The sequence below is a fragment of the Aythya ferina genome (genome assembly GCF_964211825.1).
Source record: "Aythya ferina genome assembly, chromosome: Z".
NCBI lineage: Eukaryota > Metazoa > Chordata > Aves > Anseriformes > Anatidae > Aythya > Aythya ferina.
In genome coordinates this window covers 68,494,141-68,566,229 of record NC_140299.1, presented here as the reverse complement: position 1 = coordinate 68,566,229, position 72,089 = coordinate 68,494,141, and the positions used below count along the sequence as shown (strand labels likewise).

Sequence of the window (72,089 nt, the reverse complement as noted above, 5' to 3'; positions counted from 1 at the left end):
GTAATAAATAAAGCTTATGTTTGCACCCACAGCTGTAACTCAAACGAAGACAGCCTATCAGAAAAAAAAAAGCAATCATGCTATGAAACATTTGCTTTGTGTCTTTGTACCTTTCAAAGGTTTGAGCTTCTCTACATGATTGGTACTGTATATGAAACTAAAATAAACCATAAGGACACCAAACAAACTGCAAGTATAGTGAAGTCTAACTTCAATGCTTTACAGCTTTGATCTTGCAAACTTTATTTTACTAATGTAGTTTTGCAATTTTTTTTTTTCAGTTAAGTACTCACACATACATACATTTCACAGAAATCTATTAAATTGCTCCCAGAAGGGTAATTTTCAAAATAATCACAAACTTCAGAACTTGCTTGTATGTTAGGGTTTACAAAATCATATACGTATCACCACATACACACAATCATATTTATATTCAGATTCTGCTTTACTTTTCTTCAGAATTTTATAAATAACGTAAGCTGTTACTAAATATCCAAACTTGGCATTTTAGGGAGATGTAGAATTTCTGTTTTGTAGCAACTACAGGGGAAAAAAAAAAAGGAGTAGGCAGTTTTTCTCAACAGGTATCTTGATCTCTTTTATCGTGATGGCCAAGTGCCAGGATCTAACAGATCATACACAAGGACAAAGAGAAGTTAATTACTGTGTGTAAACCTAGTTCTTTCTATGAGTCACTTGTTCTCAATGAGGTCTTCCTCATGCCAACTGTTAAAAAGTACAGTCATTGCATTTTTGACAATTAATACAAATTCCAGGGTTCTGCTGCCGTCAATAATGACAACACCCGTCCAATGTTAAAACTTGAATACTTTTTTTTTTTTCTCCAGTTGTCAGGAGATACAGGTATATTACACTTGGTGCCTGATCCTGCAGTCCCTATTCATAGGAGTATTTTATCTGATTAATGATTTTGGCACAGATGCCCTTGAGTCAAAACTGTTGCAATATAATTGCAGTCTTCAGGGTGACTTAGAGCAGGGATTCCCAAGCACAGCCTGCACAGCTTTTACTTGCAGCCTGGAAAGGTACTTTTAAAGTCACTAATATCCTAGCAGATAGATTTTGCTGTCTAGCATGATGTCCCTTTCAGAATCTGATCCTCCCTGAATACAGTTTTGAAATCTGTGCCTTAGGCTTGTCCTTGCCTTGTCAAAAACACCAGATTTCTGAAGGCAGATTTCATTTAACGAAGCCACTACCTCCAATACATCTGTTGGAGGAGATATCCCACAGGTTTTTTTTATTTTTTTTTATTTTTTATTTTTTATTTTTTATTTTTTTTTGAGATTCAAGACACGGCATCTTAGTGATATAAATGTTCTGATTTTTTTTTCTTTTTCTCCCTTTTATGCCATTTGTACTGATAATATTTAATTGGAAGTTATGAAGACATGGGGGAGGAACAGTGAAAGTAACTGCAAATCTCTTTCACTTTTTCACTATCACAAATCACTATCACTTTTTCAGTATAAGATGATGACCCTGCATACCTGTACATATCCCATTGCCTAATTTCTGTCCTTGAGTAATTACTAAGTGTTTGAAAGACTGTATTTTACATAATTGCCAGGTTGCCTTTTGTCTTGCACTAATGAAAAAACACAAGGAATGTGGTTTATGAGATCCCATTTGTGTCAGATTTTCTGCTACTGCTTTTTGGCAGTCTAGACAGAAGCCTATAAGGAAAGCATCTACAGATGTAGCTTCTTTATTTTATATATCAGGTAACTAAATATGAAGAATAAGCAATCATCAAACTAATATATAAATAACTGTTTTTCTTTTTTTTTTTTTTTTTTTTTTTTTTTTTTTTTCAGAGAAGGTCAGGAAGCAATTTATACAGTTACAGTCCCAGAAATTAAAGTTCATACACAATACAACTTGAATCAGAGCAACAGGCAAACAAACAAATAAAAACCAATAATGGGACTATTTTACAACATAGAAAAGACACCTTACCACCAAGGAATCTCCCTGTGGTGCAGGACAAGTTGTTCATCAAGAATACATTAAAGACTAAGCTGCCAAGGGTACAGTTCCACATTTTAGAAGGCTATTTTCAACACAGTTCATTTCACTCACTGGCTCAGAGCACACTCCTCAGAAATTACTGAGGGCCATTAATTTTCTTAGAAGCTTGAAATTGGATTTATCACCAAAATACCATAATGTGAAATCATTTATCCTAATGTTCAGTGCCAATGCAGCCTTTAAGAAAATTTGCTGGACAAAAAATATGTTCCCTTTACTTTCACAGAATTAGAGAATCACAGAATGGTTGAGGGTAGACAGGACCTCTGGAAGTCATCTGGTCCAACCCCCTGTTCAAACATGGACACCCAGAATAGGTTGCCCAGGACCATGTCCAGGCATCTTTTGAAGATCCCCAAGCAGTGAGGCTCCACAGCCTCCCTGGGAAACCTGTGCCAGTGCTCAGGCATCTTCACAGCACAGAAATGCTTCATGTTGTTCAGAGGCAACCTCTTCTGCTCCAGTTTGTGCCCATTGCCCCCTGTCCTGTTACTGGGCACCACTGAAAAGAGCCTCGATCCATCTTCTTTGCATCCTCCGTTCATGTATTGACAGACATTGATGAGATTCCCAGAGACTCCTCTTCTCCAGGCCGCAGTCCCAACTCTCTCAGACTTTCCTTATAGTGGAGATGCTCTGGTTCCTTCATCATCTTGTTAGCCTTTCACTGGACTCTGTCCAGTATCTCCATGTCTCTCCAGTACTGAGAATGAAGATCTTACAATCCTTAATGAGGAAAGAAGATTAAAAGCATTGCACCAATTTTCATCACAGCCTTTGGTTAAACTAGTGCACTAAGAAAAAATACTTGGAAGGTGAATATTGGAAGAAGATTTGAGCAGGTCAGACTACTCCAACAAACTATATTTGAATTAAACCAAAAGTGACAGAATAACAGAGGACATAATTTTCATAATAAATAGCAGCCAAGGCCAGGAGAAACAAAATATGTTTCTGCCCTTCAGGGCTAGATTTTAATGCTTGCAAGATCTGGCTTTGCAGTACAAACTCATCAGAAAAAAAAAAAAAAAAAAGATTTCTTGATTTCTGCTTCTCACATAAGTGTTTGATTTTTCTGTGGTCACTGTTCATTTCAGTAGGGAATTCCCCCAAACCTTTGTGCTTTAAAAGGACACAATCTACAGGTGAACTTGTCGGATTCAGTTCTTCCCACAGCAAGTGTGGCAATGGTCATGTGAAGCTATGAGGATCACAGTATTTAGTGATGAGCATCCATCTTGTTGAGGATGTAGTGTATCTTCGTTGCTCCTGACTCCCCAGATCTCACATGTCCTATCAAAAATAATCCTTCAGGACAAGAACACTAATGCTGAAACCACAGAGTCCCAAATGGTCTTTTTATTATTAACTTGATGATGTCAAAGTGAATGTAGAATTAGTAGTACAATAACTGCAATAATAAATACAAACTCTTTCAAAATGGAAAAAAAAAAATAAATCAAGAACAAACAACCCACCCCCAATGAATTATTTATAGGATTAAAGCAAAATTCCTGTAATACAATATTAAAGGTGACTGAAAAGTATTAACAACTCTTCAAAAGTTAGACATGCTGTTGACCCATTAAATTCTAGTGAATGGGGACAGACAGCTACTTCTATAGGCAATTTAGATACCTTACATGAAGTTTCTGTTTTGTATCACCCTCACTGACTATACAAAAATATTCTTCACACAGTTGTCCATCAATGAAATGTCCTCTGCAAGCCATGGACATGTAATCCGCTGTCAAAGTGTAGAAAGAAGAGGTTCACAGAGACATCAAACCAAAATGTAAGCATTTCTTCCATAGGAGGAGACAGTTCTCAACCACATGTCAGCTCTTGCATGGAAGGCACAACTCTACTTCTGCCCTGGATGCTGAGAGACATCAGCACTTGCTGAGTAAATAATTACCCAACTCAAAGTCCTACACATTAATGAAAAGAGCTTTTAAGCAATGTCTTCAAATTCTCCTTTCATACCCAGCACTGTCACAGCTAGTACACACTTGTGAGGAAACACTTCCTTTGCTGTGAACAATACCACCTCAATACTGCTCACCTGCACCTGCAGCAGGATGTCTGACTAAGGAATGATCAACATCCTTAAGAAGTGATCAACTTCCACTTGAATACAACAGTGGTTTAAGGCAAAAACTTTAGTGCAGTGTCAGTGTCAGTAACCACCTGTATTAATGCATGTTAACTAGCATATTTCACAGCATTAAATCACCAGATGCCTGGGCACCAGTGAGTAAATGAGGTCTAGAGGGGTGGGAAGTTAATTTCAATTCTTTACCTAAGGGGGAGAAGATAAATGTTCAGTATTAAAAGTGAAATCCATCACTTTCTGGCTTTGCACTACTTCCTTTGGCAACACTGTTGTTCGTTTCATAATGGAGTAACTCTGGTTCAGACTAATTCCAACTCACTTTTCCTAGGAAATTCAATGCCTTTCTAGTTGTTGCGTGTCTCTGTTGGTTGCCAGGCCTCTCTTTCCAGATCCAGTTTTATTCCCACAATCATCAAGTAAGAAACAGTGATGAGACTGTTAGAGATGGAGCCACCTGAACTATCCCACAGTAAAAATGCCAACAGTATTTTGATGACTCATCCAGTGATACGGTCATTCTTTTTGTTGGCTCTGAGGACACTGGAAGGCCACAGACATAATGATTGTGACTAAGCAAGTGAAGTCCAATTTCTATGTTATTCCTCTTTCATTGGATATACCCTTTAAGCCTTTTTTCTTCTTCTTCTTCTTCTTCTTCTTTTTTTTTTTTTTTTTTTCCCCAGAAAGCTCAGATTTTCCTTGACCACTTTCTCATCTATTCTGAAGCAGTTAAAACATTGTAATTTCCCTTTAAGTTGCTACACTTAAGGATATGTTTTTCTCAAGTGACTACAAGTTTTCTCCTTTGCAACACCAAGAACAAATCCATCCGTTTAACCTTTGCTTGCAAGGTTACATGTAGAGCTTTATTTGGAAAGGTGTATATGTTTACGGTCTTAAAATGATGTCTTGTATCTGGTATTGCATTGCCCTGTTTCCCTTCTGCTGCCTCCTGGACATAAGTTCAACAACCTCATCCCAGCCATCTTATTCTAGTCCCTTCCTTTGTTCACTCGTCTTCTGGTGACAGTGCCCACACATTTACTGTATTCCCATCTAGGCTTGGAAACACTGGATTCAAAGCCACATGCAGAAATCAATGAGTTTTAAACAGATTTTTCAACCTAATTCTCACTGAAGACATTCCTGTTTGCACAAAGATGTTGAATATTATTCTACTGAGGCCACTGCCTGGGGTTTTCTGACTGTGCTGGTTTGGGGAAGAGAAGCCAGACCTTGGATGCTTTGCTCATGTTACTCCACACTTGGAGTAAGAATAACAGCATGCAATCACATGAGGCACAGCAGTAGATTACATCCTTCAAAGAGCTAAAAAGCAGAAAAGGCTTTTCTTAAGTTGGAAGGCCTCCTAAGCTTTGAGAAGAGTATATGTACTTCTTTGAGTTACTGCAGCACATAAAAAGTTACTTCTTAATGAAAACTAAATATTAAAAACTGGCTTCTTTCCCTTGCCAAGTTAGGTTATTACCTTTACAAATAACAGCTTTTGCTAATTTACTTACAAAAATATTTCATTTATAGCTAGCAAAATGAGAAATTTTATAAGGAAGTTATAAATATAGGAAACGACATAAAACCTTCACACAGGATGCAAAAGTGCTTTCACAGCCACTGCAGTAAGTCTGTAAACTGTTTGAAGACTTCAGAGATAGACTTCTTATAAGAACTGTGTTAAACTACATATCTTGTAAGCTGAAGCTTCTATCTTCTTTGGGGAAAAAACAAAACCACCATACGCAACAGATTCATTTAAGACTGTGGTTCTGAAAAGCAATAAATTTGCCTTTAGTATTTCTCCTACCACATGAAAAAATACTGTAGCCACATGTGGCAATGTGCTGACAAAGTCATTTTTCTGGTTCATATTAGTTCAGATAATTCTGAAGCTTTAACTTTATGTGAAAGGCTAGAGCCAAAATCAAGTTTTGTCATTCCAAACAATCCTAATTATATACAGGGTCAAGTATCATAAATCATCTCTCAACCAGCATAAAAGCGTAAGACTCACTGTATTGTATACCCATCCTGCACATAAAATTGTGTGCCCAGGAAGATTTGGATCAACACTAGAATGATAACAGGATTACATCCAAAGACCTTGGAACAGTGAGAAAGTCCCATGAGTACTTCCAACGTCATCAAGTTTATTTTTGTTTGATTATGTTTCAACTGGACTTAATGACACATCGACATAAAACACCTTGTCTTCCTCAGACAACAGGTTCAGAATTTGTCATTCTTAAGACGATTGCATTCACATGTAGGTGTAAAAAAAATACTACAGTGAGGTGTGCCTGGCAAACCCAGGATATGAGTCATTTTAGCTGATATTTGCATTATTTTCTTCCTACGTAGTAATTACCTAAAAGAGAAATTAAAAAAAAAAAAAAAAGAAAGTTTAAAAGAGAAGGGTAGAAATATATTCCCTTAAGGTTGGGTTTTCCCTTTGTCCATAAACACTCAGGTTAATCTCCCTCATCAATTAATTAGAAGAATCACAAAAAGGATTAGTAAGAAAGATCACAGTAAATCAATCACCAGTCATAGGACAATTCGCTGACTAAGAATTACGTGTCTCGAAAGACCATGGCTAAAAAGTTCTCCATGTGGATAGCAGAACTCATTCTGCTGCATTTCTAAACTACCTATGACTTGTATTTGTCTGGCCAGACAAAATGTGAGCTTGAAAGAGAATACATGCAGACGAATGCGTATATCGCATGTTTTAGGAACTATCAGCATTAATAATGTCACCACCTTGAAAGACACTCAGATGACAGGCATTAGAAGGTAAGGGCAGCATTTCTGTGCTATATATATATATTTTTTTTCAGTTGGAGCACTGAGGGATGCATTGTGCATGCCGCATTGTGCAGCTTTAAAATCTTGATATTGGTATATGTATTTGAATGTGTTCATTACTGTTGTCTTTTTGTGAGTACGTTTGGTAATGGAAAGATTCTGGGCAGTGTTAGTGAACATTCAGATTACACACATGTTAGGACAAACTGGCTTCAACTTTAGTAAAAATTAATACACATTATGGTATCACCTTCAAATACTAAATTGTATGGGAATTGCATGGGAAAATCTTATTATTTTTTTTCTTCCCTAAAATGCCATACTACAGGCCAGTCCACATTCACTTTCTTCTTGTGTAATATCCTAGGTTACTGGCCTTATGTACTCCTTACTTGCTTACAAACTTACAGTAAGTCAGCTAAAGAGCAGAAATGCAGAACAACAGATTACAGTGAAAACTGATATTATTGGAGCAGACAGCAGATGCTCTTGGTACTGAAGAGTGACAGCAACTGTGCCACATGCATACACACACGCATGCCTTGGCCAACTACAAGGTGACATTATATGTTAACTCCTCCTATATTTCTTAATCCAGATTTACACCCAGAGGCCAGGATACAATGCAGAAAAACATCAGATTTATAAACACATTCAGAATAACTAGATCTTACTGTTTCATCCATTGTTTCACAAACATCCCCTTTAGACTAGAAATATTTGCTTATTAGGTAGGACATTAGCTTTGGTGATATAATCCAATTGCATGGCTAGTTTGTAATCCCACCCATAACACAAAGATTTTGAGATTTATAATTTTTTCTTCAGGAATATTCTCTCTATTTGGATATAATATGTTCCTGGCTATAGATTAAGACAGGTGCTCTTAAGACACTGTTTACTGCTGTTTGCCACACAGGATAAATCTCACTGATCTAAACAGTACAATAAAAATGACTCACTTGTGCAAACAAATGCTTATGTGTATTGTGATGTGTAGTTCATTGCTTGGTCACCCACATCTCCTATGCCTTCATATCAACAATGGTGACTTTATATTTGCACTATCAATATATAAATTACATTTCACAATTTCACCACTGTGTTGGAAGTTACTTTGTCATTTACCTTTGCAATAAGAGTAATTGTTACATTTTAATTCATTACGATTTTTTTTTTTTAAGAATTATACTATTTATATTAAACATGAAAATTGTTCTACTTCAGCTGGGACATTTGCATGCATGAAGTTAGCATTTGCAAAATTCCTTCCGTGGTCAGAGCCTGCATTTACACCCATTTAATAAAAGGGGAAAAACCAAACCAAACCAAACCACCACCTCCACCACCAACAATTGTTTTTAAAGGAAAGTTCAAAATAAATTAATACTAAGAGTCCAGGAAAAATTACCTGCAACACCTCATGAATGTAAGGCACTGTTTTTTCTGCAATGAAAAACAAATGAAGTATAATTTTTTTCAATCTGACATTAATTCCTTTTCTGGACAACAAAAAGAATACAAAAAGAAAAACTGTACAACTCTTTACGTGTTGTGTTTTTATAAATTCTTATGTTTAAATAGGAAACTCTTAGTACACATAAAGGAAGTAATGTTGCAGTAATCCACCTGTTCTGAAAAGTGGAACTTTACAATAGACATTAGAAAATCTCCTAACATTTTAAAAAAAATGTTAAGATGGTATTTTTTTTCTATGAAACAACACAAAATATCACATAAGAATGGAAAAAGTAAAGTTGCAAAGTGTTTAGAAACTTTAGAAATTTTGCTTATTTTTATTTATTTTCTATCCTAGTACCATGTCTTTACTGGATTTAAGTTACACCCTGATTCATCCATTTAGCCAATTGTATTTATCAAAATACTCCCTGCAACTTGTGAAAAAATATTCTCGTTCAACATTTTACAGTAGTGGGATTAGTACTACCACAGATCTATGCTTTACCTTTGCATTTCAGGACTCTATCGCATTTCTCTTTTAAGCCAGAACTCATACAATTGCTCATACAGTGTCTAAACAATAGCCTTAGAGTATAATACAAAGTTTTCTTTACTTTTTGTCATAGGTGCACAAAAGTGTCACCTGATCTCTTCTGTGCAAATGTACCAGTAAAACAGGCTGGGTCATTATGTCACTGTCATCATGCTCCACATGGCAATAATCAGGAAACCACTGGAGTTGTAATAAAATATATATTTGCGTGACTATATGACTTTACAATCACCTCTAGTGTTAAGGGAACTTTTCTTATGACAGATACATATACAATCACAGCAAGTCAATGTCAGCTGGGTAGAGAAAACCTCATTTCTGTTCATGCCTTTAAAATCACCTTTTAGATGTCTTGCTTAGACATTAATAAATTTATTATTAGTGAATGGGCAGATATTGGAAGTAGGTGGCAGCCTATTGAATTGATTACAATCAATTTCAAGGAAGATGCAGAAATCACAGCTGATATCCACAATGGAACAACATAATGAGTAGCTGTTTAATGCACACTTAAAACTGGAAATGAGCAATGTTTTATAACTACAACATACAGATTTTAAAAATAAGCAAATGGGCCAATCTAGTCTACATCTATCAGCAGAAGATTTTTTAGGACATTTTTTTTAGCAGTCCAGGTGCTCAACCCTAGGGTAAGTCACTAGTAATTGCTACTCCAGCATGTGTCAATCATTCTGCAGCTGAAAATGGGAGAAACCCCCCCTCATCAGCCAGAGCCCCACCAAGAACGTGGTACTTTCCAGATTTCCTCCAAAGGCAGAATCTTAAATTATTAATAGTAAGAAAAATCTACCTTGAGGTCACCACTGCCTCTCAAGTATTTTTCTGCTGCTGCAGGGTGAAAGGAGAAGCATCCGTACCATAAAGATTACTGCCTATCTAGCACAGAGGGACTTATCAAAGGGAAATGAAAAGATACAAAAAACAAACAAACAAAAAAAAAAAGAAAAAAAAAAAAAAAAGAAAAAAAGAAAAGCAGGAGTTGACATCTGCCTTGCAGCAACAGTGTTGAAGCCAGATGGGACTTTCTTCTGAAATATTGAGACAGTGCACTGGTAAATGTGGAGAGAGCAGACTGCACCAGGAACCTTGTTTCCTCAGCTGCTCAAGTAAGAAAATGTTTGTCAGAACACTGGCAGGCAATAGGTACCTTGGTCCAGGATTTGCTGTTAGGAATGAGAAGAAACAAAGCAGCATCTCATATAAAAGCAGCAACAGCTACATATTTCAAAAGCACACAAGTTATTATAACATTTGCACATCAGGCAATGCAAACAGCAGTTCGTTCATTAATTTTAACTCTGTTCCACCAAGCATGTTCAGGCCCAGCCTGTGTTCAGGCTACAAACATTAGGAGATACCAGTGGCGAGGAGCATCTTTGTGCACATTTGCAGTGAAGAGTCTTCCCGATCATCAGTGTCTTGATTATTGTGTTTTAATACAGCTGTATCACTCGATGATCGGTCTCCAAAGCTCTATAGCTGCTCTGACGCTATTTGTCAGACTGTTGACATGAGAAGTAATGTTTTTTAAAATACCTGATCACTCAAGCCACTTTCTGGAATATATTTATATGGTAACATACTACTTTTGCTTCCTTAGCACTGTAGAACTAAACAACATTGTTGAGAGGGAGAATGACAAATGTTGGTAAATCTAATAGTTTGTCTTTTAAATATGTTTCCATTCAGAGGTTCATAAAATAAAGCCATTTCATTGCTAGTTACGCACAGAAAAGTGCACTTCTGAAGGCACAAACATGCTTTCAACCTCAGATAAGGCTTCCATGTGGTGAATTCTCATGGTTTTATTCCAAGTTGATAAGATCCATTTAAGAGATTAATTATGAGAAAACCACTAGACTTCATCCTCAAATGAAAAGCAAGTATTTTTCAGAAGATGCCTCCCTTCAGTAGTGTAGATAGTCCAAATGTCTGGTGTAGGTATTCCAAAGAAAAACCTGTAATTTTTGACCAGCTGTGTTCCCCTGCTCAAAATGGTGAGAAATCTCTGAGTAGTGACCAACGATTAGTTAACGTCTTGGAACAAGTATTTCTCCTTGGAAGGACTGTAAAAGCACTCAAAGTCTTTTGTTCCCTCTGTTTTATTTCTGAAGCTCTAAGTCTCTCATTTGACTACAAATTTTTCTTGGAGATCCCAGAGTTCACCTATCCATAACCATACATAGATTTCTAAGCAGAGAATTTCTTTGTTTGTATCTTCCAAGTCCCAAGAAGTGCTGTGTAAAAATATAACAAGTTGAGGCCATTAAATTCAGTTACAAAACTAACATTACTAATGCCAGATTTGACCAGCTATTTATCTGAAAACAAAGCACGAAACATGCCCAAAAGACTTGGGAAAGGTTTTTGTGCACAAAACCTTTCAGTTATCATCACAAAGAGCTCTCTAATTCCAATTCCAATTCATACTGCTATTATAGATTATGATTAACAGTTAAAGGAGGTTTTCACAACAGTAATTTACTGTTATTTTATATATTTTTTTTCTGTGTTCAGAGAGATGTAAAATAATTTTACAATAAACAGAAACAAATCACATCTAACTCAAACTAAGGACTAAATAAAAACAATCTGGTGCCAAAAATTTCATCAAAGTTATGTGGAATTCAGAGCAACTTAGGTGATACAGACACACTACCTTTAACTAAAAAATACACTCAATTACTTTATTATTTCTAGTGAAAAAATGCATCTAGACAGCTTTGAAAAATTGCTATTTGGTGTAATCTGAAAGTCAGTACCGAGCCACTTTGATATGTGATGCATAAAAGAATTTACTGCTTCAAATTACAATAAAGAGTAAAAACTTAATGGAACAGCAAAGGCAGCCTTACTATGGATCTGTTAACCTCCATTTCCAATACAGTGCTTTCTAAAAGGTAAACAAAAAATATGTCACTGACTGAGTATGAGTATTAATCAAAAAGAAAAAACACTTACTGACATGCAGGGTAAATGCAGCCATGAGTAACACAAACAAACAAGAGCAGAAACCACTAACGTATTGGCATAATGTTGGCTTGTTTGTCATCATTGGGTTTGTTAAATAAAAGGAGAGAAAATGTGCCAAAAATATTCTATATGTATAGGTGGTTTTATGTAAGTGATTTCTTTTATTTTAAACTAATTTAGCCTGACACTAAAAACATTAAGCCTCTTCTGTTGGCCCTAAGCCTTCCTTTGTCCTGCTGAAGTCGTCAAGGATTGAAGGTGTACAACATCCAGCCGAAATGCAGCTATTACCTTTCAGCATTGGATATAATTTCACAGATTATGTGATGAAAGCATTTCCCAGGTGTCCATGAAATGCTATTAATAACTGAAAGAAGGTCATGAGGGTTTTGTCTCTGTGGAGTGTATTTTCATTTCAAGTAGTGCTTAAATTTATTCATTTCCACAGAGAAACACAAGTGCCAACCTCATAAGAACAATATTGGGAAACAAGAGGACACCTTTATTAAATTGTGGATCTGATCCTAATTTTGAAATCTGCAGATTTCATTGTACTTGAAAACAAAGTAGCTGCAAATAAAGGCAGCTCTGTCAAAGTGCTCCAAGACAAAATTTTTGGTTGGATAACACACACCCAGCTGAATCCACTGCCCCACGGCAAGCTGTCTGAGCTGAACCATTTTTTTTCAGAGAAAGAAACAAATCTAGGGACTAAACATCAAGAATAAGTTCGTTCTTGAGTTATTTGTGTTAGTAAGAAAATGCATTACTGTTGCTTCAGTGGCAACAAAACCATCCACATTCCCTAAGTAATCTGAATCCCCTAAAAGTGGTATCTGCAACACTCTTAAAATATATACATATATATAATTATAGTCTTTATGAGAATATTCCTCATCATGCATTGGCTGTTCTACCGAGTCTATGAATAACTGGCTACACATAAAGGTATGCAGGACTCGATCTGTTTCTCCAATGTAGAAATCTTTCAGACACAGGATGATAACATCCCTAAGAGTATTTTCTATGGTATAAGACATCAACAATAAGCTTAAATCTCTGATAAGCTTGCCTCTAAGGAAAGCAGCACAGAAGCAGAAAACCTCAAACTTAAAGTCCCTCTGATAACGAATTATCACATATACAATGTTTATTCTTATGAAGGGCAAATACACCCGCAGATGTGCAGATAAATATTTTCTGGAAGATTCTAAGCATAAACCTGATATATTCGAGTAATCATGTCTAAGCAAGCCTTTTTTCATGGCTACCATAAATGAAAGAGTGATAATGTCTTTATACAGAATTTAATCAACTTGGAATCATGCTCATTACCCTAAAAAGCAACTAAATCTGGTCATTAAAGGCAAACCATGGCAGCAAGTTAAAGTTAGGGTACCATGCTTTCTGTAATAAGAAAGTGTGTGCTTTGACCCTTTTATAATACATAACCTAGATAAATATATATATCACTTTATATAATTTATTTAATAATAATAAAAAAAATAAGGTAAAAGAGAGAATTCAGTCTTCCTACTGATTACCATGTTTTATATAAAATGAGAACCAAATTGTTTGTAAGCATGACTGGTATGTAAAGGAGCTGTAAATATGTATTAAAAATATCCCTCTGGAAAACTTATTCCCCTGTAACCATGAAAGACTTTGTTCATTACTACTAATTATGATTACTACTTCACCAGAAGAAAATGTCAGTTAACTTATTTATTCGTAACCATCAGGAAGAGCTAACCAGAAAAAGCTAAAAATCCTGAGTAAGGAGACTCCATTCCCCCCACAGAGAAATGTGAGCATGGAGCCATGTGCACTGCCACCACCAGAAGCCACCCCAGAGGGCTTGGCTGTGTGTGTTGTTTTGGAAGCACGAGTAAGAGCTTGCCTACATGGCGAACCTGTTGCAAAATAAAGTAGGGCACACTCTGCACGTACTGAATTGTTGATTCCCTACCAGTTTGCCACCCAGGCCCTCGTACTCTAGAGCAAGTCTCAGAAATGATTCTCTCAGCCCACACTTCAAGTGGGCTTACACCAGTAGACAGCCTTCACTAACTCTAGAGCCATCGCCAAGGACAGCACTTAAGAACCGAGCTCCCTTATATACAGCACACCTGCTGCTAAATGCAGGAGTCCTGTCCAAGCCCAGGCTGCCCTGTTTCAGTCCTTTCTCTTGCTTCTTGGCTTTGCACTTCAAAACTTGTTTGAACTTCTTTATACACACTTATGATTGCATAAGGAGAAAGGCTTGAAGGCTTTTTCTCCCTGGTTTTGAAGGAACTCATATCTGATCTTTGTCCACCTGCTCACAGAGCCTTATAAGCTGACAACAGGTAAAGCACAGAAAAGCAAAAGCAAGAGAAACTACTGGAATCCACACAGTGTTTTTTTCAGGATCTCTTTATATGAGAATTGTTACAGAAAATAGGTCAATCTCATCACTTATTCTCCACTTCTATCACTGACTCTGGCTTGCAGAAAAGACTGGAAAATTCAGGGAGAGGACCCAGGGTAGCATTGCTCAGGTCTGCATCTCCAAAACTACAAAAATCTCATTTTCTTATTACATTCTGCATCTTGCTGTAAGTTGCAAGCCTAGAAATATATTAATGTCATAGGACTGTAGAATGGTTTTGGTTAGAAGGGACCTCAGAGATCATTTAATTCCAACGCCCCTGCCATGGGAAGGGACACCTCCCAATAGACAAGATTAAAAAATAAATAATCAAAATACAATCACAGACATAGGGAATTTATTGCAAACCTTGATCTCATTCAAAAATTCATTCAGCAACTGCTTATCAAACCAAGCTGTTAAAACAAAATATAATAGAAAATTGCAAATGAATTCCTTCTTTTAATTTATTCGTTTTAATCTGCAACTCATTACACTTTAAATGCTACCGATAATACAAAATTGTGTTTACTTTTCATTATGATCTCTAATAAAGGGAGATACGCAACACTTTGAAGACAAAACTGTGAGCAAATCAACATGTTACACATTTCCAGCAGTGCTTCCAGCAGTGCTAAGAAGGAAAAATCAGATGGAAGAAGGCATACCTGGGTATTTAGTGAACTCCAACCAAAACAACATAATAGGGGTCATGAAGAAGAACTATAAACTGTTAGTATTGGAGATAGTGATTGGTAAAACAGTAGGAAGATGAAGTAAGACAGAAAAAAATCAGGTTATTTGGAGGCTTTAACAGAGAATGTGTCACAGGAACCACAAGAAATTGTTAGGATAATGTTAAGAACGCATTTGTATATTAATACTGGCTTTCATATTTTCTTAATATCAGTTTTCAAATAATACTTTTGGCTACTTTCCTTAGAAATCATTTCACCTAGCTTTGTTATTAAAATATATGTTATTAAAATATATTATATTATATTATATTATATTGTACTAGCTTTGTTATGAAACAAATTCATCTGCTGTTTTACACAGATTTTTTCTATTTATTAATACAAAAGAAACCCCGAGTCTGATTTCTCATCAGAACTGTGTTAAGATTAAACAGTGCTCATGATGGATCAGTGTAGTTGTCCTTGGACACCTACTAAAGCAAGAACAGCAAATAAAAACTACAGTACTTCTCTGAAAAGAAAACCTCACTACTTCAGTTCTGCTTATCTAAGAGAAATCTGAGACTTTATGTGGACTCCTTTCATATGCATTTAAATTAATCAAGCTTTAGCAGGTCTGTGGCAACAATATACAATATACAATATAAAGGATACAGTCAGACTCCAGAGTTTTCTCGAAGGTCCACACAGATTTAATTAACTAGAATAAACTGTGAACATCTTAAGCAAAGCTCCTTCAGTTCCTACAGGTATGACATGACATGGAAAGATCAGGTCACCAGAAATGCTGTGGGCCACCTTCCAAGATTTACAAACAAAAATGATTCATAAAGTAAAGGTTCATTACAATTATTTTGCATTTATATATATAGTATATTCCAATGTTTTCTCCAAATGATTTGTGAAGTTCTGCTGCACAGTTCTCATAACTACCACGAGACAAAAGAAAAACAAAATATTTTCTAGTTTACAAAATGTACCCATCTAAATATCTACAATATACTCATATTTGAGATACATCTTGACTATTACTGAATGAGATTCTTTGTTATATTCTTAACTGTCACCCACTTTTGTATCACACCTCTGCCACCAATTGAAACACTTCCCAAAATCAGGCTGGCTGATATTTGTGCATCTGATTTTTATCCAGCATGTTACTTTGTAAAAGGACTCCATAGTAAATATATTTTTATTTATTTATTTCTTATTATTTCTTCAGTACTACAGTTGAGAATCCAAAGCTGTATAAGACATAGAATAGACAACAAAGAATAGGGACAAAAGGATGTCAGGAAAAAAAAAAAAAAGTATTTCAGAATGACCTGATAACTCAATCAGTTGAAACAGACTCTAGATTTCACAAGGACAATTGCTTAAGACTGAATACACTTTATCCAGGTAAATGTGATGCTGGGGCACTTTAAACATGACAAGCAGTTCTGCTTTCCTTACAGCTTTTGTTTTTAAAACAAAAACAAAACCAATGAAAAAGCAAGAGGTGCACATGCAGCATGCTAACAATTATTTCTACCATCAATCTTGGGAGCGGTTACAGTCCTACAGATGCAATCACTGCCTTCAGTGATACAAGCTCTCTGGATGTTTATTTTGGCACTTACCTGTGGAAGCTGCATTGATAGTGAAAAACTCACACAATGGGTGTGGACATCATGAGATCTGTTAAAAGATCTCTGCCTGCTAAAAGATATTGCAAAATGCTATTGTCTGTCTTTTAGAGCCTTGTTGGTGACTATGGGAAAATGGTTAGAATTTTGACTAATTTCATTTCCCTGTAAAATTGAAATCTGGTAGGTTTCATTATGATTGAAATTCTGCTTGACAGATGTTACCATTACAGAAAAGAAACCTTCTCCAAAAAGTTATAAAGGTATCAACATTATCAGGAGAGTTCAGGCAGTATGCAGCTACCTACATTGTTATTGAGAAGCTTGTCATGAAAACTTAGATAACCAATCAGCTCCAGAGTACAACTGGTCCTTGAGATTAGGCACTAACTTAGGTCTCTGAAGCTGTATTTTTCAATTTAGTGTTGCTATGCCCAGCTAATTGATTTAATCTCTCAGAGTAATTAATTGCCAACAGTGCTGTGCCCCACGGAGGCAGCTCTGTGGCTGGTGGGTTCTGGAACATGCTCATTCAGTGCCATGTGGAGCTTCTTTGCATAAAACACAATTTGAATGCACTGTTTAAGAGTGTCCACAGTTTTCAAAGGATATCGAGAACAGTTGCATTCGACAGGGTTTTTGCATCCACAACCCTTAAAATGTTTGCATACCAGCGTCAGCAGCAGCATGAAACTCAGCAGATTGCAAACCCTTCTCTCCAACAGCTGCACAAATATTCATGCAGTGGCCTGCACCGGGCTCTGTGCTGCAGCACTGACTTTGCCCGCAGCATCTAGTTAGGAAGCTTAACTCAGGTGTGTCCACTGGAGCTGCAGCAACCACAGTGTAAACACACCCACCAGCCTGTCTAAAAACTCCACTTTCACTGAAGTAATTGACAAGTTTAATTTGAAACAAACTGAATTGCACACTGACACATCTGGATAACTGTGTTTATTATAAGTTCGGCGGTTCTCTTACAGATGCTTGTTGCAACTGCTTTCTGCAAGCATATGCACATAACATTCAGGCCCTGCCTTTTCATCTAAACTTTTGAAACAGAGACAGTTTTTTTAAGGAGATATTGTCAAAACTGCTTAGGAGTTTTCCAAACGTCTGCTTCTTTAAGACTCTATGCTGAACAGAGAAGTCACAACGATAACACAAATTGCCTTATAAATGGAGTTCTTCTTCCCCATGGAGGTTGCATCACTGAAAAAAAAATATTAAAAAATTGTCTTCAGATATAACAGTAAAAACTCTCCCACTAGAATTAAATAATAATAATAATAATAATAATAATAATAATAATAATAATAATAATAATAATGTTCCAGTCATATTCATTTTACATTTTTCTTAAAGTATGGATTATTTTTTGATCTTTCTGATCCAGAAAATACATATGCATATGGCTAGCTATAGGTATGTGTATGGTATGCTATATCCAATTAAATTAAATGTATGTAATAGTAATATAATTTTGAAATGCAGAATCCATAAACAGAATCTTAGAATAATATGAATAGACACTGTGGGACTTGTTCTGTTCTTCCTGACCATTCAGATGGAGGATAGTATTAAGGAATCAAATTAAAGAAAACAAACAAACAAAACAAAACAAAACAGTTTATTGAGCACCAGATATTTCTATTTCATGAAGTGTAAAGTTATGGAAAGGCCCTTTTCTGATGTTGTGTTCTTTTCAGCTTTTACGTCTCTCATTTAGAAATCTCATATTAGAGTTCACATGTGTAACTGAACCACTGCAGAGTAATAAACTCCACAGTCTTTGTAGAAATCTTAAATCTCTGAAGAGACATAGTGCATACATAGAAATAAATCTATCACAACTAGCAAAGGTCTGTTGTCTCAGATGCCAAACAAATTTTAGAGCAAGAAGAAGTGTATATAACAAAAAAGAAAGAAGAAGGAGACAATTGCTTTACTTATTTCAGGAAAATAAATAAAAAGCAAGATAAACTTGTTTTCCAACTTCTTGCTTTTATAAGGATATGCTATTCTGATACTGTACTCTTATTGAAGTTATGAAAAATTAGAGTGAAAGCAAGATTAAATCACAATACCAATACCATGCCTTTGTAGAGCTTACACAAGGCACCTCCTCATTCTGATTCCAGTTCTCCAATTCTCGAAGCAACAAAGTTTCATTTTTTTTTTTTTTTTATGCTCTACACAGCATATTTTAATTAATACACCAGGAGGAAGCCAATAAATTAGCATAAACAACTGATGTTTAGGTGCAGGTCCATTGCCACCATGGTGCAAGACAGGTTACTGCAGGAGTAAGCACACTAGTAAGGCTGATTTTGGTAGTTCGTACTGTGACGTCTCCACAGCAAATTGCTGAACAAAGCTCCTCAGCCTCTTCAAGAAGTTTCATACTTACTTGCATAGACCTCAAGCTGCTTCCAGCCATGACCTTCTCCCCTTTTTGTACAAACACAGATTCACAGAATAATTTAAATCGGCAGGGATGCCTGGAAACATCTGCCATAGCACCCCACCTAAAGTGCTACCTGAGATCTGGCTGTTCATGTACAAGCAGCACAAATAAACCTGAGGAACTCGCTAGCACCAACAGTGAAATTTAAACCTGGAGTGCCAGTTGTCCAAATTAAAACCCTACCTATGTGACCTAAAATCTCATTTCAGTCAGCAGAACTCCCAAGTTTGTATTCACCTCTCTCAAATTAATTCAGTGTCCTTATCAAAAATACATAAGACAAGGTAGGAATCAATCACTTACTTACAAATAGAGAGTTATAAGGAGAAAAATTAAAGGTAGCAAAGAGAAGATGTGGAAATCCTAGCTCAAACATGCAATCCTAACTGTAGTGTCTTTTCTTTTGCTATTTGTTGGCTACAATAATAATAAAACTATCGAAGAGTGCTCTAAGTGAGATGGGACAACCTGAGCTCTCAAACAACTCCCTGGAGAGAAAGCACAAAGATCACTCTAAAGTAGTGCAAATGAGGTAAAGTGATCTGACACAAAACTACCTGCTTGAAGGAGGTACATACTGACATACTTTAAAGAGTTAGCATTAGACTAATTGTAGTACTTTTGCTTTCATCATCCTTTGCAATTCCATAAGATCACACAAAAAAATTTCTCTCTATATATACACACTTTATACATATTTTATATATACTTTATGTGTGGTCTTACAAGTATAATTTTTACTTATATGGAGATACTGTTAGGAATAATCCTGTTCTTTCCTGAACACCAAATTTTGACAATGACAGAAAGGATCTGCCTCAAATGTCACAGTGCTTGGCTGTATATTTTTCTTGTAGTCATTCCTGCAGAGAAATCTCTCAATAGTTTGAAGTGATTACCATTTTCTCAAACTAACAGGCTTTCATCCTTTTCATATTTCTTTATTCAATGTTCAGAATATGCAAGATAGTGTTTTTATTTCTATTTTTAGTTTTGTATTGTTTTCCAAAATAATAAACATTGCTTCTGTTTTATAAAACTATTCAGGAAAATCTGGGATAGACATATAGAATTTTTTGCTCTTTCATTTTTGCTTAATAGAGCCTGACCAAGAACTGATGTCTAGCGAGTGAATACTTCATTACTGACAATAGGTCTGGGACCTCATTGAGCTGCTGTTGTTTTTTCATCTGGAGTCAAGAGCAAATGCCTCAGCTATTTGGAAATGCATCAGTCCTATCAATAAAAAACCTTGGGGGAAAGGGGAGGTAACAGTAATTGAAATGCTGAATTGACAAGTAAGCGGTCATGAATTGCTTCCAGAAAACCTAATCCATATTCAATTAAATTTAAATGAAGCCTTTCTACAGGCTTCACAGTATAACAATGGAATACAGGAAAAGTATCACTCTCTTACGCCTCTTCCCTGTGCCTAGAGGTATTCTGTATTGAGTTTTTTTTTTTTAAGATTCGACTCTTATCAGATATTGTTTTTTTATCTGTTTATTTTTATTGTTTATTTATTTTTTTTAAGATTCGACTCTTATCAGATATTGTTCCCTAACAGTGTTCTAGCTGTTCCACAGATACATCTCATTATCAAATTTTTTTACCTCAACATGTATTATCAGATGCAATACCTGTATTAAACAGATACAATCTAGTCAAAATGTTCAAAAAACCAGCCTTATAAAATGAATGTACAAATATTAAATACATTTATAATGTAGATAAACTTATCCATCTGTTTATACAATTAGTGGATGAGATCCCCTGGGACACTGTCCTTAGGGACTGAGGATCTGATCAGAACTGGCAACTCTTTAAGGACAGTTTTCTTAGAGTGTTAGAGCACTCCATCCCCCTCTGTAAGAAATCGACCAGGGAAAGATAGGAACCCTGGATGGTTGATCAAAGACCTGTTGGTCAAACTGAGATGCAAGAAGGAAATCCACAGGCAGTGGAAGCAGGGACATGTGGCCTGGGAAGAGTACAGGGATGCAGTCCAGATACACAGGGATGGGATAAGGAAAGCCAAGGCACAGATGAAATTGAGCTTGGCAAAAGATGCAAAGAATAACAGGAAGGAATTCCATAGGTACATTGCTCAGAAAAGAAAACCCAAGGAGATTTTACCTCCTCTGATGGTTGAGAAGGTTGAACTGATAACAATAGACATGGAGGTGCACTCTAAAACTTTGCCTCAGCCTTCACTTCCAGTCAGGCTTCCCATGTCTCCTGAGTCCCTGAACACACAGATGAGGGCTGGGAAGCAAAGTCCCTCCCACTGTAAGTGAAGAGCAGGTTTGAGACCACCTGATTGAACAAAACAGCTACAAGTTTATGGGGCCCGATGCCATACATCCCAGGGTCCTGGGGGAACTCTCTTGTGTAGTTGCTAAGCCTCCCTCCATCAGATTTGATAAGTCCTGGCAGTTAGGTGAAGTGATCTCTTCATCGATGATCTGGATGAGGGCGTTGAGTGCACACGCAGTAAGTTCGCAGATGACACCAAGTTAGGTGCGTGTGTCGATCTGCTTGAGGGTAGGAAGGCTCTGCAGGAGGATCTGGATAGGCTGCACCGATGGGCTGAGGTCAACTGCATGAAGTTCAACAAGGCCAAGTACCGGGTCCTGCACCTGGGGCGCAATAACCCCAAGCAGAGCTACAGGCTGGGAGAGGAATGGTTGGAGAGCTGCCAGGCAGAGAAGGACCTGGGAGTGATGGTGGATAGTCAGCTGAATATGAGCCAGCAGTGTGCTCAGGTGGCCAAGAAGGCCAACGGCATCCTGGCTTGTATCAGAAACAGTGTGACCAGCAGGGCTAGGGAGGTGATCGTCCCCCTGCACTCAGCTCTGGTGAGGCCGCACCTCGAGTACTGTGTTCAGTTTTGGGCCCCTCACTACAAGAAGGACATTGAGGTGCTTGAGCGGGTCCAGAGAAGGGCGACGAAGCTGGTGAGGGGCCTGGAGAATAAGTCCTACGAGGAGCGGCTGAGGGAGCTGGGCTTGTTCAGCCTGGAGAAGAGGAGGCTCAGGGGCGACCTTATTGCTCTCTATAGGTACCTCAAGGGAGGCTGTAGCAAGGTGGGGGTTGGCCTGTTCTCCCACGTGCCTGGTGATAGGATAAGGGGGAATGGGCTTAAGTTGAGCCAGGGGAGTTTTAGGTTGGATGTTAGGAAGAACTTATTTACCAAAAGGGTTGTTAGACATTGGAAGAGGCTGCCCAGGGAAGTGGTGGAGTCACCATCCCTGGAAGTGTTCAAAAGACGTTTAGATGTAGAGCTTAGGGATATGGTTTAGTGGGGACTGCTAGTGTTAGGTCAGAGGTTGGACTCGATGATCTTGAGGTCTCTTCCAACCTAGAAATTCTGTGTGATTCTGTGTGTGTGATTGGTAAAAGTGAAACATCACTCCCATTTTTACAAAGAGTAGAAAGGGGAACCCAGGAAGTTATAGACTGGTGAGCCTTACCTTTGTGCCTAGGAAGATCATAGAACAAATCCTGGAAGCAATGTCAAGGCATGTGCAGGGCAAGGAGGTGATCTGAGACAGCCAGCACGGCTTCACCATGGACAAATCCAGCCTGACCAATCTGGTGGCTTTCTACGACTGAGAGACTCCATCAGTTGACAAGGGAAGACAGACCAATGTCATCTACATGGACTTCTGTAATGCTTTTGAGATGGTCCCACATGACTTCTTTATCTTTAAATTGGACAGATACAGATTTGAGGGGTGTGCTATTTGGTATATAAGTAATTGGCTGGATGGCCACAGACAGAGAGTTTTGGTCAACAGCTATATGTCCAGACAGAGGCCAGTGATGACTGGTGTCCCTCTGGGGTATCTCATGGGACCAGTGCTGTTTAATATTCTTACCAATGACATAGACAGTAGGATTAAATGCACCCTTAGCAAGTTTGCAGATGACACAAAGCTGAGTGGTGCAGTTGATATAACAGAAGGAAGGAATCCCTTCCAAAGGGACCTGGACAAACATGAGAAGTGCAACTATGTGAACCACATGAAGTTCAACAAATGGAAGTTTAAGGTGCTCAATCCCAGACATGAGTACAGAGTGAGAGAAGAGCTCACTGAGAGCAGCCCTGCAGAGAAGGACTTGGGAGTTCTGCGAGACAAAAAGCTCAACATGAGCCAGCAGAGTGTACTTGCAGCCCAGAAGGCCAACTGCATCCTGGGCTGCATCAAAAGGGAAGTGGCCAGCAGGTCAAGGAAGGGGATTGTCCCCCTCTGTTCTGCCCTTGTGAGGTTCCATTTGGAGTGCTGCGTCCAGATCTGGGGACCCCAGCACAAGAGAGATGGGGACCTGTTAGAGCAGGTTTGTGCACCTCTCCTATGAAGAAAGGCTGAGAGGGTTGGGGCTGTTCAGCCTACAGAAGAGAAGGCTTTGGGGAGACCTCACTGCAGCTTTTCAATATTTATAGGGGGCTTATAAAAAGATGGAGAGAATTTTTTTTACTTGAGCAGATGACAGGACAAGGGGGAATGGTTTAAAACTAAAAAAAGGAACATTTAGACTAGAGATTAGGATAAAATTCTTCACTCAGAGGGTGGCAAGGCACTGGAACAGGTTGCTCAGAGAAGCTGTGGATGCCCCACCCCTGGAGGTGTTCAAGGCCAGGCTGGATGGGGCTTTGATAAACCTGGTCTGGTGGGAGGTGTCCCTGCCCACGGCAGGGGGGTTGGAGCTGGATGGTCTTCAAGGTAACTTCCAACCCAAAGCATTCTATACCTCTATGATTCTATGATAACAAATCTAGTACATTCAAATTGCATAGGGAATGAGGATTTTGTGTATTATAGTAGCTTGTCTTCAAATGCCCCACTCTGCATTAATTTAGTTAAGTCATTGAAAATAAGTAGTCATTTCTGAATGTATTTTCATTGAATGTTATAACTTTCATGACACTTCAGTAAAAAACAAAACAAACTCTTCTTCACTAGGAATGGCCAATACCTGACAAAGCAAGAGAAAAAGCTCTTTAAAAGATTAGAGTTAATTCAATGTTTTAGAGTATGTGCCCCAAGGAAGTAGTTATAAGCATAAAAACAATATAGTAGAAATACGCAAGATACTCAATCTGAAGGTTCAGAGTTGCAAGAGTTACCACTCCATACCATCAGAGATGACTAAAGAAACAAAATTAACTTAAGCTTAATTAGCTGTCATGCTTTTAGTTTAAATCACTCTTACTTTTCACCTCAGACTGAAAAAGAATGGCAGAAAGGCAACAAATATTCTCTTCTGATGCTGAGAAATATCTCTCCTGCTTCTGTACAACCCAGAGTACAAAGAGGTATACAGAACCCTGTGTGTTACTTCTCATCAATGTCCCCTCTCATTGCTTCTTCAAGGTCTGAGTTGAGAGGAAAGAGATAAAAATTTCCAGCTGTAACAAATCAGAAGGATGCCCAGGAGAAGGCAGCCATGTACCAGTGGACAACCATTTGCAGTTGCTGGAACCAGTTCCACACCATCATTCTGCTCCCTTCTTTCTACAACATATGGATCCCATATAAGACAAGTTGCCATTGCGTAGCTGAATCCCAGTAGATCAGTAGCAGCTGTGGAGTAAAGCCTGGTTCTCTTCATCCCTCTCTGACCTTGCTGCTTCCTGTAACACCATCTGCATTAAGCCCCCAAAGAGAGTCAGCCAGAAAGATGAACAGATTCTAGCCTGTCAGCTATTCACTGCCTAGGAGGGAAAAGAAAGACCAATAAATAATGGTTACCAAGCTCAGCTCTTTCAAAAATGGCAAAGGCTATAAAGGGATAGTCATTTTGTTCTGTAGTCTATTTGGTTGAATAAACAGGAGAGTGAAATGCTCAGGATGCAACACTGTAAGTTTTGCATTTTTTACCACCAGTGTTGACGTTTGAGAGATCAGTGTGTATTCTAGGTTTCATCTGCCTTTTATGTCTCAGTATAGCAAAGCTACCCAAAACAGTATAGCATGTACAACAAGCTTCCTCTTGCATGATATAGTTTTATGCATCTTCTAATTAAATACTAATGAGACTTCCCAAATTGGTGGTGCTGACAGGCTGATGAAATACATGTAGTTAAGGTGAATGATTTAGCTCAAAATCTGGCACTTTGGTTTTTGCTCACTTCAGTGAAATTCCAGAGACATCTTCCATATTACATGGTTTGCCTGATATCAGCAGGGGCCCCCTAAAACTGTCTGTGGGAGTATTGCACACAACAATGTCACTCAAGCAAAGGACATCTTTTCTAAACTTCAGTTTCTCTTCTATATAATATGAAAAATCACTGACCTATCAGTCTCATTGCAGTTGTCAGTCTTATTTCACTGCAGAATTCAGTTGTCACTAAGCTGTGACAATGACAATGTTCACATTAGGGTCTAGATCAGTACACTCCATGCCAAAATTTCTGTTCCATAAGGGAACAAGACTGGGTTCTCTGTTTTAATACAGAAAAAAAAATGAAAAAACTTTTAAAGACACTGTATGTCCTCATCTGAATTAACTGCATTCTCTGAGACTCAGTTTCCTCATTTGTAACATGAGGCCTTAATACCTACCTACCTAATGACACTTATCAATCACCTTGTGAGTGCGAAGTACTAAGGCCACCCAGTGACACAAGTGAGAGTGAAAGCTGAGGCTCCTGATTTCTACCCTCAGTCTTCAGGCACTGAAACATAGAGCATCTTAGTTTTCTGAAACTGCAGAAAGCTGATATCAGAATTTTACAAAGACCAGGCTAAAAAAATGTATATAGATGAAGCTGTTCAATTTTTATTTCAATGTTTCACTTCAATAACTGGTTATGTCAGGTGCTTAAGAACAGATATTTACAAACTTAGATATGTGTATGATCTTTCTTTCATGACATACTGTGCTTTAACCTATATATCTATCCTATATGCAATGTACCAATAATTTATCACATTGTGGTCAGAAAAAAAATAATAGTAAGCCTCTGGAAATGGACAAATCACAAGTTCATCACTGAAGTGTGTGAGGAAGATAATAAATATTCTACTCTTGCCTTGTGAGAGAATTTCCTTTTTAGTGGTCAGCCTCATACACACATACACACTGTTATTACATTTGGCACATTTGCAGTAACTCATAATGCTTCCCCAGTGCTACAAGGAAATATATATTTATGAGGGTTTTAAAGTCAATGAAGAACTAACTGGTAGCTGTAAAGGAAAAACACCTGACATTATTTGTATGAACAATAGCACAGCTAGCTTTGACATCAGTGAAGTCCTTCACCTTTAGCAGGGTATAACCAATGAATGCTACATGCTGCAACATTGAGAAAGAGCAAAACACCAAACTGAGGATATTAATCAATATGCATTTTACCCAAGTAATATCTATAGGATTTTACTTTAACACAGAATGCACAGGCAGGCTCTAACTCTCCTCTGAACACAGAAGCACAGGTGGAAAGGGGAGAGAGTCAGAAGGTGCACCTACTGGCTTTACATCATGTTCACCCAGATGAAAAATGCTGTCTTTTCTCCCACAAAGCCCAACCAGAAAACCCTTATTCTCTGACCTCGCAGTGGGCCAGAAGAACATGCTTGCCAAAACAGGCTGTTCTCATATCCTTTGGGTTGGCCAGCAGTGCCTATCTGCCACGCTAGAGAGAGAGAATGGCTACTGACCAAATAAACACATGATCATCCCTCTTGGACCATCCCTGAAGAGCCACAGCTGGAAGCAGTGCTTGTCACCATACTGCCTGACAGCCTGCAGCATGTCCCTCCCAGGAACGTGCTTTTTTTGAGGAATTATTTCCTACGTGAAGGATATATTTTCATTCTAGCTGCTTCTGATCTTTTATCTACTTGGTTTTCTAGGTCTTGTGATATTTTAGATCACTAGAAATCTTCTTTACTTCAGTTACCCACTGAAAAAGAAAGGTAAAGCTTTATTGTCTTCTGCTGTATAAATTTGAGTTGTCAGTTAATGGTGATTAGCTGTTGACAAGAGAACTGCCTTGGACACATTTAGACATGGGCTGGTGGGAAGCAATATCGATCTGCTCTATATTTAGTAAGTTCAGTGTGAAGTTGTTTTTTTTTATCTGCATTTTGTGTTTAAAAGGAATAAAGAGAATTTACTTTGAACTTGAAGAGAACAGTGCAAATACTATTCTACCTTAAACCTATGTGAATGGCATGCGCAACATAATAAACTGCCTGAATATTAAAGAGACACTCACAAAACTGGTTCAATTTGCTGCTCCTCTGAGAAGAGTCTCTCTAGTTTTACTGACAAGTAACCTTTTAGAAATCACCTGCTTCTTTGTGGGCCGGCAGCAGCTTCAGTTGGTCATTGTGAGGTAACAGTTATGTGTTCTTCTTGTCTTTATCTTACAGATAAATGAATTAAATTCACAAAGGATGTCCTTTTTACCCAGAAAGGAGAAAAGGACATCAAAGAGCCACAGCCGAACAAACATTTTACCATTACAGAGCATGTGGGATTGAGAAGTCTTTCATCACATCTGTATCTTCTAGAGTATACAATGTAGCTCTGGACTTTGAAAGTTACTTCCTCTTGAATTTATTTATCCTCTATGGCTTGCCTGCAGCCCCAACAATTTATCTGAAGGTAGTGGAGAAAGGAATGGAGATAGGTTGCACCAAAGGAATAGGGCAGATCAGCTCCCAGACACATTGCTTTATGCTGCTTGTCACTCAAGAAGACCTGCTATTGCCTCAGATTGGACTAGCATTTACACAGACCTCAGATTACAGATTTTGAGACTCTGCATACTGTTAATGTCTTGTCTTTTCTACACTTTTTATCCCTTATACTCTTCCCAATAAGCAGGAAAAAAAAAAAAAAAAAAAAGAAAAGAAAAAGAAAGGCGAGATCTAAGGAAAAATTAATTTCTGTAAACTAAGAATTCTGAACATAAAATTTCCTACACATTTTTGCTAACCCAAGGCTTTCAAAAATCCTAAACCAGATTTCCTTTCCCCCTCCAAGTCATGCGCTTAAGCTAAAAGAATTCACACATAATTAAAGAAACACTTTCATTTCATTCTGAAGAAAGATTCTTGCTAGTTTTTAGATCCTAGCCACTAGTGCTTTAAAATCACTTTAACATAGGAGCAGAGTTGGGTAGGAAAATAGTAGAAATTTTCAGGTCATAAGAAAAAGAAAGATGCTCTTTAAAAAGGAAAAGAGTTAGAACTCTATGTCTGTATGAGTTTTCGGTCCTCCAATAAAACCAATCAAATGTTCCAGTCAAACAGACAATTTTCATGAAAAATATCATTAATCACATCTTGAATTTTCTATCAAAGCAAATTTTAAGGGGAAGTCAGTCCTAACCAAAGAGGATGAAAATGGGAGAGACAGCATTGCCATGGAGCTGTGAAATGTTTTATAAGCTTTCTGTACTTTCTTTCTCTCAAGGAACTCCATAAAGTCAGAGTGAAAGTTCACTTTGTGTAATGTGTTGGTAAAATAACAATTTTCAAATCATCAGAAATCAACTTCATATTTTTTCCACCTCCTCTGTTTTTGCCTAGGATACAGGACAAAAACTAGAATTTACAAGTTCTGAGTGAGATCCTTACCTGCACGACCACATTGTAATGCTGTTGGGAAAGGGCCAGAACAGCATGAAACTCCCAGTTTTACCTGATGAGACAGGACAGATACAGCTGACCATGCGATTGACTTCCTGCTTCCCCTAGACCACCTTAGATCTTGATGCAGAGGAGGCGGCACACTGCCAAGATTCCAGGCAACCCAGAGGTACAGCTGTCATTTAAGATACCTTCCCTTCCTCTGTGCTCACCTCTCAGATATTTCTAACAGGGAACTTCTCTGTCTTTGAAGGAGATCAGCACTGAAGGTCCAAGTTATCTGATTTGAACTGCCCTCCCCCCATCCTAGGCTGCAATTGCTCTGCTTCATTTCTGACAAGTGAGGACAGTCTTCTTTCTGGGACTTGTTGCCCAGATGCACCCCTGACTTGTTACAGGACTTCAGCCAGTTCACTCAGCCCTGTTTCTGATCTGCAAAACAAAGATTAACTGAAGACATTTCAAATAGCTGTTTCCTTCAATGGTTATGTCCTTGAGTTTAAAAACAACAATAAAAGGGGAAAAAAAAAATAATAAGGGGGGGGGGGGAGAAATAGGAGTGTAAAAAAGCTGGAGATTAGACTTTATATTCTGGAGCATTAACATTCACCAAAAACAGACAGAAGGAGCTAAATGCAGTGTTTAAAGCCAAGCAATGCAAATCAAGATAAATTTCTGCCAATGGATTTGTAGGTTACTAAAAATATAATGCTTTGTACAATTACAGTTTTAAACATTACACAGATGTGTATGACTTTCATTTTATTGACAAAATACAGTTATCCTTTTAGTATATCTCTTTTGTTCTTTCCCATTTCATCCACAGTTTTAGCTGTCTGAAAGCTTTCAGGTTTTATCTTATGAGAAGATGTACAAGAGAACAGAAAGTAGTTTTAGTTTGGGGTTCCCTCTGAGACTCTTCTTAAAAACAGTTTGAAAGGTGAGAGAGCTGCCCCAGTAAAGAGCTTCTGAAACAAATCCAGAACAACAACAACTATTCAGCTCATGTCTTAATACCTAACAAATCATCGTATCCTGAGAACATGTGGGCATGTATAGCTCTGATTTTACTTACAAGGTGAGGAGTAGATTTGACTGGACTAGATATTACTATCACAGTATGCATGGACAATCTGAAGTATTTTAACAAATAACTGTGAAACAAATGCACGTGCTGCTTTGTAATCCATGGAATCTGTAGTTACTGGTCTCAACTCCTGATATATTCCAGTTAACTAAGCATAAATAAAAACATGGTGACAGATAAGATCAACCTGATAAAACCCATTTTTTTCAGTCCCAATGCAGTTGTCATTGCTTTTCTCCTCCAAATAATCCTATTGATATATAAAAGGTATGGCTACAATTTAATCATTAAAATAATTATAATTCCACTCCTCTTAGGGGCCTGTCTCTGCAATAAGCTGAGTATACTCAGATGTCTTTGCAGAGACTAACTGCTCTTAAGCTTAGAGGGCTGTTTGGCACCAACAAATGCTGCAGGACAGTGGTTGGTAGTCTGCAGAGAGCTGTAAAGGAGACATGCAGTTTGGTGGACTCTTTCTCTTTTCTCCTTGGTTGTTCCTACTTTTAATACATTAAAAAAAAAAAAAAAAAAAAAAAAAAATTTGCCAGAGGACACCACAGTTGTAGCCCTACAGCTATGATCAGGATATTTATAGAATATGCCTCTAATGTTAGATTTTCAAGCAAGCGATTTCTGTGTTTCTCACGAAGTTATGCTGTATTAGTCATGATTGGAAGCAGAGGAAGCCTGCTCAACACATGTGAATATTGCCTACACTGTGGAAAACACCTGAGCAGCAGCTCCCACAGTCAGAAATGCCAGTAGTAGTCTCAGACCAGACGGCACCAAGCTCTAATGCCATACAAAGGGCATTAGATACAAAGGGATTTTGCACCCGAGCTCCTTGCTGGGTGGTCTGTCCAAGCTTTGCTTGGCCATGGAGTGAATCAGTAAGGGAAGACACGCGTCACATATGTTGTTTCCCTCCCTCACCAAGCAGATGGTGATTGAAAGTGGCATAACCTTACAATTGGTAAAAAGTCTACAGCCAGTTGTTTTGAAAGGCAAACACAGGGAGTGCGTTTACCTGAGACAGGAAACTATCTTCTGAAGGGGAAGGCTGAGCTGCCTCTTTCTCTGAGCGGGAATTAAGGAAAAGCTCACAATAGTCCACATGAGGCATAACTGATAATTTTCTTACTAAGGCTCTTGAAAATGTTATTTTTTCCCCTATTTTGTACACTGTGGCCCGGAAAAAAAAAAAAAAAAAAAAAAAAGTGAGGCAAAATACTGCAATTTTTTTTGGAAAAAAAAAAAAAAAAAAAAGAGTGCTCTAATGTGCTTTATGCTTGCAGAGAAAAGGGGATGTGAGGCAGAGTTCCAGGCTATGATCGCTCAACCTGAAACCGTATGCTTTTCTTCAGCGTACCAACTGTGTTAGGGAAATGAAATAAATTACATCAAGGAAATAACTAAAACACATCCAAGTGAGGTATCTTAAAATACAGCTGTCAACTCAAAGTCCAAATCAGAGTTGGAGTTTAAAAAATTTAGCTACTCCATCAGTTTTGTGGGATTACAATTACTTTCTTTTTATTTCAAATTGCTGTGAAAGCATTGCACAAAAGAGCAAGGAACTACACAATTAACTGAACATAGAAGGAAATATTGAAAATGACTGTATACAAAGCTTTGGTAAGAGTACAAAAGAGAACTGGAATAAAGGGAAACACATTTGCCTAATCACTGATCTATTATAGAATATAATGGAAATAAGTGTAGCTAAATTCAGAAATTGGCATGACTTTTAATTAGCAACATGCTTCTTTAAGGTGCGTGCCTGTGTACTTCTTGGAATGTAAGCTCAGATCTGAATATCTCATGTGGAAGTGTTAGCTTGAGAGTCAGGCTTTTCCCTTTTTTATTTTTTAAGCTTTTCTGTATTGCAACTTCCACCCCGAACTTGACAAATCAGACTGTAACTAAAACACTGGAGAGAAACTACAAGGGAAACCTTTTTATGAGTAACGAGACACAAAACCCACCTACCTCCCTACTCTGCTCTGCAGGTGTTCACCACCTTTATTCTCAGGCAGCCCAACTGATTACTTAAACAATTGTATCTGACTTCTTTTGTCTTTTTTTTTTTTTTTTTTTCTTTTAATCTTGCATTTTGCTGCTTCTTTTCAGCCACGGCAAGGAAATAGGTCAAAAGATGTGTTTGCTTTTCCTAACTGCATTGGCAGGTCTGATGAACAATGTTCTTTCTGCACTGACAAAAATGAAGACATTTGTGTTTAAAAAGAAAAAAAAAAAAATAGTTGAAGAGAGATTACTACACACTTGCCTTTACTACCTTAACTGCAGAAAGGTGCAGTGCTGTTGATTTTCTGGGCAGTCCCCAGAAAACTTTCTGCTTGAAACTAAACTAACCTGGAAACGGCTAAAGCTGGCGAAGGACAGCGGCTAGAAGGACCAGACCCGAGCTGTGCGGATTTGAAGCTGTGCCCTCACTCGAAGGCGCACACACTGGTGCCCCTGCGCTCCACCAGCACTGACAGCAGCCGGCGGCCCCAGCTCCTCCGGCTGCTGCGGCCGCCACAGGCGTCGCCCTGACACCACCGAGAAGGGGGGGACCGGGGGGAAAGCCGGCGCGACCCCCAGCCCGACCCCGCCGCTCGGCGCCCCCTCCCCTTCCTCTCCTTCCCTCCCCTTCCCAGCAGGGCGAGACGAGGCACGGGGGCCGGTGGCCGTGGTGGCCCGGCGGCAGGTGTAGGCGCACGGCGACGGCGGCACCCCGCGACCCTTCAGACCCTTCAGGTAAGGGCGGCCGGGTGGGGGGCTCCCACCACCGCCGTGGGGGCCGAGGAGGCGCCCCCGGGCCGCCGGGCGGAGGGCAGGGAGGCCGGGGGCGGCGGGGCGGGCCGGGGCGGGGCCGTGCCGCTGGTTCCCCGGGCGGCGCTGGGGCCCTGCCAGAACCATTTTGGTTCGCGGGGCGGCGGCAGCGCAGCCCCCGACGGCCCCAGCGCGGGGCTCCCGCTGTCAAACCCGGCGCGGCAGCCCCCGAAAGGCTTAGTGAAAGGGTGTCCTGCCCGGCCAGGCGGCTGTCGAAAGTGTTTTTATTTATGTATGTATTTATTTATTTTTAATATTTCAATCTTTTCGGCCGGCTGTGCCGGAGCGAGGGAAGCGCCTGCGCCGGCTGGGGCTGCGGCGAGCGTCGAGGATCGCTGGAAGAGTGAATTTCTCCTGCCCGAGTAACGGGGAACGGGGCAAACCCGCCGCGGCTCCCAGGTGGAGGTAGGTGCTTGCCCGGGCTAACCCCAGGTACGCTGCTTCGCCTGGTACTGTGTGCCGTGCAGATCTCTGAAATACTTCTTTCTACAGGTACTGCCAACTGTGCTGCTTGTTATTCACGCGAGGGCTCCTTTAACGTGTTTAACTGGGTCCTCTCACTCTAGGTATCTGAGACCATAGCGCGATAAACTTCTGAAGGGTATGCTTTTGCTAAGCAAGAAGTCCTAACTTATAAACAGTTCAAAACTTTGCACTTCCATGCTGTTCTCTCTCCATGTATGCTTTATTTATTTATTTATTTATTTATTGTCTGTGAGCTACATCAATAAATTATTTTCAACGTGCCTTTTTTTGCAAGCCAAGAATTGCCCTGTACCAATGTGTCTGAAATGTTTCTGGTACAGATTGCCATTGACATCTTCATCAGGTGAGATCTCTAATTTGGCAAACAGTGGAGGAGGCTGCGGACCTGCAGCCTGTGGTGTGCTGAAATCCTTCATTTTCATTTTTCCTTCATTTTCTGTTGAGAAGGAGCTACTGACAGCTACTGCTGTGTCACCTTATCGTTCAACTTCCCTGCAGTGAATCACTTTATATCCACTTATCTTTGTTTTTCAGAAAACTTACTGAAATACAACAATTATAAAACAATAACACTAAAGCAGAATCAGGTGTTTGAACTGCGTGTGCACACATTTTTAGGAAGAGTTTTATTTACAGTTTCTTTCAAGATAGAACTCATGCTAATGATGAGTAAGATAGTTTTCAGTGCTTTTCTAAAATAAAAGTTTTCTCTAAGTGTTAACGCTGAAGAGAATCTAAGTCCAGGTGAAAGTCAGTAGGACTAGGTGCAAACAGGAGAAAAAAAAATCATATTTCTACACAATATGACTAGCCAAAGTGCTTTCTGAGGAAGTATAATCTTTAATTCTTCAGTATTTGACATCTTGATACATAGCCATGTATCATGATTATGTGTAGCCTTTTTTTTTTTTTTTTTTTAGTGCTTCATACATCATGCATGGGGAAGAGTAAAGAAAATTTAGGCAATTATAATTAGACCAGTTTAAGATTGACTCCTATTTAAATAAAACTTTCCTTCATGGGGAAAAAGTTTTAAACCTCTAAAGTCAAGTGGTTTTTCACTATCAAGGGGAACAAGGTAAGTGTTGGCTTCAAAGCAGTAGTCCACTCCTTGTAGACAGCTTAACAGTGTGTAGGAACTGAGAAATTTTCTGGTTTTTGCATAGCTGCAGAACATGGATACAACCTTAAAGTTGAAAGGAAGCGCATTAGCAAAATGATTGACCTCAGATTTTGGACTTTGGGCAAGTAACTATGGCAGGGGGGTTGTGCTTTTTTTCTTTTTTTTTTTTTTTTCTTTTTTTTTTTTTAATTTTCTTTTTTTTTTTTTCTTCTTTCTTAAGCTTTGTAAAACAAGCAGGTTGCATTAGGTATTCATAGGACAAGCTGCAGTTACAGAAGAGTTTCTAGCCTGAGAACAGAACAAGAGTTTGTTGCTTTAAGGTGGTGAGTGTCAGTGTTTTGGGATGCTGGGCCACAAAGTGAAGAATCAGCAACCGTTACCCTCAGCTACAGAAAGCAGCCCTGTCACTGCTCAGTTTTGGCAGTCCCTTGTGCTGAAGTTTCTCTTTCTTTGTATTTGACCAAAGTTATCCCAAAACATAAAGCAAGCTATCCCATTTTTGGAGATTTCTTATAACTCTAAAATCTCATGTATGGAAATGAGGTTTGGTTTGTGTGTGCAATTCTAATTTCATGGTGGAGATGTATTGCATGAAGGAACTGAGAAAGGACAAGGCAGAGGGCTAAAAGAAATGAAAGGAATTATGTTTATGCATCAAGTGAATAAAAGAAATTTGTGCATAAATCCCAGTTGTTGTCGTAGGGATTCCTTTTCCTATGTTATTTCCATCTGTCTCTGCAATCTATGTGGCTATCACTGTGTCTCCTGAGCAAACCACAAGTTAAGCTTCTCCTTCAAGATAGATAGGGAGGTCTGTCACATTCTGGTCAGAGCAAGTCACTGCATCCCCTCCCTTTATGTAAGAAGTAACTCTGAGAGTTGGGGGAGTTACAGGATGGGCAGAACTGATGAATCAAACAAAAATTTTATTCTTGTCAACTCAAAACCCACAATAAACATACAAGTCAGTGGAAAGTGATACTGTTGTTCTATAGGGGGGATTCATGGAAAGAGACAAAGGAGCATGCCTTTAACGCGTAGGTGAATTTAACGTGGGGCTCAGTTCAGAATAGCTTTAGCAATTTCTTCTCCCAAGTCTTGCTGTTCCCTCATCTGTTAGTGATGCTGCACAGCTGGCAGATGAACAGATGCCGTGAGAACTTTCCCTAGTAAGAAAGGTTAGTGGCAGGAGGAATGCTGTTATAGGAAGGAGCTATGAAAAGTTTGAGAATAGGGCAGATGAATGAGTTATTGAAGTTTGCCATTTGGTTATTAAGAGAGACACAATGCTAAATTATAAGATGGTGCTGTCCGACTGTATAGTTAGTAAACCTTTCTTCTCTGGATTTCGTTCTTGTTGTATCTACATATCTATAATACTGTAAACAAGCTTTAAATATTTTAAGTCAGATACCATTCATTTTTTGGAAGAAACTACCTCTCTGTTGTAACAAAAGAAAAGAAAAAAAAAGGAAAAAAAAAAAAAAGAAATGAAGACTTGCAAAGGCAAGAACTCCTGTTAAGAAATACCAGCATTGGTAGCACAGGCAGACTTAATTTCTTCCTGCACGTGTATCCATGTATGTATATTAAAAGCCTGTGTGTGTGTTGGTAATATTTACATTGCCACAAATTGTCTTTTTTTTTTTTTTCCCTAATAAGAGTTCCTCCTTCATTTGGTGAGACAATTGTTCTCCATTTTTTTATATCTTGCACCTGATTTATTTGATTAGGTCCTAGATTTAATTTTAGCCATTCTGCACCAAAGATGAAATATTTTATCTCTTTCTAAATGTGCATTTAGTACAAGTATTGTAATTGTAGTTTTAGAGTGTCTCGTAACAAACTGATTAATTTTCACAAGACCTGCAAGTCATAGAAACCTAGTTACTCCTATTTTAGTTATGGTAGTTACTAAGGCAAATACAATCAGTTCTGGGTATCGCAGCTGGGTATGAAATACTTTAAGGGACTATTTTTACAGCAAAACACAGAGCTTCTCCTCACATCTGTTTGGCTCTGTGTTTTGTCCCAGCTATTCAACAACAACAATTCTCGCATTTGTGAGAACTTTGAGAGGACTCAAGTCTTAGATTTGTGTAGGAATTGCAGTCTTGAAAAGGAGTTCACTTTGATAAGAGGGCCTTCAGTGTCTGTACAACAAGATCGCTCTTCTCCTTGTTTCTCCCCCCTATATTTAATTTACTACATACCCTGTAACTTCTGCAACAAAGTGAGCTGAAGTTCTGTCCTTTTGTGTACTGCGCTTACTGATTTCCCAGAACATAGACAATTGAATGGACTCTAGAAACTATTCTTAACACAAATGCCAATTTCTTTATGAAGTTTAGTGAATTATGAAACAAAGTACATATTTGGCAGTAAATAAGTATCTCTTGAGATCTGATCTGGTAAAGTGCTATGCACCCGTCATTTTCACAAATTTGGTTATCCAAATGAGGTCTCATGACCTTCAGAAAAATTGAGCTAATAATTCATGTATTAAAATACAAGAAACAATTGTTCATACAAATAGTATTTGCAAATTTTCAAGGTGAAAATTACAGAGTGTAGAATATGTGAGGCCAGAGTTTAAAAATAAAGCAAATTAGTAGTGAACTATTACTCTGAATACATTTTAAAGCTTCTTTGCATAAGCCAACAAAAACACATTAACACTTAAAAGTAGTAAAAAAAAATTAATAATAACTTAAAAGCCACCTGTAAGACTAGAGCCGAATGTCTGTATTTATACTGTTTTAATTAGATGCAGGATTGGGAGTTGTCAGTAGGATGACATTTTTCTTGAGTGTGTTAATGAAGATGCTAGGACCACCAAAACCTGTTTTAATTGACTGGTATGATTTAGGGGAAAAAAGCTATCCGTACCATGTCCATGTGCATACTTATGACCCACTTTAGTAACATGAAAGAATTCCCAAGAAAATTTCAATATGATATTGCTTTTTAAATTTAAAATATCTGTCTAAAATGACTGTATGATTCCTCCTTTTATCTTACAATTTAGAAACTCAGATAATGGTAGGTCCCTTCATTTCCAAAGAACAGACAGACTAACTTGGTGTGTTTCTGTAGATTTAGTTAAGTAGACCTTACAAGAGGAAGGAGCTCCATATAAGCAATAAAACCCTATGGCATTATTTCACTTTAACACTCCTTGGCAGTTCTTATATATACGTGCTTCAATGAGGTACTGTTTTAGTTTAATCTTTTTGTTAGTGAGTATGCACGCATAAACACACAGACACACAAAAAGGGAATTCATTAACTACGAAGACTTTGAAATCCCAGTGTTTTAGTGCAGAGCTTTCCTGGCAAAATTAGTCATGCTTAGATATCTGTAAAACAGCTATTGAGCATGAAGATCTTGTCATGCTTCTGAACAAGACAAAGAAAAAAAAAATCGTTTAGCTTCCTTTCCTGTGTTGGTCTTGCCGTATGCCACCCCTCAGACACCCGATCTGTGGGTCTCCTCCAGCAGTGGCTGCCCAGGGAGTGCTCCAGCAAAGGGTCGTTCTCTCTGGAAAGTCTTCTGTAGTGGTGCCTGCTGCACTGTAGATAGGATTATTTGTATAATCCTATAATATAAGCCATAATTCTGGTAGTCCCCAGCAATGTATTTCTGTAGAGATTGGTTCTTCCAGGTATGTTGCATGAAGGAGACTCATTCCTATGTGCTACCCACACAATTTTTCTCATAACAGTAATCCTTTCCACTTCCCTACAATTCTGATTCAGAATTATAAAGTTGTTAAAGTTATTCCTTTTAAAACTTCATATTAATGATCAAGAAAATGTAACAAAATGCACATTTCCTGCACCAGAGTCCGTGTTCCTAGCATATTGTCACTGATTCACCAAGACTTCCAAAACCCATTCCTGTCTTTACCAGCAATGTCCTAAATGTGGACCTTTGAATGAGTGGGTAGAAAAGCAGTGCTGTGGTAGACAGTGGCCAGCTTTATACGCAGTGAACTGAGAAGGTCTGTACCCAAAACAGAAATGCGAAACTTCCGTGGATAGGCCTGGAGAAGAATTAAACCATATTTAAAAATCAGAACCCCAGTTAATTTGCAGTTTCGTTCCAATGAATATATTCTTGACACAGTAGGGATCCTCATTTAATCACTGTTTCTTAGACCTACTTAGGAATAGGCTGCCCACAGCAAGCTATTTAAAGAATATTTTAAATCACAAGACCACATTTGCAAGACACCTGCCCCTCTAAGAAGTTATCCAGAAGTAGTAAATTACACCTTTCCCTAAATTCTCTAACAGAGAATTTGGGATAGACGGGATCAGGAACAGTAAAATAAGGCAGTGAAGATTACAGCATAATTTATTGCATAACTACAACATTTTCAAAAAATTTTGTTTGCAAATTTGCTAATGAATCACTACAAGTTCTCGAAGCTCCAACCTCTTATAAGACTGATAGACAGATGCACTGTCTTTGCATTTGTTTGTAACAGGCTGCAGTTCTCTTGGTTTGTGAACTAAAAACTGTGACAACAGTCATTTTTATGGTGGGCAGCACGAGCATGTTCTACGCGTGCTATGGTTAACATGAAGCAATCATAACACAGAGGCAGCCTGACCCATATTGGGTCCCTACCTAGGGACTACACTGCAGTAACTTTACTGACAGCCACTGTGCTTTCATGTGCGTAGGACTCAGATTCTGATTTCTATGCTAGGTGTAAAAAAACAGGCTGAATGACTTGGACAACAGATAGCCTGCAAGCTACAGAAGAATTTATACCTCATGTTGATGTACCTGATTTATATTTCCAGATTTATTGGTTTGGTTGTTAAACCGTGGAGGAGCAGGAGATCAATAACTAATGGCACTATCCACTGCATGTCTTTTATAAATGCCTTGCAGTGCGGTCCTAGTGGAACTCACAAGGCAGAAATCGCAAAAGGCTTGGACATAGCTAACAAATTCTCAAATAGTTCTGTGTTGTGCAGCTTGGCAAAACAAGAGCTGCATCTTGCTCCTTGGTTCTGTAAGACTTAGCGTAACCTACTGATGACAGAGTATTGCTGTTACATGTTTTGGTTCATTGTTCACACCTCGTTGTGCCTTTAGTGCAGCGGTGATGCATCATGGTGCATTTGAATTTAATTTTATGCACCAAAGCCGTTGCCAGATATCTTGCTACGTCCCATTGCCATTCAGTGTATGCATCCTACGCTATCACATGTCACGTGGGGATTCCCTTTTTAGGACAGAAGTAGCAACAAATGTGTTTGATGAACAGGACAATGTGGGTAACACTTCCCTGTTGTCACAGCACATTTGAATTTTCCCACTGTTTGGGAACTGCTTCATTTTAGTCTATTGTGAACAAATAAAGGAAACAACCAAAGCTGTTGCTTTGCCAAAAGAGAACATACAAATATGTAGTGAGCTAACATTTTTGCACAACAGCATTTACCCTTGTGGCTCCTCCAAGGAGTGTTACCTGTCATTCATATCAAAATTCTTCGTGAGCTGAAAGTAAAGATGCTTATCTTGTCAAGCAACAGGTAGACAAGCTATCCCATAGATCTCTCTCTGTGGAAATATATCCTTGAAGTTTACGAGATACTGATTAAACAAAATCACGTCCATAATTTTCATGATCAAATTACTGTTGTTAATTCTAGCAACAAAGCTAAATTTAATAGGAGCTCATAGAATGTCCTGTTCCTGTCTGAAGATTGTGGGAAATATGACGTCACTGACATCATATTCTAGCCAATTTACACGCTATTGCATCTCGCTCTGCATATGTCAGCTAAAAACCTCGTCAGTTCTCACTGGAGGAAGAGAAATACTCAGAGAATCTAAACTCCTTTTGTTGATTGTGTGGTTATTTTTGTTTTGTGAATGTATTATTCCCCATGTAGTACCAATGCCTCACAAAGTGTGCTGAAAAGATAATTTGTACAGGGGAATGAAGCACCATTACATGTACTTGATTCTAGTTTAATTCACAACCTGATTTCCAAACATAAGCAGTCATCTCTTTCTGTGTTCCCCTATTTAGTGGCAAAATCCTGCCTATGCAGAAGGCCATGCTGTCAACCACTAAACGATTTGGATGTTTGGGATTTGCACCTCTGGTAAGGTGGAGAGATGTTCACTTAAGGCTGACACAAAATTCAAATGGAAGACCGAGGACCTGTAATCCAAAAGTATTTCTATTGGATCAGTCTTTTAATCTGATACATAAGAAGTTTTAACAAAATTGTAAGAAACATCTTTACTGGATTAACTGGTGGCAGCTGTGTTTGGCCTTAAAAAATAGATATAATTTTTTTGAAAAATATTTTTTATGCCTAGTTTCCTTGTTAGTTGTGTGACTTAATTTATGGATATATCCCTAAATTAAGGGATATTAAATTAATAAATTATGATTTTTATATCCATAAAAAAAAAAAAGGTTCAAATTTGGGTAACAGGTGTGATGACTTTCTAGCTATCCAACATACATTTCTGAAAATATAATATCACTTCTAGGTGTTACGAGTAGATATAAACGGACTTTACCGGAGAAGCTGAAAAGTTACTTGAGGAGCTGCACCACATGCAGCAAAGTTTAAAAACAACGCCTTTTGTCTTGCAAGCAATTTTTAATATGAGGGCTGACATTAAAATTGCAGGGATTAAGTTTTAAATACGGATGACATGTATATTTGCGGGTCTATATCATCAGTTATTTTGCTTATTTTTTTTGATACTATCCAGTTCTAGTTGATACCATTTAAATTATTATTATTTGTCTGACATGCAGTGTTCAAAGTTGTTCTTCATGTTGCAGGCTTTACTATTGGAACATGGCTAGCTTATTGGTTAGTTCACATATTGATAAAATGTGTATTTTATTTATACCTGCATAAATATGAACATAAGTGAATGAAGTTAAACTGAAGCTACACTGTATTTAAACAATGCAACTGGTCAGTTTTCTTTTTTTCTTTTAAGTGAGTAGTGAGAATCAGACATCTGAGTAAGGGTCAGATTACTCTTCAGTGTGAGGTGAAGTCAGGGACTAGCCTGTCAAAGTTCAGTGTTGCATACTTAAGTGCTTGGACAAACTCATCTAACTCAAAGTACCTCAGTTTCTTGGTTTTTGGGCCACCTTTAAGATTGCTGACTCTTCCAGAGGGTTAAAATTAAGCAAAATCTGAAAAAAATGGCCTCCATGGGAAGCTTCAGTGAACCAGGATCCTCCAGATAATCTCTCATTTTGAGAGATTTTGAGAGATATCCATTCAAACATTAGTAGAAAAACAAACAAAACAAAACAAAATAAGAAAATCCTGATAACCCCTTTTAATGCATCACTATTATTCAGATATATATCGAGTTTTATCTATTTATTTATTTATTTCCAGTTGTAGTCTTTCTAAATATGTACACATTAGGGTAAAATTTTTGTATTGCTCATGTACAGTGGTTTTCATTGAGGGGTGGGAGAGGGAATGGAAAGAATAAAAAAGAAAAAAAAAAAAAGAAAGGAGAAAGAGCAACAGTTTGAATGAAATGCAAATCAGCACTTTGGCTGAGGATCTGAACCTGGTAACTTTTCTAAATACAAGTACAAACTCCAGACTAATAATGCTTCAGTATTTTTCAGCACATTTTTCGCTATCCAGACAGACAGATACCACAACACTTCTCAAAAGGCATATTCTATACTATGCATTTCTGTTATTCTCACATCCACCAGCAAAAAGTTAGAAATTTTGAAGAACAAAAATAACAGTATAGAAAAAGATTAGTTCAGCTCTTATAAGCTCAAAGTATGCTAAAAATTGTCAAAGAGATGGATATCCTGATTTGGGTGGGAAGTTAAGAATCAGTCATTCCTGAGTCGACTTCAATGTGGAGATATAAGTCCACATTGTGTGTATTTGTTTTTTAATTTCATGGAGTCAAAACTAGGACTTAAAAAATGAAGGAAAAAAAAAAAAAAAAGAGCACCTAGACTTACTGGGCTCAGTTCATTCAAAACCTAAAGAAACTAGTTGGAATCTGTTCAGCATGCTTTTGAATCTAGTGCAGCTTTTGAGACTGTGCAGAAAAATGATGTAGAATAGGCTCTTGAGGAATCTCATAATTGTTCAGAATAGTGGAAAGAAAATGGTAAATTTTAAAATTTTGCTTGAAGAATACCTGAGGAGAATTTACTATGGAAGAATCCTGTAATTGCAGAAGGAGGACAGTTCTACTCAGTCAAGTCCAATTAGAACTAATGATGTATTATCCTGGAATAAGTGAACAAAGACTGCTGGGTGAATAGTTTACAAAATTTTCCATGGCCAAGTAATTTGGTATGAGGGAGGAATATATACGAATCTTTAAAAAGAAAAAAACACAAACAAACAAACAAAAAAAAACACCAAACAAACAAACAAACAAAAAAGACAAAACTCAAGTTTTCCCTAAGTGAATGTTTTGATCAGCTCTGTATTTTTTCTGTTTCCAAATGCTGCTTTTCTTTTGTTGGTGCATGCCTACCTGAAAATTTCACATGGAAGTTCTGATTGCAGAATCTGCTTGGAAGCAGTTAACTGCCTCTTCCCTTCATCTTCTTTCTGGTGAAGAACGTTTTCCGATTTTCAGAAATCTTTTACCAAACCAATCCACAGGAGAGTGGCCATCACCATGTTCTTGATCTCCCTGCAATCTGGAACACCTCTTGATTTTTCACCAGTTCCATAGGGTTAAGACTGTGACACCTCAGCAATGTTGTGTGTGCATAAGCTGTGTTAGTCTCTTTGAAGTAAAGTATTTCCTCTCATCAAAAAATGTGCTTATTCTGCATTTAATGGGGAAAAATTCTTTAGCCAGTGCAATAAATGAAAATTAATTAAAATGCAATTAAGTCATTTTATGACAGACTCTTATCTATAGAAATTTCAGGCTATTATTCTGAGGAAATTAGGCATCGTCTCTCTATAATTAGTGAGAAAATACACTGAAATGGATAATACATGTCAGAGGCTGCCAAAATACTTGTTTTTAAAACAAAGATCCTTCAGGGAATGTCCCAAACTCCAGTTTTATGGAGCTTCAGAATTTATTTGCGGACCTTTACATTACCAGACCTGCATAATTACAGGGATTAAACTGTGCCTGTAAGGCTGCCTGTTTTCTGCTGGTGTTTTCCCTCACACATACACTGCTAATTCCAGTTCAGGTGCTGGTTCTGATGGTGGGAGCTGTATCACAGAGCTCCCACAAGCTCCAGGCGGCCGCCAGCACTTCAAATATTGGTTGTCTAAACCTGCTCAGAGCAGGTCTATACACAGCATGACGGGGATGCAGGGGGTTGGAAGGCATCTTTGTGTTCTCTGCTGCAAGGTCGCAGGGAATCTGATTAACCACAGTTGGTTCTCCCTTCCCTTCTCCCTTCCAAAAAGCTTAGCATGCAATGTTTGTATGGAGCTTTGCCTTTGTTTCAAGATCCTTATGTATACGGCCTTGCTTTTGTACGTCAGCAGCCTGAGAGGGAAAGGTTTTAATGCATTAACATAGTCAGCCTGTAGCCTGTTTGCTTTCCCCTGTCTTATTCTTGTCTGACCATACTGAGGAGAAGCTGCATACTGCTAATGAACTTTTTAAGGGAGCAAATAGGTAAAAATGGCAAGTCGTTAAGAAAAATCTACTGACTACATTCAGCCTTCCCACCTCTATTTTTTTCAGTCAAAATTAAATTTTCTACTTTATCAGAAAATGGGTCTTTCAACAGCTGATTTGCTTTTTGCTTTTGGTAGTATTTAATGTATTGCCGGGAGTTTACCTTTTTATCTTGTTATCTCTTAGGGTCCCTGGAGAAGCAACACAATCTACAAAATAGCATTTTTTTTTCCCATAGGTCTCCATAGATTTTTCACATCTTCTTTTATTCTTTCACAAGAGACTTTGTGTTTTATCAGTAGACTGCCAGAAATGCCCTGTCCTGCAAGATGCTAATTGTAGTTCTGCAAGTCATAGAGCTCTGCTTTCAGTTTCATGAGCTGATTTTGAAATGGGATGTTAACTTCCAGAGGCAGCCTGTTACTGCTGCAAAGCATAACCTTGCCAGTGGTTTGACCTGATTAGTAGATTTTGGATCATCACAGCATGCCAAATCCGGACTCTTTGGGTTAGTGGTACAGCTAGGATGTGCAGCTTTGAAATAATACCTCCCTTGGCTTAAATCCAGACTAAGCTTCAGTTTATACACTGCCCTCCAAAACAACAGGCTTCATTAGGACAGAAGTGATTGTATGAGACATCAGAGTGGCAGGTCAGAGAACATCAGTGTTAACACACCCTGATCTTGTCTGCTGACACTGCGGTTTAGTTTAATTCTTGTTTATTGTATGTCATGTCATGTATAAAAACCCTCTGCTGATGTGAGTACACTTACATGCAAATATTCTGCAGAATCAGGTCCCAAATATAGGCAGTTTTCAAGACAAGAAAGTCTTTGAAAAGTTGGGAGTTTAAGAAAATATTGCAGAAGATATTGCAGAAGTTTCTCATAACTGTACTAATTTATAAGATAAATTATAAATATAAGCTAATATAAGATAAATATAATATAAGATAAAAAGGTTATGGTGAAGAAAAGTTGTATGTAAGCATGCCTGCTTTGAAGATACTTAAAACCAAAATTCTAAGGGCAGAAAGGTTTGGCAAAGACAAACTAGGCAAATGAAGGCAAAGAAGCATGTTTTTTCCATATATCCATAACTTTGTATAAAATAAGCATTTTGTACTTAAAAATCGCTTTGCATTTTGAACAACTAAACTTCTTTCCCATCCTGAGACAGGTTACTTATAAAATGTTGTCTTGTGACCTTGAATGCACTCCTTCTTATTGCAGTGGTGCAGCCAATGTAAATAAATCTCCCCTTCCCTCCCCTCCCCTCCCCTATAGCATTAAGCATCAAGTTTTAATACAGAGCTTGAAAATGAAAATTAAAGGTACAAACAGAAATAATCGTCTGATCAGTAAACGTTTGTATGTATAGGATTTCAAATGACCAACGTAGCTGATGTTTTTTAGTTACCAAATGTCAAACTTATTAGCCTCCTACATTTCAATCATTTTGTATAGTACAAGGTACATGATAGCAGAAATACATTCAAACATCTATTTTTACCTTCTTTTATGTAAAATTAAAAACAAACCAGCAAGAACAACAACATCAACAACCAAAAAGTGTAAGTGTGGTGCAAAGGGCAAAATAAATTGGCTTTGTGTGCTTAATGCCAACCACTTTCCTCCTGAAAATTCTCCCTGGCAAATGCTGCCCCCAAAAAACCCTCCACATGTATACATGCAAATGGAAATAGATTACACGAAGGTGGAAGTATAATTTCTAAGTATGGAATAGGCTGCTAATATATAACTGTAAATGTTTGTGTTCTAAGTCTATTGCTTTGCCATCACTTTTTTTTAGGTAGATCTTGGATGAAGAGACTGACCAAATTAAAAAAAAAAAAAAAATATATATATATATATATATTAAATAACAGGACCTCAGAATATGCTTCTGTTTCTGTATAGAGGATATTTTTCTACATCTCCTGTCTTCCACGTTGGATTTTGTCGATGCATAGGTAAGAAGAGTCCTTAATACATTGTTTCTTTATGAAAAATAGTTAAGTAACCACTGACTCTGCTCTGCAACTGTCCAAGGCACAGAAGTCCAAACAAGGCCCTTTGACAGGGCTTTTTTGAGATCATGTAGGCTGAAGTGTGAAAACCATCTCACATGAAAGTTACTGTACACTGCACTGTGAGATTGATATTCATGTGTTTTACATAAATATGAAGCTTCTACCTGAATTTTGTTTTTCTATTTCAGATCAAACTAATTGCAGTAAGAAATTATACAATTCCCACAGGTGCCTTTCCAAGAAGTTCCTTTATGCAGAGCTGGAGAGGAGGCAAGATGTTGGCATAGCTGTTGACCTAAAAACCTGCTATGCCAACATATTGTCATCTTTCTTGTCTGTTTGCGGCAGAGGCAAATTCTACATTGTAATGGGCATTTGGAACAGGTTTAGTCTTTACAGACATCTTGAAATGCTATTTCTCTGGCCCCATCTTTGAGTTAATGTGGCAAGTGGTTATTCATTGTGTAAATGCTGAAGGATGGACTCCTTCAGATTATCTTTTGTTACTCAAATGACAAACAGTTTAACTTACTCTGAAAAAGTTAGTGTAGAGATGCAGAAAGAAAAGGGCTGGGAAGGTCTGAGGAGTCTGTCAGGGGACAGGATAAGCATTGAGCATTTCACTGCCTTGCCTGTACCTGTGTACAGAGAAATTGAGTTGTCAGTTGGCAGCCTTCATGAGGAATAATTCCATTTATAATTTTTTGCCCATACTCTTGATTATATACTCTCTCCCCTCTACACACACATACACATTTTTAATGTTTGTACTTTCTGGTAAGAACTGTCAGGTAAAGGATTTTGAGCAATGAGAATACCATAGTAGTCGATGAATGAGTACCCACTAAAGAAATGTTGTAGCTGCATTTCACTGGTACTTTTCCAATCTTAAATAAATAAATAAATAAATCAGTGAAACAGTCTTGAAGAAGGTTGTGTTGGGTTTACATGGTGAGGTTTTGGTAGTGGGGGGCTGCAGGGGTGGCCTCTGTGAGCAGAGCTCATCAGCTGCCCCATGTCAGAGCGGAGCCAGCTCCAAAAGGGTTCCACCACTGGCCAGAGATGAGCCAGGGAATGACGCTGGGTGGGCCTCCAGGAGAGCAGAGTTAAAGAAGGGAAAGAAGTGCTGGGCAACAGCAGCTGGGAGAGAGGGGTGAGAGCCAGCCCTGCAGCCCCCATGGGCAGTGCAGCAGGAAGGCAGGAGGTGCTCCAGGCAGGCAGCAGCAGTTCCCCTGCGGGCTGTGCAGGGAGAGGCCCCTGGTGGAGCAGGCTGTCCCCCTACAGCCCATGGGTCCCACATGGAGCAGATCTCCACGCTGCAGCCCCCCCATGGGTGGAGGAGCCCCTGGTGGAGCAGGGGCAGTGACCACGAATGAGCGGCAGAGACAAAGTGTTGCAGACTGACCGCCATTCCTTGTTGCCCTGCACTGCTCAGGGGGAGAAACTAGAAGAGGGTGGATGGGGGAGGGAAGGTGTTTTTAGTTTGCTTTTAGTTCTCACTGCTCTAATCTGCTAGTGATAGGCAATAAATTACATTAATCTCCCTATGTCTGTTTTGCCCATGGCAGTAATCGGTGAGTGATCTCACAGTCCTTATCTCAAGCCAGAAGAAGTTTTATTTTGCTTTCTCCTCCTTTCCTGTTCAGGAAGGGGAGTGAGAGAGCGAGTGTGTGTTGCCTAGCTGCCCATCAGTGTTAAAACTACGACAAATGTTTCATGACTGCTGTAAAGGGAACCACAAAAAAAGGAAAATTTTCTTGATTAAATGATTTGAATGATGAAATGATTTTATCATATTTCTGGAATGATAAAATTCATATCCTCATTCTATATATGATATTACCTAACAAAAATAGTTTTGCTTTGAAAAAATCTAAAATGAGAGTCATGATCAGGAGCAGCAGTGCTATTAAAAAGTAAATAAAGTGGAACAAAGCAAAAATTGACTGCAGGTTTTATACATTTCCAGCAGTCCATTTGCAGTGACAACTCTTCATGTCTCATGTGTCTAACGCTTTAGGATTGTTTTCTTAAGTACTGAGTTTGACCTGTGTTTGCTGTAAAACGAGTGCTCCTTCTAGTCCCTAACAACCAGAGATGACAAAATTCTTGTTCATGCAAAGTTAAAAACTCCTATTTCTCAAAACTTAAAAGAGAACTTAGGCCTTTGTATTACCTGACATTTATATATTGTTTTGGCGGAGCTTAGTGAACTTGCTAGAGTACCATTATTCATTACTTTAAAGGGAACAAGTTTAAATCGTGTACACAAAATTAAAGTCCAAAGGAAATCGTACCACTAGTGTGATATCTGAACACTGCCAATGGAACTGGCTCCACATTTCTGTCTCATTGCCTCAAAATCACCTCAGCACCAAAAATAACAGAACGGATCATGCTTTGTACCGACTGATGCACATTTTCTTTGCATCATAATAACTGTATGTTGTCGTGCTTTCCACAGAAACTCTTTCAATTCCAGGTAGAATAGACCCATTTGAAGATCATGTTATCCTAAATGTAAAAAAGAGGTTATTAAATATCCAGTGTACTCTCTGAACTTCATAAAATAACACATCTGCTACTTTCAATAGTCTGTGTTTTCTGTGTATGTCAAGATCAAAATTTAGGCTTGGCATCAAAAGAAAATCATCAAAAGAAAAATTCTGATCTTTTTGGTAGTTTTGCTAACATTTTAAACCACAAGATTTTTAAAACTAAAACTTTTTTTTTTTTTTTTTTTTCAGTGTTCACCAGAAAATGCTATTCTGTTTAGAAGACACCTTTTCTATACCTCCTACAGCTATGGCTTAGGAAGAGTATCACAGTGCACTTTACTCCTGTCTTAAGGCAGGTTATGACTGGTGATCGCAGATTTTCAGGGAATATGCTGTCTTGATTATCAGTTCCTAGACAATACATTTTAGTTTTTATTCCTACGAAGTGGTAGATACAGAATGCAGTGCAAGTACCAGGAAAGCCCAGATTTAGAGTATTATAAGTAGTGGCCCTGGGTCTTACAAAATAAAAGTTTGTGTCTAAAGGATAGTTTGCATGTCCTAAGACTGTTTGGGTTGGGACTTCTATGTGTATACTTATAATACTTTTCTCTCTCCTCTAAACTCTAGTTCCTTTTTTTTTTTCTTTTTTCTTTTTTTTTTCTTTTTTTTTTTTCCTTTTCTTTTTTCTTTCCAACTTATATTCATTAATCATATGATAATGGAATGGGTCGTGTATTTCTTGTCTCAGATTGGGTACAGGTTAAATGTTTAAAACTCTCAATACCATTTAAGAAAGCAATTTTTTTTTTCTTTCCCCTTTGAATTTAAGAAATAAATAAATAAATCATTTTACACTTGCATACTAATATTTCATAGATATTTTCTGACAGCTTTTTCGTTTTGAGATAAGTTTTGATTATGTTGCTGAATTTTGTAGTCTGTATTATGAGAGACCAGCGAGTGACTCAGAACAGCCTAGCAGTTGTGGACAGGCAGCCTTCTTTATTTCCGAAATTGCTGCAGAAGCCTAACTCTTCCATGTTGGTTCATGAAGCAGCTAAATTAGAATAGGTCTCAAAAATTAGAAACAAAAAATGACAACTCCAAATTTAAAAGGAAAATAATTCACAAAATTCCATTTGAGAATCAAGTTTTTAGTAACAGATCAGAGACAAGTGAACTTTTTCTTTTCAGATAACAGTTGCATTTTTCAAAAAGCACTCCATCAATCAAAAATATGCTTTGTCTGGCCCTCTTCAGAAACAAATATTACTGTCGTAATGCAAACATAGGCTACTCCTGCCTTGTAACTTCAAACTGGTAAAAAAGGTGATTCCTGGTAAAACAACCCAAGCAAGAAACACGTGGATCTGTACTGACATGCAAGCTTGTTTTTTATATCCTTCACTCTGAAAACAATGCATTTCAACAGCGGATCATGAATAAGTTTCAGTGTTCGTATTAACTGAACTAACTAAAGCCCAGTTAACTAAATGAAATACAGCACCATTCATTGCAAAAGAGAGCATGTTACAGGATGCTTTTGACTGTAATCAGACATTAAACAATGCTATCAACTACCAGAATGTATCAGAAGAACAACTGTTTAGGTATTTTTTTTTAGTGAGCTAGACATTCCATTTTGTCTCCTAATTTAAACTGGATTTAATTCAAGTAAGAATGGATTGGAAACCCAACATCCTTTCGTTCAACATTCCAAATTTTTTTAGGTTTCCTGGACTAGACCAAGAAGTGGAAACTTTTAAACATTTTGAAAAGTTTGTACTTGGCCCTTCTGAAAAAAAGTATATTTTAGCAACAGTGAATATTTTTGATGCAGCTCCAACTTCAGTAATGTTTTAGTAATACACTTATAGAGCCTAAGCAATAAGCCTTATCCTCAACTAAATACACAGAAATCAGTATATTCTGTGAAAATAGCAAAATCTCATTACTTCTGCAGGAAGCAGCTGCACTGTAGAAACAGTAGTGCTACTATACACAGACACTACAAATTACAAATACTGTATCATGAGAAACATTCTCAATAACTGTGTTTCAAGTAAGGTTAACTGGGTTTACTTGTTTTGTGGGTGTATATATTTAAAATTTATGTTAAAGGTGTCCTGATATGTACAGAAGGGTGATTAGCAGCAGAAAAGAGCTGAACAAGAACAAAGAAAATTATTCTTGTCTTTCTTGCCAAAAGCTAGATTGGGCAGAATTACAAGTAAGGGGAAGGCAAAGTCCTGGCGTGAGACTCCGACCTTGCTGGGTGTCAGCATAACTACTGTTCTGTCTCTGTTTAGGATGAAGATTCTGCAGTGTAATTGAGTTTCCTCTTAACAAGGTCTATTTATAACTTTTATTTTATGAACTATAGTCATTCAAAATGCACAGGTATTGTGCTTCACTGACCATTCTAACAAATACTCCTTTTTCATAGTGCATATACTCACTGCTCTCCCTTTGACACAGCACCAGAGGGAATGTGGAGGCCTCAGTGTGTTGCCGGAGGAGAGACTTTACCCAGGAGGGAGCTTGGGAATTCAACACAGAAGTGCTCCATGAGGCAGACCAGTGGGTGAACCTTCATTAATTAGCAAGATTAAACAGCAGTTGGCAAGCTGGGCTTCTCTTATCATGGAAACATACTGTCAATATAGCACAAAGGTTGTCCAAAAAAAGAAAATATCATTAGAGGGAAAAAAAAAAAAAGAAAGAAAAAGTAATTGAAAATTAGTAACATAGAGTACGTTCAGAAAAACATGGGAGAGGAATCAGAAACTTTGTATCTATAGTGATCCCTGTTTCCCTCTGGACTGGATTTGAAACTTAAAATGTCTGTTTTCAACCAACTACGTGTTGTGTATAGCATTGATTTTGCTCTTCTATGATGGCTACTTGATAATTTTTATCACAATTGAGAGATGCAGGGAGGTGAGAAAAGGCACAGAACAAAGATTGGTACTTTCAAAGTATCAAATGTTTCATACTTTTATAATTACGGCACAAATGAAAAACTGTTTCAGTCTATTGACTTGTCTTACGAGTAGCTGTCAAAATTGCTCTGGAATACAAAAGCCTATCCTCATCCAAATCAGCTGCAAATCTTCTTTATCGGAGAAGTATTATAACTTCTCATAGCACACACAGACCTACCACATAAATCAAAACAAGTAATGCTCCTCAGACAAAGCACTATATTCCAAGCTTTCAACGACCGATTGCTTTTCACTTTTTTTTTTTTTTTTTTTTTTTTTTTTTTTTTTTACCCCAGTAAATCACAGAGGTTTTGCTGGCTTGTCTTACTGAGTATAAATTTAAATACAGAATAATACGAAGTCATACCTTGATTAAATTATGTCAGTTTGAATATTGGGTTCACTGTTGGTTAGTTTCTTAAAATACTTTCATAACAAAGTAATTTCTTAGATTGTTAGCATGATTGTACTCATGCATGATGTGTAGTCATGGTTGTTAGCATGATTGTACTCATGCTAGCACTTAAAAAATACTCAGTTTTTGATAGTCATGATATGACTATGCTCCCTAATACCAAGTACTTTTGTTGTAATTAGAAGCAGTTTTATTCATGACTTCTGTTAATTTTGCATGTTGATCTTTAGTCATTGAGGGATAAATTGCAGTATTTCTGATTAATTATTTCCACACTATTAAGTGATTAAGATTAATTTCTTATTTAAGTTATGGGGGTTTACTATTTATGTTCACTGCTACATCTGTGTTTAGAGCTGCAAGATTTTCTAGTGCTGAAATACATACCAAACTGGAGAGTAAGGAGAAACAAGATGGATATAATTGGATAAGAAGTGGAATTTGAGTGACTACTTGTTGCCATTCAAGAAGGAAAATAGTATTCAAGAAAGACAAGGTAAGGTTAATAATGGTACTAAAAGTACTTCTGATTGCTGAAGAACAAGAAGGAATTGGAAGAAAGTCTGCACGTACAGAAGGAAAACTGTTTCAGTTATTCCCTCCTTTTCCATCACCTGATAAAACTTGCTTATTTCCGCTGCAGACCTGTGTGCATATGTGTATACAAAATGGTTTATTGGTTGATTCATAGGTATATAGCTATGTGTGTGAGCACATAAGTAATTCTGAAATGTCTTGTTAAGAATGTATTTAATGTATTTTAAAATTAATATATTATCAAATCATTCTTTTATTATCTTTCCCACTTCAAAATGTATCTTTCTTTAACCACAATAAATAAAAAGGCAGAAACACAAATGTCTCTTCTATTCCTCTACAGAGCAAGAGTAGCTATACTTTCTGTAAATAAATTCAACATTTCTTACACCCTTGTTTTACAGTCAAAAAACTTACTAATAGATATATATGACTCACAAGAAATTAAGAGCACAAATAATTGCTCGTGTGTATGTTTAAATGTCTTCTCCTTTTCTCAAAGTGGATAAATTCTGGATAAATACTGAATCTGGATAAATTTTAATTTATAGGCAGTATTTCTTCAAGCAATGTACCGCATTTTCTAAAGTAACTGGAAGGTGATTTGGGTTCCTGGCTACTCACCTGTGCAGATCCCCTATTTTCATGTACGATACACATAATGCAGCAAATTGATGCTATCATTTCTGTATTGGCTGCTAATTTATTCTCCAAAAATATCCCCACAAACACAATGCACACTCTACCACATCCAGCTTCTGCTGCAGAATAGGATACAAGAATTCATTTGTATACATATTTAACTTCACCTGGATAAGTATATTTTCATTAATGAGAGGTTGGAAACCAGGACAAATGGGAGTAGGAAACTACATCCAGAATTTGAGGAGAAGAAGGATTTCCAGTGTTATTTCTGAACAGTGGTGACTTTGCAAGAGCCTCATCCAGAAGAGCTACCACAGCTGCTTTATCCAAATGTCTAGAATCTACTGTAATGGTGCTACAAGATTGGATCCTTTTTTATGTTATTGTCTTTGACTTCAAATGGCAAAGAAAGCATGAAGGAGGCTGCAAACAGTAAAGACAAAATACCTATCTGTAACTTCAGTTCTGTTAAGGCAGCTTTTATAAATAACTCTCTCAGTGCTTTCATCTATATTGTTTACCTTGATCTTATCACTTCAGTTTCCAGCCTACAGCTCTTCAGGGCAGTATGTTTACCTCTAGCTTTTCCAACCCCAAACCTAGACAGTTGTTTCTGAAAACAAATGTCTTCACAAGGTAACCGGCGCCCCCTTGTGTTCTTATTGCAGAGAGGCGAATCCGTGATAACACCAGAACATAATTCACTGCTTAATGCACCTTCCCTTACCACAATTCTGACATGATAGCAGGGAGCTGAAGGCTCACACCTGTTCTTCCACTAGTTGGCTATTGCCCAGATGGGAAAAAAAAAGATTATCACAGCTATACACACCTCATATTGTAATTTTCACAAACACCATCAGAAATCTTTGAGCAAAGTTGAAATGAACTTTTGACCCAGTATTTCTGTGGAACTACTGTTAACTTTCCAAGACACAAAGAAATATCTCAAAAAGAGTTTTCATCCCATGTTCAACAGAGGGCAGGAAGTCTTCAATGGGTTCTTGAAATTTCTCATGTTTTATTCTATCAAGCATTTATGCCATGAAGTTGCACAGGAAATAGTGCAATAGCAGTGGAACAGTGTAAGTGCATTCAAAGCAGAATAAATATCCGCATATATAAAATAAAAGCATGATTGATGCTTTATGTTTTACCATGTGAACAATTCCCTTATTAAAAAAAATTAGGGAGATTGCCAGCCCCTAAACTGCCCATAAATTAAGATTTTTCTCTGTTCTTGCTACCTTATAGAGAAAAATAGAATTCCATATCGTTTGCAAAGAGTTGTCTGTAGAAACTACCCAACAACTTCAGTGTTTAATAGAGAACTGTATGTTTCTGCATCTTTTCAAAAAACACAGAATTATGTAGCATGTACTGTCCTTATTGCACTGCAGCAATTCTGCAGGAATCCTTCAGTAAGGTCACCATTTTGTGTTTAATTTTATGGGCTTCTCTATGAATGAAGTCCATCTGTGTATACTGTACATGAATATAACCATAGTTTATCAACTTTTTATTTATGCTTAATGATGTAGATTTTGTAAATTTTGCAAGTAGAATCTTGAATAACCTTTCCACAGAAGAAGGATATTAGCAAAACAAGATAATTTTGAATCCAATTTAAATTCACAAGGTGATATATATATATGTGCATATATATGTAAAGTATCAAAGTTTGTAGTAGATGAGTGACACAGAAAACTTTATGAAGTGTATGAGAGCTAACTGTAGTGCTGAATGCACTGATAAAGAGCTACAGATATATTTGAAGAACAAATTAGTTCTGACCCCAATAATTCATTCAGCATCATAGAAAAGACCAGTGAAATTTCTGGACCTGATATTGTCTCATGAATACCATCAAAAGTAATTAAAGCATATAGATAGATAGATAGATAGATAGATAGATAGATAGATAGATAAAACAGATTTGTATCCTGAAACACAGCATTCCTTGTGTATATTATGAGGATGAAATATTACATACTGAAAATTGCTAAATCAGCTCAACCGGGGTCATGACTTACTCAAAATTTCTGCCATCTAGTGTTTATCAGGAATACAGCAATGTATGCGTGTTAAGGGATGAGTAGCATGCAGCCTGCTCTTGAAATCCAGGTGGGCCACAGTGCACCCAGATGAGGAGGTAGGTGTGCCTTCACATCTTCTAGCCTCCACTGCTGCGTGATGGAGTGCCAGCTTTACTGCTAGTGTTTATAATATGTTGTTAGGACGAAAGAAGTCCTACTTTATTTTTGTGCAATCAGTGCTGTTACAACAAAAGGGTTAATAAACTTAGAATCACAGTCCTTACTTACAAAAATGGCTTGAATAACACAACGTCCAGACGGAATTGGTCCATTGTTCAGGTGAGTTTACGAGCAGATTTTTTTTTTAAAAATAATAATAATAAAAGGGGAAATAAAAAGGGGGGGGGGGGGGGGGGCCGCATCTGTGCTTGTTTGTAGAAAAATATCGCCCCCTGCTGGATTTCTAAGAATGACTCAATTTTTACCGTTGTAAATGGGACATGAAGTTACAATAAAACCACAGTTTGTACGGAATCCTTATGGTAATTTCACCCTCCTGGACAGCTAAATTCTACCAGAACCACTCTCTCACCCCGCCTCCTCAAGGGAAAGGGATAGGGAAGAAAGTGTGATGAGAAAGGAAAAGGCTCACAGGTTAAGATAAAGAGAATTTAATTAAAGGGAAAAGAAAGAGAAAGAGAGAGAGAGAGAGAGAGAAAAGGCTGTGAAGAAGCAAAGAGATAGAAGAAGCAATTATTCTCTATTTCCCATGAATGAGTGATGTTTAGTCATGTCCTGGGAAGCAGGGCCTCAGTATGTGTAACAATTATTTGGGAGGACAACTTGTCCTTGTCCTTGTCCTTGTCCTTGTCCTTGTCCTTGTCCTTGTCCTTGTCCTTGTCCTTGTCCTTGTCCTTGTCCTTGTCCTTGTCCTTGTCCTTGTCCTTGTCCTTCTCTGTCTCCTTCTCCTTTCCTTCCTTTTTCTCTTCTGCTTTTTCTTCCCCTTTTCCTTCTCTTTCTCCTTCCTTTTCTCTCTCTCCTTTCCCTTCTTTTCCATCCCTTTTCCCACATTTTATTGCTGAGTGTGACACCACATAGTATGGAATATTTCTTTGGTCATTTTAGCTCAGCTGCCCTGGTGATGCCTTCTCCCCACCTCTTGCCACCTCCAGCCTGCTGGCTTTGTCCAGCTGGGGAGAATCCTGTTGCTGTGCCAGCACTGCTCAGCAATAGACACAACACTAGTGTGATACCAGTGCTGTTCTAGCTACAAGTGCAGAGCACAGCACTGTATGGGCTGCTGTTGGGAAAGTTAACTCCATCCCAGCCAGATGCAGCATAACCTCCACCCTTTACACCATGCTATTTGTGTCATATTCAGATTCCACATACTCTAGTACATTTGTATGATCTGATCATTGTTCCATCCAACACACAGATATGTACATTCTCATCACCATTATTCCCTGTCCTTAACAGATATATTTTCCCCATCCTATAAGCCTCTCCCAAAAAGTCCATAAGAAGCAGCAAGGACTTTGGCCTCATTCTGCCAAGGTGGTCACTCAGAACAGGAGAAACAGGACGGATGCCAGCATCAGCTTAGATTGTTGCACTTTCCTGGTTCCTTGCAAAGATGACCTGTCATTAGTTCTGCAGTGTCTTCCGGCAACACATAATTCAGATTACAGACTATATTCTTCCCAAGATTAAGCGTCCTTGAGGTACATACCTGATATCTCTACCCTTTCACATCACTCACAAAGTACACCCAGGTCCTTGGGCAAAGACAATCTCATGAGTGGGTTTGCCTTTGTGACTCCTGATGTTCCCTTTCAGAAATCCTGCTGAATCCTGCAGTGTTCTGTGGGCAGCTCTGATTAGCCAAACTACTGCCATGTTCCCTCTGTACTGTAGTGAAAAGCTGGAAAATTACAATTTTAGGGCTATCTCTGGAGCTTATGTACTTCAGTCTCCTACACATGATGAATGAGGTTTTAAGTTTTAGTCTGGAGAAGAGGAGGCTCGGGAAACCTTATTGTTCTCTGCAACTACTTTACAGGAAAGTGTGGGGAGCTGGGCGTCAGCCTCTTCTCACAGGTAACTAGTGATAGGACTAGAGGGAATGGCCTCGAGTTGTTCCAGGGGAGGTTCAGGTTGGAAATTAGGAGACATTTCTTCTCAGAAAGAGCAGTCAGGCATTGGAACAGGTTACCCAGGAAGGTGGTGGAGTCACCGTCCCTGGGGGTGTTCAAGGAAAGGTTGGGTGTGTTGCTTAGGGACATGGTTTAGTGGATGACATTGGTAGTAGAGTGATGGTTGGACTGGATGATCTTGCAGGTCTCTTCCAACCTTAATAATTCTGTGATTCTGTGTAAAACAACATTTTTGTTCTCACAGTTCTCCCCTTCCCTTCTTTTATAATTTGTTGATTTTTGCAAAACTCTCTCTATGGTGTAATTTGGTAGATATCTTCCTCTTCACTTCCTTCGCTTTCCATCTCCTCTAATATCTTCTTATCTGAGTAAGGTGGTGGCTTCATGGTCGTTTGTTTCAGTAGTGCTCTTTCAATTAACTGCTGGACCAGTTATCTCACACAGGTGATAATATAACAACCAGTGGGTGTCAAAACTCCTGCTACTATGATCAAGGATGTACATATGGACATTACCATCACTTTCCATTTACCAAACCAAGGTTCCAACCATCCTGTGATGTAAGTGTCCCTGAGCTTTCTGAATATTCATAAGCAAGGATGGTAAGCCTTGCAATGCCCTAGCTACTGTGTCATCTGGGACAGTATTGTTGGGGATAGACGTGCAACAACGGTTGCCCAGTGTTACACACACATCTGTGTGAGTGTTACACACACATCTGCCTTCTGTGTGAGCATCATATCTAATCCTATTCTGTTTTCCCAAGCCATTCCACTGGTGGCATCTAGTTGTTCAGCAATTCCTCTTATTGCATCCCTTGTGTAACTTATGAATCTCTTGATTTTAATAAATGTAATTGATCCAACCCATTTCTTGTTGATTATTACCCACCAGAACAGTGATGACTCAGACCTGCAGCAATTTGATTTCCAGCTTTGTGTTCATTGGGAACTCCTCTAGGAGTTCTATGAATCTATGTATACTCCTTCATCAAATGGTATTCCTAAACTTCTTCTACTTCTTCTGGATACATGTGATGGTTCTCTTTCAAATGCCAGACCGAAAGGTATAGCTAATTGAACAAGTGCACTGATGCCTACCCAGTTAGATAGTAGGGTGGACCGTAAGATCTTCCCTCCACAGAGTACCACCAGAGATCTGCCCTGGGGATCTCAAGTCTTGAGTAGTTTCCCATCAAGTCCTTGGTAAATTTCAGGGTCCCAGTGCACAACACAAATTCTCACAGATGCCAGGTAGCATTCACGCCGTGCAGTGAGAAGCAAGCTATATGGTTACTTACGGCTGTGGAGAATACAGGGGGAATCCTGCTATCTCTGACATGCAACGAAGGGAATAACAGAGAGACTTACAGGCCTCATTTCCCCAGGCAGTCTTTTCTTGGTACAATGCAATCATACATTGCATCCCCTGGGAATCCTTGCTCCACCCCAATTGGAAGGGCACTATCTGGGCAATCAGTCACCCTGAGGCACAAGCATAGCAATTGCTGTGGTTGAGACTCTGGACTGTATATCTGACCAGGTATTCACATCCCCATAACCCATTTCAATTTCAAATGTTTGCCTCAGATCTTTTATTTCCTTAATTGTGACAACTGCTAGATTTTGAAGAGGACCTCCTGCTCCCTTCTCGAGCCTATCCCTGTTTTTAGTGACATTGGAAGATGGTTCCCACATAGCTATCCTAAATCTGTCTGCTGGACCTTTCCCTGTCACATTTGCTCTGAAACCAAAAGTATGGTTAATATGGTCATCAGCCTTATTAATTGTTATAATTATGAGATTACATTAGAGAAGCTGACAGTTGGACTGAACAGTTCCTTTAAATATGCTAATTTGGCTCTTTAACCACTTTAAGGTATCACTTGGACTGGGTATATACGTTCGCACTTTACAAGTGGTTGTCCACCATACATTACTCCGTCCTGGGCAAGGGGGTCCTTTAAACAACCCACTAGTCTTAGATTCAGGACAGAGAGATTTGTTAATTTGATAAACGTTTGATAATGTTTAATTATGATTGTGTGAGAAAAAATCTCAATAATTTTCTTCAGACAGGATCTTCTGTGAAACTATTTTATTCGTGATTGCAATGGCAGGTGTCCCACAAGCAGGAGTGCACAGTAAAAGTTTATCATAACACTATACTCCCTATTACCTGACACCTGATTTCTCCCTTGTTTCCTCATTGGCTGAGTACTACAGGTTCACAACCTACTCAACACACTTTTATACCATATATGTACAGTTTAATTTGATCAACCATTGATTTCTCTTTTTCCTTTTTTTTTTTTTTTTTTTTTTCTTCTTCTCTCATGACTGGAGGGCCTGTGATTTTTGTTTTTACTGATTTTATACTGCTCATCCTGTTTTTCCTTATCTATTTCCATCCCCCACCCCTCTGCTTCTTTTTCTCCCTCTTCCAGGGAGTGTTTCCTGAAAACACTCTAATTCTCTGTAATTCAATCCATTTTACTCATTAATTCATTATGAATTCTTCTAAGGAGAAGTTAAAGGTTTACAATAGATAGTTTCAACAGTTTTAACCTTAAAAGTCTTTGTTAACACAGTGTCTCAGGTATTAAATTCCCACATCTTTTCTTGGTGCAGTTTGAATTCATAGAAGTTCCAAAGGTAAGCACTTCGTCTGGGGAAGCTGAGTTTCCAGAGTTTAGTCAATTGTTTCTTTACTGTCTGATCTGCTCCATCCTTCCAGAAGAGGAAGAATGCCAAGGAGTGTGAAATGTCCACTTAATTCCTAGAGTCCACGTTAGCCCTTGCAATATTTCTGACATAAAGTGATTTCCTTGATCAAAGGCAGTATTCTCAATAATTCCATACCTGGGAATTATTTGTTCTAGAATTACTTTAGTTACTATGTTCACAGTAGCAGATACTGAAGGGAAAGCTTCCAACAACCCTGACAAATGATCAACCAAGACTAATAAGTATTTAAATCTGTCTACTCTTACGAGTTCTGTAAAATCTACCTACACCTTTTGGAAGCATTGAATTCCTGGTTCTCACCCCCCTTTGGGCTGACTGTGATTAATTTTCCTATTTAGCTTTTGACTTACTATACAACTCCTGCATACTTGCTCAGCCAGAGTATATATAATCCTACACATACATATTTCCATAGCACAGCATCACACATTGCTTGAATTTCCCAATGACCCTACTGATGCAAAACAGTTAATATTTGCCTCACCATCACTTTATTCAGCATTTCTCTCACCAGGGAGTATCTGTTTTCCATTGGATTTCGTGACTCTTAATTCCTTAAAAACTTCTTTGTCTTAATACTTTTTCATTCTTTTTAGCTTTGGGTAGGGGTAGCTCAACAATTCCAGAATCCTCTCTGGATTTATCCTCTGTTCTCACTCAAACACTAGATGCCCTAAATACTTGACTTTTCATTACATGTATTGCAATTTATTTTCCAATACTTTCAAGCCCTGTTTTCCCATAAAGTTGAATAGTTTGTTAGTAGCTTCTTTCACAGCTGCTTTCTTCTGTTCTGACAATAAAATATCATCCACATATTGTAAGAGTAACACCTCCTCAGGAGGTTGGAATTACTCCAAAATTTGTTCTAGAACTTGCCCAAATAAATTCAGTGGCCCTGTAAACCCATGAGATAAAATTGTCCATCTGTATTGTTGCTTCTGCCCCATTTCAGGCTCTTTCCACTCAAAGGCAACCCATTAATAACACTGTTATTCCAGTCTAACAAGTTACTATTTGAATGCCCAGTTTCATTATCAAATCCTTTCCCAACAATATAGTCCCTGCCTCAGGTACATACAATAATTGCCCAGTGATCATTCTGTCCCTAGACTCAGCTTGGTGTCCCCCAAGAGTAGTACTGTTATCCCAGCCCCTTCTACACCCCATCATATTTAGGGTTTCATTAGTTAATTCAAGCCCTGGTACTGTACAGGCTAGCTGCCCCAGTGTATTGGGTTTATGTGGCAAGATTCTGGTAGTAGAGGGGCTGCAGTGGTAGCCACTGTGAGAATAAGGGCCGGTATCAGCCGCATCAAAAGGGGCCCACTGCTGCCCAGAGGCAAACCATGAACAATGCAGTTTGTTCCTCTGTGAGAGCACATCCAAAAAAAGGGAAAAAAAATAGAAAAAACTGCTGCACAACAGCAGCTGGGAGAGCAGAGTGGGAAACCTCCCTGCAGACACCAATGTCAGTACAGAGGTGCACCAGGTGATGCTTCAGGAGTCATTAATGCCTTCATATCTTCATCTTCCTGCTTTTCTGATGGGCCAGCCACTTCAGAGTAGCCTGTCTTATGCTCTTCTCCTCCCCTTTCTTAGTAGGAGTTCCTCTGCTTTCTAAACAACCTGACATTCTCATCCATTGTTTCATCTTGCATATAGGAGCAACAGGTGCTGGCACTGTTGGATGCCTGGCCTGGCAGTGGGGCCTTTCACTGGGGTTGGAATGGCTGCCGGCCATGGCTGTCAAAGGGTTGTAGTGGAATTGATTGCGGTTTTGGAGGCATAGGCCAAGACCTGGCATCTTGGCCAGTTTTTGTTACTTTGGCATTTTTTGTTACTTTGCTTCTTTAGATTAGCTTTCAAAAGCTACAGCTAATGAGTGTATCCTTTGGTTACTCAGTTTAGACAAACATATACCAGTTTCATTTCTTCATACTGCTTTTTGACCTATGAAAGCAAACTTTATTATGCTAAATAACAGAACATAAGGGACATAATAAATTTTGTGAGTAAGATTGGACTTTTGGACTCTGTCCCTCAAATTGCTCCAGGAACAGGGCCAACCCTTTGGGAGCCAGAGGACCTGTCTGCCTGCATGGAGGCTAGCAGGTGCTGCAATGGGCTAGTCTCAGCACCGTCATGTTGTGGATGTCACCAGCTCAGGCCAGGCTTTTTTGGGGCACAGGGTGTGAGCAGGCAGGCTGTTGTTGGTAACAGTGAGTCCAGAGTCTGCTTCAGGGGCTCAGGTTACACAGCAACAAAGAGGAAAAACTGTTAAAAGAGATGATAAGCCAGGACTCCACATGGCCCTGGCAACTGAAAAACCAACGTACCAAAAAACAACAACAAGAAGAAACCACAATGATTTTCTCTGAGAAGTGTAAGGTCTTTGTAGAAACATAGGAAGAAGGAAAAAAGGAAGGAAGGAAGGAAGGAAGGAAGGAAACAATGTAAGAAGAAAACAAGGAAACAATGGAAGAAGGAAACAAGGAAGGAAAGAAACAAGGAAACAAGGAAGGAAGGAAAGAAAGAGAGAGAGAAAGAAACAGAGAGAAAGAAAGAGAGAAAGAGAGAAAGAGAGAAGGAGAGAAAGAGAGAAGGAGAGAGAGAGAGAGAGAGAGAGAGAGAGAGAGAGAGAAAGAAAGAAAGAAAGAAAGAAAGAAAGAAAGAAAGAAAGAAAGAAAGAAAGTGGAAACCTCTCTTGCTGTGCAGTGCTGATGCTCTTTACACAGTGCTGACAGCAGCCGAGGTGGAACGGACTCAGAGAAGCAATTTCAGCTGCTGCTGCCAAGATTACCTTGCATTTGCAGGAAAAAGTCCTCACTTGCACTGCCAAACTTCTGCAACAGCACTTCTGGGAGAAGGAAGTACAGCTCCTTTTGCCGAGGAACAGAAGCGCTGCTGGCTTTGAAGAGCAGAGCTGCCGAAGGCACTGCCTCGAGCTCCCAGCACTGTCCTCCCTGACACCAGCCGCAAAGGAGCAACAGAGCAGGGAAGCAAGGAATTCTTTGAGAGAGAAGCATTCTTATGCTACAGCAAGCCGAACATGCTCCACACACAGCAACATGCTCCACAGACGGGGCGTTAGGCAGCCTTGCCTTTGCCTTACAAGAGACATTCCCCAAGCTCGTCTTGAAACTCACGTGACATAAACCACCCTGACTGCCTGGAGACGACTGTAGACGACTTGGCTCAGCCGGAAGGTTAGGCGGCTTACTGAGACACCTCTTGCGGCAGACCATCAGCGGCCACTGTCACTGCTCCCAGGCTTCCAAGAACCTCCCACCAGTCCTACCCTCCAGCAGGCAGAACGCCCCTGCCTCCTCCCCAGTACGCCTCCTCTTGTGACTGGCAGCCCAAACCGGCCTCTGTGTCCAGCTGCTGCAGTGGCCATGGGAACAAGAAATCACTCGTTGTGATACACCGGGAGCTGACATTTTGCTGCAGGGAGGGAGCACTCTTCTCACCGTGCATCTCTGATTGGCTGCGTGCTGTTCGAGCCATCTGCCCTGCGTTCGTCCGCTGATTGGTGGCCCGCTGCCTTTCAGCCAGGATCTGCTATATGTGAATATATCTATCTGCGATGCATGCAGTCTATGCATGTATGGAAACGTGTATGTGTATGCAGAAATAAATACTAATATCTGTATGTATATAGAGTGGTTTTCTACACAGGCAAACTATTTTGTACAGTCATATAAATTTATTTGATTACTTGTAATCTTATATGCATTTTTGCATTTCTGAAAACACACAAAATAAATACCTGTGTATCTCCAAACCATCAGTGCAGAGGATATAAAGTATCTCGTGCTAAGACCTAGTGATAGGTCTTAATAATTTATTATTCAGATGATAAATTTTGTGAGTAAGATTGGACTTTTGGACTCTGTCCCTCAAATTGCTCCAGGAACAGGGCCAACCCTTTGGGAGCCAGAGGACCTGTCTGCCTGCATGGAGGCTAGCAGGTGCTGCAATGGGCTAGTCTCAGCACCGTCATGTTGTGGATGTCACCAGCTCAGGCCAGGCTTTTTTGGGGCACAGGGTGTGAGCAGGCAGGCTGTTGTTGGTAACAGTGAGTCCAGAGTCTGCTTCAGGGGCTCAGGTTACACAGCAACAAAGAGGAAAAACTGTTAAAAGAGATGATAAGCCAGGACTCCACATGGCCCTGGCAACTGAAAAACCAACGTACCAAAAAACAACAACAAGAAGAAACCACAATGATTTTCTCTGAGAAGTGTAAGGTCTTTGTAGAAACATAGGAAGAAGGAAAAAAGGAAGGAAGGAAGGAAGGAAGGAAGGAAACAATGTAAGAAGAAAACAAGGAAACAATGGAAGAAGGAAACAAGGAAGGAAAGAAACAAGGAAACAAGGAAGGAAGGAAAGAAAGAGAGAGAGAAAGAAACAGAGAGAAAGAAAGAGAGAAAGAGAGAAAGAGAGAAAGAGAGAAACAGAGAAAGAGAGAAACAGAGAAACATAAAGAGAAAGATTGAAAGAGAGAAACAGAGAAACAGAGAAAGAGAGAAGGGAAGAAGGGAAGAAAGAAGGGAAGAAGGAAGGAAGGAAGGAAGGAAGGAAGGAAGGAAGGAAGGAAGGAAGGAAGGAAGGCAGGGAGGGAGGGAGGGAGGGAGGGAGGGAGGGAGGGAGGGAGGGAGGAAGGAAGGAAGGAAGGAAGGAAGGAAGGAAGGAAGGAAGGAAGGAAGGAAGGAAGGAAGGAAGGAAGGAAGGAAGGAAAAAAGAGAGAGAGAGAGAGAAAGAAAGAGAGGGAGTGGAAACCTCTCTCTCTCTTGGGTGGAAACCGGAGGGTATGATGAGGTCTCCCCTCAGCCTCCTCTGTTCTAGGCTGAACAAACCAAGTGACTTCAACAGGTCCTCATACATCTTGCCCTCTGCACCCTTCTTCATGTGCATAGCCATCCTTCGGACATTCTCTAATAGGTTTGAGTCCTTCTTATACTGTGGTGCCCAAACCCATACATGATACTCAAGCGGAGTCTGCACAATCACTGATTAGAGCGGCACAATGCCTTCCTGCAACATTCTGATGGTGAATTCTGATGGTGAATCTGGGTGGCAACATTGCCGGTTGTCTGCTTGCACAACCATAAAATCCCACAACAGGGATTTATTTAGAAATTTTATAAGGGATAACTGTTATTGAATAAAGGAAGAAATCTTTAAATACAGGTAAGCTTGCAATTCTGTATGTCAATTATGGGAAAGTCTTCAAAAAAGGCAGGTAACAAGGCTATGTATTTACACTACTTACTGTCTGCGGTAAATATGAGAAAAAAATCTCAATAATTTTCTTCTGACAGGACCTTCTGTGAAGCTATTTTATTCGCAGTTACAATGGCGTGTGTCCTGCAGGAAGGAGCGCAGTATAGTAGACATATCATAACCTTTTATTCCCTATTACCCAACACCTGATCACCTCCCCTGTTTCCTTATTCTTATGTTTAGAGAACTTGTGATTTTATTTTATTTTATTTTATTTTTATTTTTTTTACTGTTCTCACACTGCTCATTCTGTTTTTCTCAGTCTTCTACCTGATTTTGGAACACTGAGGCCTTCTACTGTCCACTTACCTACTTAGCATTGCTATTTACTGTGACTACACAACTACATTTGAATTTAACTTTCTCACAATCCCACCCTCTTCTTTTCTTACTCCTATTGTTGTTTTTGCACCTCTTCACATACCTGCACTCTTTAGTTTTTCCAACATTAAGGCGCAATATATTTCTTCAGATGTCACGGGTGATGACAGATATACAATGCCATTATTATTATAATACCAGCAAATAGTTCTTTGAGCCAATCCTATTCAGGTAAGCACGAAGTTAGTTTCTCCCAAATGTTTCTACATCTCCAGTAAGTGTCATCTTGAGCCACCCTATGTAGGATCTTGCTAGTTTGTTGTTTTTTCTTAGGTATTTTTGAGATCAGTCTAATTTGTCTCATTTGATCTGCGTATATACATCAACTAGTATTATTTACAGTGCATGCTCCTTCTTGCGAGCTAGCAATAAATGTGATACCATTCAATTTAGATGGTATTTTTGCAAACTTATCTCCTTTTTCTTGCATCCAGAGTGTTATTTTCTAGTTCTTCAAATATAGCTGAGATATTTACAATAACTTTTTCTAATTCACTCACCCCTAACTAAGCTAAAACCCACCTTGCAAAACTGTGAAATGCTAGGGAATTTTACTAGAGGATTATCTGGAGCCCGCTCAATTTTGCATGTAGTCTTAAGGGGGCTTTGGTTTTGTGGGTCTTCAATAATAGTTACGTTTGGAATTATTGCCTCCAGGATGCAAGCTTCCTTCCATCCTAGGGGCAACACCTTCCTGGCTTTATGGCCACATAGCCACTAACAGCCCTTGCCATTCGGGACAGGCCATCCAGTTACAGGATTCTCATGTTTATCTGGTGTGCATTATGTATATTAGCATTCCTGTAGCTACCATATTCAGTACAGTATGGATTATCCCTTACTTTATGGATAATATTTCCACACCCATGATCAGTACTATTGCCCCCTAAGTTCCTATCAATGTTGTTTAAAAGGCACCTTTGATAACACTGGATAGTGTAGACAGGATTATATGTAGGGACCTCAACTTCCCAGGACTGAGTATATGTCATTTTTAGAAATCTAGAGAATCCAGACACAGTTGCTGCTGGAAATAGCAATCAGGGACAAGACCTTTTCAGTCTCTCCAGGCCTCTGGGTGCAAATCCAACAATTATTTTGAGATAGAATTTGAGGGGTGTTCTGGATTATTTGGAAATGCTGATTTTTCCCTCCATCCTATCACTAACCCATTGAGGATTGGTACTACTAAAATAACCTTGAAATACATCATTTATATTTATATATACCCCTTCAATAATTATGAAATAATAGTTAAGGACAATAAAAATCACAAACTAATAAGGATTCTTCTGGTGTGGATTAAAGACCCCTTCCCTCCCTCCCCCTCTCCCCCCCCCCCATTCTCCCTCTTCCAGGGAGTGTTCTCTGGAAACACACTAATTCTGTATAATTCAATCCCTTTTACTCATTTATTCATTACGAATTCTTCAAAAGAAAAGTTAAAGGTTTACAACAGGTAGTTTCAACAGTTTTAAACTTAAAAGACTTTGCATAGGCCAAGACCTTGCATCTTGCAGTGATTTGTGTCTCTTTGGAATTGCCCAGATTATGACACACCTTTTCAACATTATAGCAGTTTTTAGGATTCTGCACTTGTTCAGGGGTGAAGTGCCAAAGCATTGGAGGTGCCCTCTGCTGGAGGTGCCTGCCTATACCCTCCCACACTCCCTGCCACTCCTAACTATCCTGCCTCAGGAGAGATCTGTGGATGGCATTCCCAAGTAGTAATTTAACCTCAAACAAATCCTGAAACACATTCAGGAGGCATAACAATAGGAACATGCTGGTTTGAACATCCCAAAGATATTCTAATTTAGAAGAGCTATCGTGCCTAGCGTGGAAGAGAAGGGGGAGGTGAAGGAGAAAGCGAGAGTGAAGAAGTGGGGAAAAGTATTTCCACTTATCCCTCCCATAAGTTGGCTCCCTGAGGAGAACAGTTAAAAAGTGGAATTATTAATAGTTTCTGATATATACTTTCTTTAAGTATGAAGGTGACATCAATACTGAGTACAAATACCAAATTAGTCTCATGACCAGTAATTTTATTGTATCATAAGCCAGTCTTACACTGTACAGCAAAATAATAACCTTAAACCAGCCCCTAGACAGGATAAACGGTACAACAAGGAACACATACAGTAATGTGCTATATAACACAATTTTGAAGACAGGCACATCAGAGCTGAGATCAAAGAATTGAACACTGTGATTAGCAACTGTTAAACTGATCTAAGGCTTATAATAATATTAATGTGATGTGGTCAGACCTGTGGTTATCTCAACACTATGAGCCTCACATTGAATCACAGAATCAAAGAATGGCTTGGGTTGGAAGGAACCTCAAAGATCATCTAGTTCCAACCCCACTGCCATAAGCAAGGATGCCACCCACTAGATAGGTTGCTCAGGGCCTCATCTAACCTGGTCTTGAACACCTCCAGGGATGGGGCATCCAAAAGCGCACTGGGTAACCTGTTCCGGTGCCTCACCACCCTCTGAGTGCAGAATTCCCTATTAGAATTAGAATTTAAATTCTAATCTAAATCTTCCCTTTTAGTTTGAAACCATCTCCCCTCATCCTGTCATTATCTCATTGAGAAGAGAGTTGCTCTCCATCTTTTTTGTAAGTCCCCTTAAGTACTGAAATGTTGCAATGAGGACACCCTAGAGCCTTCTCTTCTACAGCCTGAACAGCCCCACTTCTCTCAGCCTTCCTTCGTAGGAGAGGTGGTCAAGCCCCTTGATCATCATTGTCGCCCTCCTCTAGACCCGCTCTAACAGGTCTACATCCTTCCTGTAGAAGCTGGGGGCTCCAGACCTGGATGCAGTACTCCAAGTGGGACCTCACAAGGGCAGAGTAGAGGGGGACAATCACCTCCCTCCACCTGCTTGTCACTCCTCTTTTGATGCAGCCTAGGATACAGCTGGCCTTCTGGGCTGCAAACATGCACTGCTGGCTCATGTCAAGATTTTTGTCCACCAGAACTCCCAAGTTCTTCTCTGCAGGGCTGCTCTCAATGAATTCCTCTCCCATTCTGTACTCATGTCTGGGATTGCCCTGAGTCAGGTGCAGCACCTTGCAGTTGGACTTTTTGAACCTCATTAGGTTCAAGTGGGCTTAATTCTCAAGCTTGTCCCGGTCCCTCTGGATGGCATCCATCCCTTCTGTTGTATCAACCACACCACTCAGTTTGGTGTCATCTGCACTCAATCTCACTGTCTGAGGGTGCTGAGGGTGCACTCAATCTCACTGTCTCTGTCATTGATAAAGATATTCAACAGTACCTGTCTCAGGCTAGTCCCCTGAGGTACACCACTCATCACCAGCCTCCACGGAGACATAGAGCCCTTGACCACTGCTCTCTGGCTGCAACCTTCAATCTAACTCCTTATCCACTGAATGGTCCACGCATGAAAACCATCTCTCTCCAATCTGGAGACCAGGATGTCATGTGGGACCATGTCAAAGGCCTTGCAGAAGTCCAAGTAGATGACATCGATTTTTTTTCCTTTGTCAACTGATGCAGTCAATCCATCATAGAAAGCCACCAGATTGATCAGGCATGATTTACCCTTGGGAAGCCATGTTGGTTGTCTCGGATCACCTCTTTGTCTTGCATGTGCCTCAACATTGCATCCAAGAGGATCTTTTCCATGATCTTGCCAGGCACAGAGGTGAGGCTTACTTGTCTGTGGTTCCCCGGGTCCTCCTTTCTACCCTTTTTAAAAAGGGGAGTGATGTTGCCCTTTTTCTAGTCACCAAGGACTTTGCATGACTGCCAGGACTTTTCTATGGAGAGATAATTCCTTCAGGACCCTTGGATGTATGTCATCAAGCCCCATAGACTTGTGTATGTTTAGTTTCATCAGGTGGTCTCAAACCTGCGCTTCACTTACAGAGAGTGGGACTTTGCTCCCCCAGTCTCCATCTACAGGTTCAGGAAATGAAAGACTTGGGAAGCCTGACTATCAGTGAAGACTGAGGCAAATAAATTGTTGAGTACCTTAGCCTTTTCCATGTCTGTCATTACCAGTTCACCCTTCTCAACCCATCAGAGGGGGTACACGCTCCTTGGCCTTTTTTTTTTTTTTTTTTTTTTTTCCTGAGCAACATATCTTTACTGTTATTACCCATCCCTTACTGTTATTCTTTGCATCCATTGACAAGCTCAGTGTTGTCCATGCCTTGGCTTTCCTTATCCCATCCCTGCACATCTGGACTGCATCTCTCTACTGTTCCCAGGCCACGTGTTCCTGCTTCCACTGCCTGTGCATTTCCTTCTTGTGCCTCAGTTTGACCAGCAGGTCCTTGCTCAGCCATCCCGCTTTTCTGCCCTCCCTGCCCGCTTTTTTACGCAGGGAGATGGAGATGTTCTTGCACTCTATGGAAAACATCCTTAAAGAGTTTCCAGCTCTGCTCTGCTCCTTTGTCCCTAAGGATGGTGTTCTAGGGGATCTCAGCTACTAGGTCTTTAAATAGCTTGAAGTTCACTCTTTGGAATTCATTCCTGCCTTTACTCTTTGGCAAGCCTGAATTCAGCAAAGCTTTGGACATAGTTTCCCATAGGATCCTACTGGACAAAATGTCGAGCATTCAGCTAAACAAAAACATCATACGATGGGTGAGCAATTGGCTGACGGGCAGGGCTCAAAGGGTTGTGGTAAATGGGGCCACATCAAGCGGGTGCACAATCACCAGTGGGGTCCCCCAAGGCTCCATTTTATGGCTAGTCCTTTTCAATGTTTTTACAAATGATTTGGATGTAGGACCAGAAGGTGTTTTGAGTAAATTTGCCAATGATGCTAAACTTGGAGGAGTTGTGGATTCAGATGAGGCTGGAAAGGCAGAGAGATCTGGACAGATTGGAGAGCTGAATGATCACCAACTGCATGAAGTTTAACAAGAGCAAGTGCTGGGTCCTGCACCTGGGATGGGGCAATCCTGGCTATACATATAGACTGGGCGACGAGACACTGGAGAGCAGCCACGCAGAGAGGAATCTGGGGGTTTTGGTTGATAGAAAGTTGAATATGAGCCTGGACTGTGCCCTGGCAGCCAGGAGGGCCAACCATATCCTGGGGTGCATCAAGCATGGCATTGCTAGCTGGTTGAGGGAAGTGATTGCCCTGCTCTACTCCGCGCTATTTTATGAAATTATCTTCCTTGAGGGGGTACCTTTCCTTCACGCCTGATAAGAGTCACCTCCAGAGGCTGAGGACTTGTGCCTTTTTCCCAACTGATTTGTCAATGACCCTTTACCTAGAAAGGGATCCCAACTGCTTGGCTTCTGTGTTGGGTCTGTCTGAGCTGGAGTCACCTTTTCCCTGCAGCAGCCCACACAGTGCTCTGCTCTGCACTTGCGGCTGGAACAGCACTGATATCACTCAAGTGTTGTGTCTATTGCTGCATAGTGCTGGCACAGCATCAGGACTCCTTCCAAGCCCCCAAGAGCCAGCAGGCTAGGGGTGGGCAAGTGATGGGGAGGCGACATTGCCAGGGCAGCTGACCTAAACCAACCAAAGGGATATTCCGTAACACCTGATGTCACACTCAGCAATAAAAAGGGGGGCTCTTGTGGGGGAGGGGGCTGTTCCTCCCGAACAACCACTACGCGTTTTGAGGCCCTGCTTCCCAGGATGTGGCCGAACATCGCTTGTTGATGGAAAGTAGAGAATATTTTTTTCCCTCTCTCTGCGCTTCTGCGCAGACTTATTGTTTCTTTTGTTTCTTTTTCTCCCCATTCCATTTCCCTTTAATTAAACCTTTCTCATCTCAAACCTCGAATTCTCTGTGTTGTATTTTCTCCCCCTTCCTCTTTGAGGAGAGGGGGAGTGAGAGAGCGGTTGTGGTGAAGCTCGGCTGCCCACCTGAGTAAAACCACCACAGCTTCCTTGCCTTCTAATTCCTGGCTATCAGCTCCAGTAACTTAGTATTGGAGCAGCCAGGTGAGAATGTACTCACCTGGGTGATGGTTGAAATCCCGTCCTGTATCTTGCAACTCACTCAGGGATAGGGATCGTGTGGTTTCCGACTTGATTATGATTTCTGTCTCTTCTTCCTCCTGTTTTTGTGATGGCTCTGCTTTAGAGCTGCCTGCCTCTTCCACTTCTCCTTCACGGAACTTCTTAGGAGGAGCTTCTTCCCTTAATAAATAAGCTGACTTCCACTTCCATTCTTTCATCTTGACTATGGGGGTGACTGACAGCATCAACAGCTGGCCCTCTGGTTTAGCTGCTGTGCCTTTTATCTGGTCATAGCATTCAGAGAATTCCTCCTTCTCTTGAGGGTGCTGGGCAGTGTTAATTACCATTTGATAGGCACACGCCAGGCCCAAGCACAATGCAGCAAACTGGAATTC

The 72,089-nt window shown here is 39.2% G+C and overlaps 2 long non-coding RNA genes across 2 annotated transcripts; one reads left to right on the top strand and one right to left on the bottom strand.

The window, feature by feature from the left end:
* The first annotated feature begins 32,846 nt into the window (after nt 1-32,846).
* On the top strand, nt 32,847-52,791 carry LOC311426737. Its single transcript, XR_014686991.1, has 4 exons — nt 32,847-33,150; nt 45,824-45,979; nt 51,019-51,120; nt 52,294-52,791. It is a non-coding gene; the product is annotated as an uncharacterized lncRNA (long non-coding RNA).
* On the bottom strand, nt 38,047-63,758 carry LOC311426738. The gene is made up of 6 exons (XR_014686992.1): nt 63,210-63,758; nt 62,864-63,072; nt 51,000-51,130; nt 48,337-48,553; nt 46,572-46,677; nt 38,047-38,396 (listed from the first exon to the last, which is right to left on the bottom strand). It is a non-coding gene; the product is annotated as an uncharacterized lncRNA (long non-coding RNA).
* Between the last annotated feature and the right edge of the window lie 8,331 nt (nt 63,759-72,089).